The 72089-nt window shown below is 36.5% G+C and overlaps 1 protein-coding gene across 1 annotated transcript; it reads right to left on the reverse strand.

The window, feature by feature from the left end:
* Positions 1-6013: 6013 nt before the first annotated feature.
* Positions 6014-46686, reverse strand: LOC121369709 (single-minded homolog 1-like). Its single transcript, XM_041494761.1, has 12 exons — positions 46673-46686; positions 44418-44605; positions 33283-33383; positions 32233-32322; positions 26125-26260; positions 24636-24709; positions 21798-21985; positions 17017-17123; positions 15494-15635; positions 13490-14671; positions 12943-13144; positions 6014-12225 (listed from the first exon to the last, which is right to left on the reverse strand). The coding sequence occupies exons 1-12, from the start codon at positions 46684-46686 to the stop codon at positions 12133-12135; spliced, it is 2517 nt and encodes an 838-aa protein (XP_041350695.1). The 3' UTR covers positions 6014-12132.
* Between the last annotated feature and the right edge of the window lie 25403 nt (positions 46687-72089).

Consider the following 72089-nt stretch of genomic DNA (forward strand, 5'->3'; position numbering starts at 1 on the left):
CCGACGACCATTGACCTTAACTGTTGGGTGCACACTTGATTTTACTCTTTACAAGTCTTTTCACATTTACAACAGTTAAATGTAAAGCAAGTCGGTGAGGACCTGATTGACTTTCACAAGTCAGGATGAATGCATTCCCAGAGTCGTGCCTAGTAGAATATAATTGGGGGTGGAGGTGGCAGTAAAAGAAAATTCAGGGATAACAGGGATTCAGGGAATCTTTATGCAGTGCCTCGTCTATAAGAGGACTGCCACTCCCAATAAGATCCTTTACTGGAGATTTCATGGTTGCATCGCTACAAAGAGGACTGCCATTCTCAGGCTAGTTTACTAAATCAAAACTAACACAGGACAGAGCTTATTGAAATAAGTACAACTAAATGAACTCATGAATCATTGTCAAAACAATGATGATATAAGCCCAAAGTTCAGCCAGCGAACGTTTTGCTAACGTTCGCGAACTATTTGACTAGTTCCCGACATTTGGTTTACCATAAAGAGCATAAACCAGTCTTGCGGACGTTTTTCTGCTGAACTCAGCCCAGGTGTTCGCGAAAAGTAAATATATCCTGCCCTACCGGTGGCACCTGTTATGAGTACTGCCACCATAATTTTCATGTCTATTACTCTATCGAAAACGCCGAAAACAATAAATATGCAGGGATTTCACCAAAGAGATTTTCGTGTGATTTTTATTTTATTTTATTGGAGAGGGAGGGGGGGGGGGGGGGCGATTCCCCCGCCTCCTATTTGTACGGTCATAAGTCGTTCTAAGCGATTAGTGTCGATCAGGGTTGATACAGACTTTAAGACTACACCAACATTAATCTTCTTTAATATTTATTACAAAGTGTGTAAATAATTTTGTTGTTTTAAGAATTGTACAAAATTATTATCGAGGTAGTTGAAGTGCAGTTTTGATAAGCACATTATATGATGAAATAACAAAACCATCAACATTTTATTTTGAATTAAATGCCCAAAACAATTTACACCCAAATAATTTCATTTATCGCTATTTATAAATTGATCTTACTGCAAAATCCAAGGGTAACCTTTAGGTTAACTAATGAAGTCACAGTTTGCTTTTTAATTGCATCTCCATTTTGTCAAAGATGTGACTGCTATGTTAGTGGATACTCGATGAAGATTTTCTATGTATTTTATATTTTCACAAGGTATTTTCGAGGAAGCCATTGATTACACAAAGTGGCAACATATTGCAATTGTGATATTTTGTGTCAGTATGCAAAAGTTATAGGTGGGATCAACTACTTGCAGCTGTCAAAAATAAACGTAAACATGGCACAAATATACTTGTAACTTTGAGAATGCATTTTAAATGGATCTTTTATATGCACCATCCCACAGACAAGATAGCACATACCACGGCCTGTGATATACCAGTCGGTGTGCACTGGCTGGAGACATTATTCTAGAGCGCTAAAACCACGCCTGTAAATTTGGAGAGCCATACAAGTAAAAACAAACGAAGTATATGAGACGGAACCATTGTGAACCATTGAAGTGCAGGTCTATGCATTCCCCTGGTACACAATAGCCGATGTATTTTTCGTGCTGGGGTGATGTTAAAGGGACATACTCTAGTTTTTAAACACTAAGGCATATTTTTGACTATTAGATCCGTTTTTGATAACTGAAATCATACTTTACTTAGATTTTATTATTTAGATTATCCATTTCCGTACATTCGAAGTGTTTTTGGTCATTCTGGTGTTTTTAATATCACAAAAAGCATTTCTCATATTTTAAAAAACGCACGTGCGTCTGAGAAGTAACAGTTATGGAGTCGAGTTTTAGTCTATTTTTAGAGGGTGTACCACCGTTTCAAAGTCACAGATTTATGTTTCACCCGATTGTTACTTTATTCAAATGTGTTACAGGTTTTTATATTAACTAAACTTAGAGTGCATTTTCATGGACTGAAACTAGTGTCTGTCCCTTTAAATATTCGTTGATTGATTGATTGATTCATTCATTCATTCATTCATAGATTCATGCCAATGTGCCTGTAAATAGGACCAGAGTAAATAGTATCTCACGCTGTCCAAGTCTGGAGTGCTCCCAACTTTATAGAGTTCTGAATGTCGTCTTGACTGTCATTAATAAGATATGCGAAAGGACGTGTATTATGCATCCAATGCGTGGGGGTGTCATTAACATTAGGATGTTTGTGCAGATTAGAATAGTCACATTATGTTACTAATGCCATCTGTAGAATTTGATCCGGTGATACACATCCCATAAGGAAGTTTACTCTTGGACAGAAATATCCCCGTAATGTATAAGAATGGAGAGAAATCTTCATAGACCTTTAGACCTGTCGTGTTGATTTGTAATGAATGATCTCTTTACTAAAAAACATTCTTTAAACTTTTTTTAAATTATAAAGTTCCTTCTCTGACCGCACAATAATAATTATAATGAAGGTATTGTTAAAGGTGTGGTTCAAAGCGAGGAAATAAATACGTTTCGTTCATGGTGTGGGGATATTACTTGGCAACAGACAAGAGGAAAATTCGAGGCTGCTATTATTTTGTCTTTTGATGTCGAATATGTTTCAGCTAAACCCTTTGTTTCACTTAGGCTTACTTAGCCACAATTCGTCCTTAATGTTTTTCACAAAAGGTTTTTGCTTTGCTAAATGCATATTCTTATACTCCTGAACCGTAAGCACCATTCAGAAAACACTGAAACCCGTATCGCGGTGTCTGTCCCGTTGTTTTAGTTTAAATGGTTTTCATTTTCAAGCACACGATCTGTCTATAATGTAAAACCTCGTGTAAAAATCTAGACAGACGATGCAAAAAGCGGGAAATGTCTTCCAATAAATTAGCCCCCGTACCATAAATATTAGACTTCGTCAGTATACAAAGCGCGCGGGGTCCATCAGCCATAATGAAGGCAATCCGCAGACGTGAGGCCACGAAACCCGATACAAAAAGCTTTTGCATCGGTCTTAGTTTGATGGAACTATTAACTTCTGGAGTCAAGCAAATCATAGGGTTATTGCAGGAGTTCTGTCTTTGATGTACTGTTCTGTAGGACCCATTACACTTCTAGCTCCCTGTATCCGGCCGTCTTCGTAAGCGATAGCGCCAGATAATTGAGAATTGCAATCGATCATATCAGAAGATCTGATCGTGTATCAAAGCGATAATCGATCATCAGAGACATTAGATAATGTGTCGGTCAAACAAGTGATGAAGATGGTGGTCGGGTTACGATAGACCATTTTCACAACAGTCGTCTTCAGAATGGGCGGAAAGAGTGACAGGGGCGGATGCAGGAATTGACAGGGGGTGGCTAAGAAATAATAAGCGTTGGATACCGAGTGTGCAAAGCACACGACTTCGAGACCCTATATTTCGTACACCAAAAGGGGATAATCAATGTCTGTAAAACCTGAGGCCAATGGGTGGCGGCAGTTTTTTTGGGTTTTTTCGTTTGTTTGTTTGTTTGTTTTTTGTTTGTTTTGGGTTTTTTGTTGTTGTTTTTGGAGGAGTGGGTATATTTTTGAATATCATATTCGAGTAGTATCGGTCAAACTTTCTGTTTTTAGTAATGACAAAATGTCTTAAAACATTTTTGTTTTTGTAAAGTAGTCTCGTTAAAAAGCAGTAGTTATGGTGTTTGTACTGTGTGTATCAGTAGTCAACGGAAACTTATATTCTGACAAGTGCATACACAATATTTGTTTACAGTCTGAGTAGTCTTGATCAAATTTAGTCTTACAGAAGTGTCGAAACTGTTTTCAGCACGAATATAATTTTTACAATACATTTTATTAGTGTCGATCAAACTATTCTAAATGTTAGTAGCCTTTTAATGCTAAATTATTTTCCTATTGGTACAATTTAAGTTAAACCACTATGAGTAGTCTTGTGTATCCGAATGGTTTCATACTGTTCACTGTTTACCATTGGAATGAACTTCTAAATGTACTATTATGTAACAATATCTTGTCACACTTACATCGTATGTATATATAGGAGAGGGTCTCGTATGGTATGTTAGCAGACTTGTGCCGGATCATTTTGGTGTTTGAGTAATAAATATTTTTTCAGTCAAACATGTTCGCCATTTATAATTTACATGAATTGTGTCGATGAACAGAATTTCGGCATCATCTCTATCAAATGAAAGAAAGAAAGAAATGTTTTATTTAACGACGCACTCAACACATTTTATTTACGGTTATATGGCGTCAGACATATGGTTAAGGTGCTTGAACCGTGGTTGTATGTAAATACATGCGTGAATTATCCTCATAATTACCTCTCACAGCTAAGATATTGAGAGAGGAAACCCGCTGTCGCCACTTCATGGGCTACTCTTTTCGATTAGCAGCAAGGGATCTTTTATATCCACCATCCCACAGACAGGATACCACGGCCTTTGTTACTTACACCAGTTGTGGAGCACTGGCTGGAACGAGAAATAGCCCAATGGGTCCACCGACTGGGATCGGTCCTAAACCGACCGCGAACGCTTTACCACTGGCACTACCACTCTATCAAATGTTGCAGGTTGCAATTGGTCCTCTTTGTTTTTAAGATAAGACATTCTGAAGGACAAACGTATTAACATATATAAAATTGTATCTTTTGAAAACTGTGCCGGACTTAGTCACTGGCGATATCAGAGGTTAAGCCCGAGATAGGCGTGTTCGAAACTTTCGTGGTATATGAAGACATAAAAAAAGTTCAAAGTCAAAGTCTTTTGAAAATTGTGAAATATTGCGACTACTTACATGAATAAGTTGTGTGTTTCGTTTATAGGAGGACTGCCACTCCCAGGACAATTTACAAGTACTACTAGGAGGATTGTCACTTTACTAATGTTTTTTAAAAAAATTTATGGAAAACCAATACGATTTCTGAATGTTGTAGTTTTTACTAGTACTTCACGTCTTGTATATTAACAGCTGCGGGTTTTTTCTCTAGTAGTAACTCATTAACATCTGTCCTTAAAAGTGAGTATAGAGTTGCACGCCCCAGGCAGCGTGCTTGAACCGTGGTTGTATGTAAATACATGCCTGAATTATCCTCATAATTACCACTGACAGCTATTATAACCTGCCCCAGTGCAACTGCTTGATTGATGGCGACTGATTGCAAAGTGAATAAAACGCAGGTATCATTATACGGAACCTTAAAAGGATTTCAGCACGATAACAAACCCACTGCACACGACTCTCATTAGGGGCCATAGACCATAATTATTAGTTAAAGTGGTGTTATCTGTAAACAAAAAATGCATTACCTTTGTCTCATACCCAATAGCTGACGTATTTTTGTGCTGGGGTGTCGTTAAACATTCATTTATTCTGTAAAATTCTTTGTTTAAAAATAAATAAAATTAAATAAAACAACACCATATAAAACAAAACAAAATAAATAAATACATATATAACTAAATAAGGGGTCGCTGTTCCCTAAATTATCTTGCACCATAGCTGAAAAAGATAACATGCAATAGTAACTGATTGAGAAAGGTTAGGTTTCTAAGGGGTGTCGACTAGACAGTTGTAGACACCAGTTGCTGTTTGAAAGACAAGGACTGGGATATGGAGATGGACAGAAACATAATTTAAAGCTGTAGTCTCATCTTACCATAATGCATTATTATTAATACTGATGCTAAACACAGGTACAACTACCGTTCATAATAAACTCGTGTGTCTAATAAACACGCTATCGGCGTTTATCGACTGCCTTTGTAAAAAAAAAAAGTAAGACTAAACAATGGAATATTAGCGCTTCGCTTTTGAATTGTAGTCTAAGAATATCTAAAAATTATAAAGGTAATGTGGATTGTCTGCTCTAAATTGTTAAATAATAGTTTACAAAATATAGTCTAAATTGAAGCTGTGTGTAATACAGGTTCTTTACGGTAGAATAAACCGAGATGGAAACTTTTGAAAAAGGGACCAGTAGGATAACAATAATGTATTTAAAATAAATAAAAAAACAAAACAAAACAACACATATAAATACGTTTGTCTTTATTTGTACGTCTGTCATGGTCTATAGTAGAGCAATGCTGTCAAACAAAAAACAAATAATACGGAAATATATATAACATTTCTGAGGTGAGAGAGATCCTCAAGTCATGACAGAAATATAACGGTATAAAAAGAATTGCTCACTGATCATAAACATTTGTACAGTCTATTCTTTATTACGTTTTTTTTTCAAGGTACATAAATAGTCACAAATATGGTGTACAGAAATAATATTTTTTTGTGACAAAACTTGTTTTGTCAACGGTCAAACAGGATCTGTTGAATACAATTTTGGACACGGTAATTAAACAAGCCAAAGCATTAAGTGCCAGGTATATGGAAGAGAAGTGATGTCAAATATGTTAATATATGGTGACAGTTTTGTTTATTATATATTTATTTTGTTTATTCAGAAGTCAAAAACCCAGTTGTTAACCCAAAAGGTTTTCTTGTTTTTTTTTCTTCTAAATAATAAAATAAATAAACGAAATAAATTAAAATAAAACAAAATAATATAATAACAAAAATAATAAATAAAAATCTCGAACATTATACTGTCGTGTAAAGGTTTAATTATTAGTTTGAAAACAAAGTGTGTAGTTAACTAACATGATTCATCAAGCTATGTCTTTAGTGAAATGAAACTTGTTATCTAAATAGCAGGGCTATTTTATATGCACTTTGCTATAGACAAGACAGCACATATCAGTCTTTAAAGAACCAATCGTAGATGACTGGTTGTAAAGGAAACCCCAACGATCCTAGGATCTATAGCACCTCAGGTGAGCACTTTACCATTAGCCTATATCCCGCTATTTGAATTAATACAGAAGTCAAACGTGGGAGTCATTCATTGTGAAGCACTGGCACGCTGTTAGTGAACAAAATAAATATAGAACACTCAGGCCAATCCTTGCATCTGTTACTAAAGCAGACCTGTCGGAATTAAAGATTCTTCCACAAATGATCACGTGGGGTCGAGAAGGAGGGAGAGGAGGGGGCGGGTAACCCTCAAGCCAGGGATCTGTCCACGATGGTAAAGTACTTTTGCTGTCGATAATGCTGGGTCATGAATTTTACGTTATGCGCATCAAAATTTCTTTGGCATGTTATTTGCACAACTCGAAAATTTTAAGTTAGAGCCCTGTGAAAGGTATGCTCAGTATGTTTAAAGTTATGAAAATAATTTTATTTGGCATGAAATTCTGAAGTAGATGCAACATTTGCCACTGAGAAAGCGCAATACATTTGGGGTTTTTTTTCAATATACTTTTTGTAAGTGGGTATTGATGGCAAGGGATAAAGAAACACAAAACTAGTAACAGCAAATATTGATTGAATCCAGAACCCTCATCCACAGTATCAGGAAGTTAACCGTGTTACTGGCTGTCAATCCCACACCACTGACATTTAATCCCACGTTACGTCTCTGTATTTTAGAACTACACCAGTAGTGAATTAAATTTGCTCTCAAATACCACACTGTTATGTTCCCTTATTTCCTTCCATCACTACATTTGTTTATTTCATTTGCTCTCAATCCCACAGTACTAACGTCCAATCCAACATTACATCTTTGTATTTTACACTGTAGACATAATTTAACTACACTGGCAATGAATTAAATTTGGTCTCAAGTATAATTGGTTCCCTTAAAAAAATTTCAATCAATAGATTTGTGTGTTTTACTATAGTCTGTGAGGCGTTTTGAAGAACACTCCCTGCTCCCTCGTGATCATTTCTGGAACAAGCTCTAAACATAATTAAATCGTGCCACACTACTCGGTGTGAATGTCTTGTCAAGGGTGGATATATTTTAAATAAAATAATTCAAAATAACACAGAAAAAGGATTAAATAGATATTGGTATGTGGGGACCTGGCGTTTTCTGCCCTAGATCGACATCATGCATACCACGTCGAAAGAGATAAGCAGCTATAAAAGTAACAAATACAAATAGAAACAAATTTAGGGAATAATTTCATTCAGAAACGTAGTTTCAAACTCAATACTAAATCTACTCCGGATTTGACAAAAAGGAAGAAACATTTTTGGGTGTTTTATTTTCGTTTTTGTATTTTGTTTTACATGAGAGTTCTTACATGTATCAAAACATGAGTTTGGACCATATCTTACTTTGTTGATAACCTCCCTCAAGTCTCATAAAAATAATCTCGACTTGGAATTAACTGGATATAAAGAGCGCACACTGGTTTCAGGTTTGTCTTAAATGTTGCAGCTGTACACTACTTCCTTTTGTCAGAAGAAGAATCTGGAAGAATCAATTGTGGGTGCAGTTATCGACTATATTGATCGGGGTTTGGAGGACTGGTTCCCCTGTCAAGATACAGGAATGAAAATGGTTAAATCTGCCGTCGTGCAAACCGCAAGTGACTGCTGCTAGAGCTCTGGGACAAGTCTGTCTAACAAACATGGTGACAGAGAAAACAAAAAACTCTGGAATTGCGTAAACTGGGTTAACTCTTTCAAGACTACGTAAAGTGGGCTAATTTTGTGACCAGCATGTTTATCGGTTATGATGTGTAAAAGTTTTCATATGAACTGCAATCCCATGGTTTACCAAAATTAGCGTTGACACGTATCACTGGTTTAGTGGTCGTAAATAAAACAGCATATAACCATCTAAAAATAATTGTTTATGTTCCAGGTTCTGCAGTGGCTAGTGTATCTTATCGATAAACCTATGCCGAATGATACGTAATCACCAACTAGAGAGTCTAATTCTGTTCATCTGTGATGATCTCGCCATAATCAGCCTGCGTTCAGCGACAGCGAGCGACGCTAAATTTCACGAACTATTTGATTGGTTCCCTATGCTGATTATTCGGTTAACGATGAAGCGTATGTACCAGTCTAGCGAACGTCTTTCCGTTCTGTCTGGCTGAGCGCAGAACAGGTGTCCCGAAAGTGGTACAAGACCCTTCCCGTATTACATCTCAAAGGCCTTGTTAAAGAGTGACCGAGAAACAAACAAACATAATATGGGTTACCAGTTTTAGTCTACTGGTTTATACTGAGCTCACCAGATCATTAACCATCCAGCAGGCACAAATATTAACATTACTAGAATATCTTTAAACGAACAAAAAGAAAGAAAAAACAAACACAAAAAACCCACTGGAAAATAATCCTAATGTGGGTTTTTTCCACGCTATCTTGAGTAATATTTTGTCCACCCTATCCTCAACCCATTATAATTTTATATTGTGTACGATATAAAGAAATACATACATTTTCTGGAACAATGATGACACGGACAAATACTATAACCCTAAAATAAGCAACTCGATTACCATGAAATAACTTTTAACTGTTTAATATAGAATTAAATTACATTCCATTAAACATGTATGTCGAAAACTGTAATCTATTTAATTACTTAAGTGGTTTGAATTCGTTGTATTGGGAAAAAAGTGAAATACTTTTTAAACTGTCGATCACCTTGAAACATGGACTACCATTACGGAACGCGAGATTCACAGCTGGTGGTGATTTACTCTCAAACTTTCTTTTACGAGTTCCTCCCACCCTATAAAACTTAATCCGAGTTCAGAGAGTGCTAGGTGAGTAAGCATCGGGTGAAATCATGCCCTGACATCCCCGGACACCGATAGCCATCCACTTAAGTTGTGATAGATGTCTTTATAATTCCACGGCTCTTGTTAACATCTTATCTTTCTTCAACACCTTAGAGAGAGATTAGCAAAATCTGGACCAGATCTTGGGGTCAATATTTGGTTACACCAACCGTCTGATTGTGGCAACCACAATTGTCGTATGACGACGCTTGGGCAACGTGGGATGGATTAGTGTAAAATGATCCTTTATATATGAAGACCATTCGGACAGAGCCTATAGTTCTATGGGATCAACTGTTGCGAGTCGCCTTCTCTGCGGGAACAAATGGGTAGCATATCATCGATACGGAGCCATGATCTGTGGGAGGTAAGATGGCCAGTGGCCTTGAACAAGAAAACCAAAAAGGGCAACAGGCACAGACCTGATATTGATCCCGAGCGCGTCACTTAGCCGGGGGAAGAGGAGTTTTGCGAATTCTTATCTTCTTTTCTTAAAAGTTATTTTCCTTGAAAAAAAGGTTAGCTCTAAATTAAATTTAACTAGTCCATCATAAAAACGAAGTCCTTTCAAGAATTCCTGAATGGTAATGCTCATGGATACGATGAATATGGTTAAAAATAATATTTGATTACATCATTTTAACATGCGTAAAATAAAAAAAAACCTCCTGCATCATAATGGTGGTAAATGTCATACATGTCAGTTTGAATTGACTGGTAACAAATATATATTAAATATATTGTATTTCAATGAAGTGATTCACGGAAACAAACAGAAATAATAATTAGTAATTATTATAATAAAAATATTCTAATTTTCCAAAATGCTATAAACGCTTGATTTTGTTTCGTGTTTTACCGTTCGTTTGTCTGTAAGATGTTTTCGTTTAAATTGACAAGCACTGTCTTGGTAACAACTCGAATGCTTTCTTAAAGTGACGTTTTTGACTTTGCAGCCATTGCATTGTTTTTCAGATTAACACAGTTTTTCTTAACATTTTCCAGTCATTCCAATGTTCGTAGTAACTCGCTATTAACCTATACTATTTATTTTAATATGTACAGAACTTATTTGGAAGCATAATCCAGTTTGAGCTTCTACAATCATTGGTACCACCAGAAACATATGGAATATACAGACATATTGCTATTCTGAGGAAACAAATATTAATAACATGTAATATTAAATGTTAAAAGGACTCTATTAGCCTGAATCATATTACAATGGCTACATAGTCAAGCATTTTTGTATCATTAAATACAGCAAAATAAATAACATTAACTCAAATCTTATAATGTTGAACAACAAATCATTTGTCTGTGTATATACAGACAGCAAATGTGTGATCTACTTTATGCATGACAAGTTATAGATTAGAATGGCACAAAACAGAACCTAGCCAGCACCTTCTGCTGATGTTTACGAGTCCCCTTTAGTTATTTTAGGCTTAGAAAGGCCTTGTATAAATAGGCTAAAATTATAGAATGATACATGTACACATGTATACATATTTTATGAATTACAGACCCGACTACAATCAAAACCGAAACTGCTGTACATTAATGAGTGTAGAAACTATATTAACCAATAAAACGGTCTGTGTGTGGTTGCTACAGAACAAAACGTGTCCCACATAAAGATTAAAATGGACCAGATATGCTGCATGGATTTAAAAAAAAAAAGTAATATGAAGTATATTTGCCACCACAAAGCAAATGAACTGACATGAATTTATCCATTGGAACTTTGCTATTAGTAGATATTAACTTCGCTGTCATTGGCTGATGATATATCAGAAGACATTCGAATAACACAACCAAAGCTATCATTGGTTGCTTTGGACCTTATCCCCAATAACTTTAATGTACACATATAAACCAAGCTATCATTGGCTCATGTTGATTTTTCACATTAACATTAATTTTTAGATCGTGTTATTGGCTGGTATGAATCTTTAAAACAAAACCAATAAAAAACCCATTCTAATTAAATAAACAAAACATTTCTGGAATTGCTTTTTCTACAGAACAATAAGCACTAGATGAATGATTCTTTCTCTGTGTTGTGATTTCCCCACTGTATTTTTATTCAGTAGATGAATCAAATGACCACCAGTTTATACTGATGTCTCCAAGTAAATGAATCTTTATTTAGTGGCACCTCAGCACACTGAATAAACAGTGGCTATGTGATGTCAAAAACAAGGTAATTATGATACTTTGTCTAGAATGTTGGGCAAGGCTTCTTTCTCTGAAATATTAACTGTGAAAAAACCATAATGTGTCAACAGTAAAATAAATAGAGAGAAGCCATAACCAGCACAACCTGAGTTTATCGGGTGGATAACCGTGACTCTGTCCTGAAGAGTCTCCATCACACAAGGGAAGCCGACTGCTAGTGGAGCTGTGAAGAGAACCCTAGAGGACTAGTAACCTCCAGGAGAACGAATGCACACCCTGTGAACAGTGTTAAGTGTGTAATGCTAAGTGTTAACAGAGGAAGTGTCAGTGGCTGCTGCTGAGGAGCGTGTGTGTCATTTCTGAGAAACTCAGGAGTGGGTTGTCACCACAGTTACCAAGTGTCTTTAGGCCCATGTGCTGAAATGGAAGATACAGTGGGTAAATAATTATGCGGAGATGATAGTGGCACTGGACAAAAATCCAGAACATTTTGTAAGATTTGAAAAATTGTGGAGTTATTATAGATGAGAATTTTCCACATTCATCTGGAAATTTGGATTTTAATGCTGCCCAATTTATTTTTATGGGTGCATTTCACACTCTGGCCAACTTAATGAATTTAATTACCTTTAGAAATCAACAAAATTTTCAGGATTGTTTTGGAAGCGACATTCTCATCTTTAGTTTCTTGTGAGCTTTTCATTAAAGAGCAAGGACAAGAACAGTTTTTGGATAGTGTTTAAAGATTGAAATACCTGACAAATTCATAAGAATTTTATCTTTGATTAAGTATGTCCATATCACTCTGGGCTTCAGATTCTAATAGATTTGAGTAATTATGCCATTAGTTTTCATAGTCCCCTAGATGTTTTGAACTTGATGAAAAGATAATTAGATTTTAAATTTTTTCATCAGATGGAAGTTAATCTTCACCAACTGGAACATTTTAACAACTTAAAAAATTTTGCTTCCCAATATTTATGAGTGAAATATATCATAGCTTACAATAGCAGCATATACATGGTAAAACGTGTCATGATTTTTGAACATGTAAGAACACCTTTGGGTGGTTCACAAGAAAACTGATAACTACAGATGTAACGTGTCTCATGGGCACCAACTGTGTAAGCATACCTTGGGGTGGTTCATGGGATCAATGATGGCTCCTCGTTGTGACTTTGTACCGCAGGTGTAAGCATCTGCAACAGTCATCGACCAGTCCTTGTCATACATTGTGTTATTGTTGTTGTTGTTGTTGTAATGGTGTGGCCACGATGCTGGCTTCACTACAGGAACAGGAATACTGCTGATTACAGACTGCTTGTCACATGACCGTCTGGAAAAATAAATGAATTATGGATGTTTAATGGTCTGTCTGAAAATCAACAACAGAAGCTTCATAATGAATGAACAAAAACAATATTTGCTTACTCACACGATTATTCATACTTCATATCTAATTAATGCTCAACTATGCTGGAGGACACACACCAACTATCCGAGCTTACTGTTGTTAATGGTTATCACTTCCTAATAAATATATTTAGTTGTCATTTTCCATGCCCATACAACATATGGATATTGAAATACTTAAGCCAGGACATCACAATTTCAAAGTAAATATTCCACCCATCTCTGGTACACTGGTAAGATGTTATCATAGAAAATATATAAAACTTACACCATGTGAATGACAGATGCTGGAGCTCCTGCAACTTTTGGACTTGATCTCGATAGAGATCCACCACCGCCACCTCCTGAATGCATTTCGTTGCTGCTTAAGTCCGAATGAGCAGGGCTTGTGCCTCGGTCTGAACCTGACCCTGAGCTACCACCATTATTATACATCTGCTGTCCTTTAGCACACATTGTCCATGAGGAACAGTTCACATCTGAATTCTTACTCTGCTCACTGTTCATGCTGGACAACACAGAAGAGTTCAGATTATTGTTCATACCGGACTGACCGGAGTCGCGGCTGGGCACAGACTTGATCACTGAGCTGTGACTGAGAGGGATGGAGGGAAGGAGATCCTGAGAATCGGGGGACGATGCTTTGTCTAGCTTGGGGTCTCTTGGATACAGATTCTGGTTATGGACAGTCCTGAAGAAAGCTGGTGACGCTATACACTGCGGGGCCACTGACCCCTCGATGGGGTTCATGAAATTGTTTGTGTTGTACACAGCTGCAGATCGAAGATCCACAGGCTCCAGGGAGCCATTAAACCTCGCAGGGAACCTCTCATGTGGGTGAATATCATACCCATACTTACGAGAGTCATTTTCATAATGAGACAAGTCCTCACCACATAAACCTTTCTTCGTGAGATCTATACTGTATGTGTCATATCCATATTTGGGAATGTCATACCCATACTTTGGAGCAGTTGTCATGATGTCTGCATACCCGTTTGTTGGATATGGAAGAGATGGCTGATACTGCCTGTGGTCAAGGTAATAACCGTTAGAGAGTCCATGCTTCTCAGCCTCTAGACGATATGAGTCTGTGGATGGGTAAACAGATCCTGTTAAAGGTCCGTAACCATGAGATCTGTATATGTCTGTGTCAAATCCAAAGTTATTGCTGCCGTAGGGGTAAACAATGTCCGTCTTGAACTCCCCTGTATCGTATGGGTATGGGTAGTTGTTGTTAAACCCATTCAACAAACAAGCACCTTTCCTTTTCCTGTTGTTCTGAGAAAACTCACGTCCTTGAGATTTTTTCTTGCTTTTTGATTTTGTCTTAGAGTTAAGTTCTTCATCGGCAAACCCAAACCCTGCACACAAGTCTATGTCGAGGAGTGGGTAGGGCAACTTGAACTCATTGCCTCGTTTAGTGAACAAGTCTTGACCTTCATCATCACTGACAATAAAAGGAAAGTTGTTTATTAAGAAAAACATTTTAATAACAAAGAAGAGAATAATTACTGATGCTCTACAATGTGACAGAGATGATTTTGAAATGAATAAAGATGCAGTATAAACTATCAGAGATGAAAAGAACATTCAACATTAAACATTAAAAATTAGGTTTATGAAAGCTTTTCATCAAAAAACAATAACAAAAACAGATTGGGTGGCACTAAAATTCAAGATTCAGGGAGTGAGAGGGGAATTGGGATTCTAGATTCTCATTTCTCTGATTTTCATTTCTGAAATATATTTTAAGGTTTGTACATGATACAATAGATAAATTTGAATTAATGTAATTGTTTAACGTTGGCCTCTATCTGTATATTTACAATAGCAGCTCAAAGTACATAAAGTGAACAAAAACACTCCAAAATATATTTTAAAGGTAACATTTTAAAACTGTAACCTTTTGGTTCTGCTACATTCAGAATAATCATTTTATATGAGGCTTGAAAAATAAATGATCACTAAACTAGTTGTATATCAGTATGAATTTAAGAAAGCCTATAGTTGTGTGATGAGTTAATATATTTAATTCTGAAACGCTAACTAAATCTAAATAGTTAACTAAATCTTAAATAGCTAACTAAATATGAAATAAGTAACTAAAATTAAAATAGCTAACTAAATCTGAAAAGGCTAAATCTGTAATAGCTAACTAAATCTGAAAAGGCTAACTAAACCTGAAAAGGCTAAATCTGAAAAGTCTAACTAAATTTGAAAGCCAAACTAAATTTGAAATAGCTGACTAAAACTGAAATGGCTTTCTCACGTCAGCTGTCTGTGTGTGCAGATGATGAAGTCGGGCTTGCTGTTTTTGTAGATCACCTTACAGCTCGACTGTAGCCACATCCATCCACACATCTTCATCATCCAGCGGTACGCAATCAAACCAGAACTACCAGTCTTAATCACTGCAATATGATTAAAATAATATTATCATCGTCATCATCCAGTGGTACGCAATCAAACCAGAACTACCAGTCTTAATCACTGCAATATGATTAAAATAATATCATCGTCATCATCCAGTGGTACGCAATCAGACCAAAACTATCAATCTTAATTACTGCAATATGATTAAAATAATATTATAATCTTCATCATCCAATGGTACACAATCAGACCAAAACTATCAATCTTACTCACTGCAATATGATTAAAATAATATTATTATCTTCATCATCCAATGATACACAATCAGACCAAAACTATCAATCTTAATCACTGCAATATGATTAAAATAATATTATTATCTTCATCATCCAATGATATGCAATCAGACCAAAACTATCAATCTTAATCACTGCAATATGATTAAAATAATAATATAATCTTCATCATCCGACCAGAACTACTGTTATTATCACTAAACTAGGATTACAATAATACTGTAATCTTCATGGTCCAACCAGAACTACTGTTATTATCACTAAACTAGGATTAAAATAATACTGTTATCTTCATGGTCTGACCAGAACTACTGTTATCATCACTAAACTAGGATTACAATAATACTGTAATCTTCATGGTCCAACCAGAACTACTGTTATTATCACTAAACTAGGATTAAAATAATACTGTTATCTTCATGGTCTGACCAGAACTACTGTTATTATCACTAAACTAGGATTAAAATAATACTGTAATCTTCATGATCCAACCAGAACTACTGTTATCATCACTAAACTAGGATTAAAATAATACTGTAATCTTCATGATCCAGCCAAAACTACTGTTATTATCACTAAACTAGGATTAAAATAATACTGTTATAATCACTAAACTAGGATTAAAATAATATTGTAATCTTCATCATCCGACCAGAACTACTGTTATTATCACTAAACTAGGATTAAAATAATACTGTAATCTTCATGATCCAGCCAAAACTACTGTTATTATCACTAAACTAGGATTAAAATAATACTGTTATAATCACTAAACTAGGATTAAAATAATACTGTAATCTTCATCATCCGACCAGAACTACTGTTATTATCACTAAACTAGGATTAAAATAATACTGTAATCTTCATGATCCAGCCAAAACTACTGTTATTATCACTAAACTAGGATTAAAATAATACTGTTATTATCACTAAACTAGGATTAAAATAATACTGTAATCTTCATCATCCGACCAGAACTACTGTTATTATCACAAAACTAGGATTAAAATGACAATATAATCTTCATCATTCAGTGGTACACAATTTTGAATTAGACCAGAATTACTGGTCATAATCTAGGATTAAAATAATAAGCACAGTTTGATGAATTTAATGTTCTTACATTCCTGGTGTGCTGCTGAGAAGTAGGTCAGATCATCAGGGTGGATCAAGTCATAGCCAGACTTGGCTGCCAGTTCATGGTCTGCATAGCCAAACATGATCTTCCCCCTGTGACACAAAACACAGATACACAGTTACATGGATGCAAAAATAATTAAGTGTAAGTGTTTAAGGCCATTTTAGTAGAAAGATGACTGAAAGGTATTTTCACTTTTATATTAACGATTATGTATTATTATACTGATGGAGAAAATAATGGATCACACCAAGACTAACAGTAATAATTCCAACCAAAACTCATTCATAGTGTCAGTAAGTTAATCGTGTTACTAGCAGTCAGTCCTGTACAAACATTACAATGCTAATAGATTATCAAATTTTATCTACTCTACCAAGTGTTCCCTTATTTCTTTCACTCAGTATATAAAAAAGGAAAGGTATATTTGTCTAAAAACACCTCAGCACATTTCAAACTATGTCTGTTTGCCAATTCTGTACAAATGACACTTTGGTCCTCTTACACAAATTATTCATTTTATCTCTCTGTAAAGGTCTTATTTATTTCAGAGACAGTTACAGGAATTTGAAAATAGGCCAGAATATGAAATGTGTAGTGTGCTTAGCACTGGATGTCAAGTGCAAATGTTTAGTAAAAAACATCAAACATTTTATAGCACTGTATGGGGTTAAAATTACAATAAGAGATGCAATAATGAACACACCCTGCACCATCCCTGTATCTGTTCCTGTGTGGCCTTTATATAGAGCTTCAATTGATGTAACACCTGGTTTAAACAGATGCACAGTCAAACACTGACATAACAACATAATTTAGGGTTACGGTTACAGTTAAGAGTTGATTTTACAGTAGAATCTCATTGGCCCAATGGTCGAACCTACCGGTATTCTCGAACCAAGAACAATGTCCCGATTTTTTTGTCTATTAAACCCTTTTATTTTGGTGCTGATTGGTCGAATACCCCTGGGGTCGAACAGAAGCTTTTTCTCAAACCAGTTTATTGGTCCGAACTGTAAAATTAAACATATTTAGGTCGAACAACTAAGTCTATCCGAAGAAATACAAAAAATTATTTATGTACACATTTTTCATCGACCCTTTCACGTCAGTCACAAAGTAAGTTATTATAAATTCGGAAGTGGAACGAATTAATCCTAGATCATATGCCAGCTTATCATGTTGTTTATTTAGCACCTATCGGTAATTATCTTTCTAGTACAGACAATTGTACTATGATAATCATTAGCTGAATGAACCTTGCATGTCACACCTATCAATTGGTGAGCCTAGGCAGGCCTCGCTGGTTTACTTTAATCATTTTAATCACTACACTGCATGAGCGTCAGTATATTTTGTTTTTAACTTGAAATACAGAAGAGATCAATGTAACGTAGTGATTGCAACAATAACAGGTAAAGGGCCTCCGCCTGTGCTTTATGCACTTTCATTTTTTCTCAACATTGTCAATGTCGCAAAAGATTCTACAACAGCATAATAAAGAACGATTTTTTAAATTAATAAATATTTATAAATACAGACTACCAGTGTGCTTGTTATTTGTTTATTTAACAATAATAAATAATAGTTACAAATATGTATCTCATCCGACATTTGATGGCGACTTTGTTACTCATGAGTCAATCGGACCATCTCGCCCAAGCCAGTATTACGGAAATATGCGAGGTGTTCCGACTGGTTTTTGTGTTACAGAAGCACCCGACAACGGCCGAATGCATGGTTCGAACTACCCGATGGGTCGAACAGATTTTGATGCACCAACAGTGTTAGAGCCAGTGAGATTCTACTGTATTGTGATATATTTTCAGATTATGTTGGTTTAATTATATCATTATATTGACAAAATGCCTAGAAATATATCTTTTTGTTGTAAAACTTTTTTATTTATTTGTCATTAAGTCGATGGCAGTTCTATGCCACCATACAAACATGCACAAGTAGCCATCACATTTAAACAAATCTTAAAAGGTCTGTTTTTTATTTCCCCAAATCATCAAATAGAGTACAAACTGACCTGTATTAATCAACCACCTGTCTTAAAACTCTTTTAATGCTCCATTTGGTGGCTGCGTAACACAGTTTTTACTGTATATATCATTCTCTCTTATCATAGTTTGAGATAATTTGTTAAGGGATCTCAACATTACATCATCTACAATAGCCACACTGAATACATCGACACCACACATGTGAGTAACAAAACGATATGCAAGGCAAAACAAGTGATATCGCCAATTTAAGGATCTGTATTTCGGAAAGGATTATCCGATATGTTTATCTCTAAATCTGCATACACCTGATCCACAGATGACTTAGCAGAACAATTAAATTACAGGTAAGTAGCACACCAGGTGTTTGCTAGCACCACCAAGATAGCACAGTCATAATGAGGCATACTAGGTGAGAAGCGTAATGACCATAATATTTTGATGACTGAAATACAAGTATATGGATGCAGTGTTTTTGCCTGTGTTGTTTAAAGCTGTTAGATGATATACATCTAAAGGTTACAAAACACAACTGGTTCAGTGGAGGAATGGGAGGAAATTGAGATATGTTACAAACATAGTGACCTGCATAGTGATGTAGCATTAAGATATTTATTACTACTACGTAAATGTAATGACGAAGCAAAATTTTGTAATATTTCTGCTCCTTAAATGGAAGGAAATGAAAGGAATGCTGTTTACTTAATGACACCTCAGCACATTGCTTTGCCAGTGGCTATTAAATGTCTAACATAATATGACAATTGAAACACCTGGTTTAAAAAAACTAATTTGTGGAAACTACTGGTAAATTGTAATTCTGGACATTTTAGCCCTGAGCCAAAATATGAATTTTACCCATTTTGAATAACATTTCATCCACATTTAAACCCTGAATTGAAAACCCCACAAAGCGTATATTAAAAACAACAACTTTTCATGAATGGTTGGATTAGGATAAATTCACGTAGAGGGTTCATAAAGGCTATTTCTCTTTCCAACTCCACAACTGGCATAACAAAGGCCATGGTATGTACTATCCTGTCTGTGGTATACTACATATAAAAGATATCTTGCTGCTAAGTGGAAAGAGTTGCTCATTATGTCAATGTACTCTAGTGGTGTTGTTAAACAAAACAAACTTTTTCTTAATTTTCACAGGTGTTTACATTGTGTTTTATTGATAAATGTTCGTGTTGATGTTGGTCAACACTAGCCAATGTGGGTTTTTTCGTGCTGGTGTGTTGTTAAATATTTATTCAATCATTGATGTACCAGTCCATTAAGCAGAATCGATTGCCATCCGAATATAATATGATGACATATAATTAATTACTGAATTAAATAGTAGCAAGGGATCTTCTATATGCAGTTTCTCACATACAGTTTGGGACAGGAAGAAATCTGTTGGGTCCTCTGATCTTATAACCCACCAAATCTCAAGCAAGTGCAGGCCTGTTGGTACTGGGGGGGGGGGGGGGGGGGGTAGAGGGGGCCAGTGTCCCCAAGTCAAGGGCAAAAATGTACAGTTTTTTGGTCCTACTTTATATAACTAAAGATAAAAAATCTATAGCTTGTGCCTTCCCCACTAGAGACTGCCCCCCCCCCCCCCCGTCCAGGTATCATACTAGAATACTCTTCTCCAAATGTTTTAAAATGCAATTTGTTCACTCCAGTACAAACTGATAATGATACATACACATTTCATTTTAACTTATTTTCGTGCTTATATCCAATTAAGGTTCAAGCACGCTGTCCTGGGTACACACCTCAGCTATCTGGACTGTCTGTCCAGAACAGTGGGTTAGCTGTTAGTTGGTTAGTGGTTAGTGAGAAAGAAGAGGGTGTAGTGGCCTTACACCTACCCATTTAGCCCTTAAGAACTCGCTCTTGGTTGGAGCTGGTACCGGGCTGTGAACCCTGTACCTACCAGCCTATAGACTGATGGCTTAACCACTGTGCCACCGAGGCTGATACATACACAAAAAGATCAACAGCTTATCTTGTCAGTGTATATTATGTTGATTTAACTGTGAAAGCTGTGCATACGACAAGGTGAAAACACATCACATATTTCAGCTCCTGAGTTAATGATAAGGATCATGGGTAGTGTGGGAATTGGCCACACAGAGAGAGCCAATTACAAAAGACATTACTTAACCTTTGTTTCTCCTTATGGGTAATATCCGGCCTTGTGTAACCTCGGGTAATCCCTACTTCACGGATCAGGTGACAAAACAGTGTTTAAAGGTGCGTTTCCAAATACCGGCAGAAATTACACTGGTAACTCAAAATAACCCGTGTGATGAAAGTATACCAGTCTCGGTGGTGTCGTGGTATGAGACTGGTAGGTACTGAGTTTGAATCCCAATACCGGTTCCCACCCGGTGCAAGTTTCAACAACTCAGTGAGATAGTGTAAAGCCACTTCTTTCTAACCACTAACTCACTGTCCTGAACAAAGCCCAGAACAACCACTTCCGATGTCTATACACCCTTCCTATATTTTACCTTTAGGATTGCCACTGCTAAGACTGGTTTGACAAAAACACAAGACAGAACTCATGGGTCAGAATATAGCTCAGTCAGTCATAGGATCTCGGTGGACCCATTCTCTGACTGGGGTTTTTCCCATACAAAAACCCAGTCACTATGTCAGGCCCTGGTTGCAGCATCCTCCAATCCACACACATCACATCATAACACAAAAATTGATGCTAGCGGGTGATTGAGAAAGGTCCTCATCTAGTTCACTTACTTGTTGTCCATGGTGATGGGCGAGAAGTCCATCTTGTGCTTGCTCTTGAAGGTCAGTTCCCGAGAGGGAATGTCAAACAGTGACAGGGGACCAAACGGACAGCATGTGGCAAACAGACCAAGTTGAAGTTCATCAACTCTGCTGTTTGAACCATGTAGAACACGGATCCAGCCATTTATCTCTAAAGTCTGAAGAAAAAAATCCAACATAAACAACTACATTTTGGATGAATGGATGGATGGATGAATGAATGGATGGATGGATGGACTGATGGACTGATGGACGGATGGACTGATGGACTGATGGAAGGATGGATGGATGGATGGATGGATGGATGGATGGATGGAAGAATGGATGGATGGACGGATGGGTGGATGAATGATTGGATGGATGGATGATAAATGGATGATTGGATGGATGAATGGATGAAGTGATGGATAGATGGAGGGAGGGAGGGAGGGATAGAAGGATAAAGGGACAGGGTAATACATGGACTACAACAGCTTGCTCTGAATGTGCACGTAAAGCCCTATGACCTGACCTGACCATGGACTGAAGGATGGATGGACAAATGGACGGATGGATGGATTTATGGATTGTGAGTGGACAGATGGATGAAGGGACAGAGAAATAGATAAGCTGATGGATGGAGAAGGAAGGAAGGAAGAGAAGGTGAAGAGAGAGGGAATAGATGGACGGATGGTGGATGGATGGATGGACGGATGGATGGATGGATGGATGGATGGATGGATAGACTGACGGATGGATGGATGGATGGATGGATGGATGGATGGATGGATGGATGGATGGATGGACGGATGGACAGATGGACTGACGGATGGATGGATGGATGGATGGATGGATGGACGGATGGATGGATTGATCAATCGATAAGGGAAGGAGGACTGATGGACTGATGGATGGATGGATGGATGGATTGATGGATGGATGATTGGATGGTTGGATGGTTGGATGGATGATTGGATGGATGGTTGGATGCATGGATGGATGATTGGATGGTTGGATGGATGGATGGATGGTTGGATGGATGGTTGATGGATGATTGGATGGTTGGATGGATGGTTGGATGGATGGATGGATGGATGGATGGATGAATGGATGGATGGATGGATGGATGGATGGATGGATGGATGGATGGATGGATGGATGGATGGACGGATGGATGGTCATATGGATGATTGGATGGTTGGATGGAAGAATGGATGATTGGATGGTTGGATGGATGGATGGATGATTGGATGGATGGATGGATGATTGGATGGTTAGATGGATGGATGGATGGATGATTGGATGGATGGATGGATGGATGGATGGATGGATGGATGGATGGATGATTGGATGGTTGGATGGATGATTGGATGGTTGGATGGATGGATGGTTGGATGGATGGATGGATGATTGGACGGTTGGATGGTTGGATGGATGGATGGATGATTGGATGGTTGGATGGATGGTTGGATGGATGGATGGATGACTGGATGGTTGGATGGATGGATGGATGGATGGATGATTGGATGGTTGGATGGATGGTTGGATGGATGGATGGATGACTGGATGGTTGGATGGATGGATGGATGGATGGATGATTGGATGGTTGGATGGATGATTGGATGGTTGGATGGATGGTGGGATGGATGGATGATTGGATGGTTGGATGGATGGATGGATGGATGGATGGATGGATGATTGGATGGATGATTGGATGGATGGATGGATGGATGGATGGATGGATGGATGGATATATGGATATATGGATGATTGGATGGATAGATGGATGGATGGATGGATGGATGATTGGATGATTGGATGGTTGGATGGATGGATGGATAGATAGATAGATGGATGATTGGATGGATGGATGGATGGATGGATGGATGGATGGATGGATGGATGGATGGATGGATGGATGGATTGGATGGTTGGATGGATGGATGGATGGATGGAAGGATGGATGGATGATTGGATGGTTGGATGGATGATTGGATGGATGGATGGATGGATGGATGGATGGATAGATGGATGATTGGATGGATGGATGGATGGATGGACTGATGGATGGATGGATTGACCAATGTATGGATGGATGGATAGATGGATAATTGGATGGATGGATGGATAGATGGATGGATGGATGGATAGATGGATGGATGGATGTGTTTTTGAGTTAATGTGTGAATGGATATATGTGTGAACTGATGGATGAATGGAGAGACAGATGGTCTGATGGAAGGATTCAGTTCCTACTTAAATTAATAAAAAAAATTATATCAATTATGTATTTCCACCGGTAAATTAAAAAAACAAATTAAATAGGTTTTTTTTAATGTAATAATATCTGTAAAATGGAAAAATGAAGATCTGTTTTTACGACCTTATGAACAAAGCCTTTCAGTATACGGTATATACAGTTAAAATTTCCTGGATCAATAGTAAATCTAACATTACTACATGTAAATCTTGTATTACTCCAAAATATGGTGGAATTCGACCAGTAAGGTAACATTCTACATAATTTTAATAAAAGGTATCTAATAAATTACATGTCCATGTATAATTATTGTAAATATGTTAGAACTGGAAAAATTAGAATAACATTTACCTTTAAAAAATGTACTCAGCTCTGCCAATGTTGTTTTATAATCAACCATAATAACAACTCTACAATTCAATTATTTTACTCCGACTGTGGCCCCAAGAGAAATCAGAAGTTGTTCACATAGTGGGCATGTTTGAACCTGAGTGATGTAAACATAAATAAGGTGCACTGTAATTTAATTAGATAAGAAAATCAAAGAGAAAACAACAACAGATACTCACAATGAAACCAGATGTATTATCCAGAAGACAACGGAACCTCACAGTAAAAGATCGATGAAGATATTGATGATTTTCTACAGGGAGAAAAAAACCTGGCATAAATTATATGAAAAAAAGTAAGGAAAAATATTTATAGAAAGAAAGAAATGTTTTATTTAATGACACACTCAACACATTTTTTTTATGGTTATATGGCATCAGACGTTTGGTTAAGGACCACACACAGATATTGAAAGAGGAAACCTGCTGTCACCACTTCATGGGCTACTCTTTTCGATTAGCAGCAAGGGATCTTTTATATGCACCATCCCACAGACAGGGTAGTACATACCATAGCCTTTGATATACCAATTACGGTGCACTGGTTGGAATGAGAAATAGCCCAATGGGCCCACCGACGGGGATCGATCCCAGACCGACCGTGCAACAAGCGAGCGCTGTACCACTGAGCTACGTCACGCCCCTCATTCTTGTATTAAAGAAATAAATACCTAATACTGTTGACCTCATTCTACCAGATTTCACTGTGGTCATACCACTCTTGAAGTAATAACAAAACCAGGGTCATAACCTGCACTGGAAAATAAGCGGGAAAAACCCACAGTTTCTTCATGTACTCTTTCTGTCTACCTGCCATCCAAGTTATTTTATGCTAGGTATGTACATTTACTGTTATTAAATTAAGCAAATGACCATGAGAGATGGACTGCATTCAATGAACAGACAAGAACGGGGATGTGGAAAAGGACCAAAATTAATTTAGAGCAAAAGAGGCTATTGGGAAAAAATATAATGTGTTCTTACTTGGCAGCCTGATTTCATGAAATATTTTACTTATTCATGAATTAGTATACAGGTAGTTATAAGGCAGCAAAAATTTCATGAAGTGAAAGTGTAAACAATGTACAACAGTGCTTACCAGGCAACATGATTTCATGAAGTGTAGAAAATGTATTACAGTACATCCAAGCAACATGATTTCATGAAGTATAGATAAAGTATTACAATACTTACGAGGCAGCATGATTTCATGAAGTGTAGACAATGCTTTACAGTACTTACCAGGCAGCATGATTTCATGAAGTGAAAGTGTAGACACTGTATCGTAGTACTTACCAAGCAGAATGACTTCATGAAGTGAGAGTGTAGACAATTTATTACAGTACTTACCATACAGTATGATAACATTTCACCAGGCAGCATAATTTCGTGAAGTGAGAGTGTAGACAATTTATTACAGTATTTACCAGGCATTGTGATTTCATGAAATGTAGACACTGTATCACAGAACTTACTTGGCAGCATGATTTCATGAAGTGAGAGTGTAGACACTGTATCACAGTACTTACCAGGCAGCATGATTTCATGAAGTGGAGTGTAGACAATGTACTTACCAGGGAGCATGATTTCGTGAAGTGGAGTGTAGACAATGTACTTTAATACCAAGCAGCATGATTTCGTGAAGTGAGAGTGTAGACAATGTACTTACCAGGCAGCATGATTTCGTGAAGTGAGAGTGTAGACTTTTCCGGTGGTAGGCTTGAGTTCCACGTGAGCTGACGTTTGAACTCATCCCGGTCTTCAGAATGAATCAGCTCCATTACACTTTGGTGAATGATGTCAGACTGTAAAACCAATACAGACACTTTCATTAAAACAAGTTCAGTTTAAAAAGCTGTAATAGCCAAAAACATCTTATACTGTCTAGTAACTATAGTGAGTGCCTTTAAGAAACAATTGTCCATACAATTGCATTAGGGTTTTTACTTGATATTCAAGTGAAATTAATTATTCTGTGTGTGTGCCCCCCCCCTCTCTCTCTCTCTGTGTGTGTCTCTCTCTCTCTCTCTCTCTCTCTCTCTCTCTCTCTCTCTCTCTCTCTCTCTCTCTCTCTCTCTCTCTCTCTCTGTTTCTGTGATTCTTTCTCTGTATCTCTCAACTCTCTCTGTCTATCTGTCTCTCTCTGTCTCTGTCTCTCTCAAGTCTATTTTGCTCTCTGTCTCTCTGTCTCTGTCTGTCTGTCTCTCTGTCTGTCTCTCTCTCTCTCTGTCTCTCTCTCTCTCTCTCTCTCTCTCTCTCTCTCTCTCTCTCTCTCTCTCTCTCTCTCTCTCTCTCTCTCTCTCTCTCTCTCTCTCTCTGTCTGAGTTTGGAGGTTACTAACTACAGCATAACAAAGAATGTCTTAACAATATGTTATCAGTGAATAATTAACATTTATCAACTAATTAATACTACTCAATATAGTGTCTGTCCAACAAAATATGTAATACATTTTTGGATTCTACAAAATGACATTAAAATGTTTTTAAAAAATTAAATGTGTTCCTCCAGACTTCACATACCTAATAAAATCTTAAAATACAAAAACGAATAATAATAAAAATATAATATAAAATAATAATAATAATTTTTAAAAAATCTAATTTTTATAGAATGCTTTCTTATATATACTAATGACAGAGTAGTTTTAAAACATTGCCATTGATTGGGAAATTAAGTTATGAATTTTTTAAAATGAGCAGCATCGGGTCAGTAAACACGCATTTCATATTTAAGCAGTTATTACAATTATATGTCCATAAACCATGTTGGCGGTGTCATGACAGAAGGGTGGAATTACTGACAGCAATTACCGACTACTAAATCTCAGAAAGAACAGTGCAAATCAAAGAATACGCTCTCATAATTTTTTAATCACACAAATTTTAGCAGGCATCTGTGCGGAACAGGTAGGGAAACCCCAGTGCCATATGCTGGCAAGACAAAACGTCGGGACTGTCGAAAAGATCATCCAATTTCCCCTGAACCGAATGCCCCTTTCAACGTTAATTCCTAATGGCCCCGTAATGTGAATGACGCTGGATACATTTCAAGCATGGTTCGTCAGACACACATCAACAGACGTTGCACAGATTAAATGTCCATTCCTAGCTTGCCACATAATACTACAACAGTTAACATTTAGCTTGCTGGATTAAGGGTGACACCCGATCAATAAAAGAATCAACGAAAAACAGTCTTAGGGATCATTGGAAGATTATTTTGCAGAACCACTGCAGATAGATGTTGAGATATACTCTTCAAAGGCTATGTGTACTTCTTATTCAAGTTGAAAAGTTATGGTGCATTAGTTCTAACAACTACAATTGTTACTGTACAATTCTGATTTCAAACAAACCTGACCTCCAAGCCTTTCATGCATTTTAATTCATTTTAATGATGATATCAAGTTAAGGTTCAAGTAGAACGTCCTTAATTAGTATTACACGTAATCTATCTGGGCTGCCTGGCCATGATCCAAATTAATGGTTAGTTGGATTCTGTTTAATGACACCACTAGAGCACACTGATTAATTAATCATGAAGGCTCTTACATGAAGATGCCAAGTATTTCCCAATTTTGAAACATACATGTAGTCATCAGAAGAAATCTGCTACATTTTTCCATTAGCAGTAGGAGATCTGTTATATACACCTTCCTACAGACAAGACAGCACATACCACTGCCTTTGATAAAGCAGTTATGGGACACTGGTTGAGATGAAGAGAAAATCCTATGGGTCTGCCAAGCAAGTGTTCTACTGATTGAGCTAGATCCCCTTTAATGGTCAGTGAAACAGAAGTAGTTGCATGGTTCCTCAATAAATTTTACACTCACTCTGGGATGGAGCCAGTCTTGAGACAAGAAATCAGCACCTACATGTACATGTCCAGCACCTACATGTACATGTCCAGCACCTACATCTACATGTCCAGCACCTACATGTACATGCACAGCACCTACATGTACATTCACAGCACCTACATGTACATGTCCAGCACCTACATGCACATGTCCAGCACCTACATGCACATGTCCAGCACCTACATCTACATGTCCAGCACCTACATGCACATGTCCAGCACCTACATGCACATGTCCAGCACCTACATGCACATATCCAGCCCTTACATGTACATGTCCAGCACCTACATCTACATGTCCAGCACCTACATCTACATGTCCAGCACCTACATCTACATGTCCAGCACCTACATGCACATATCCAGCACCTACATGCACATGTCCAGCACCTACATGCACATGTCCAGCACCTACATGCACATGTCCAGCACCTACATGCACATGTCCAGCCCTTACATGTACATGTCCAGCACCTACATCTACATGTCCAGCACCTACATCTACATGTCCAGCACCTACCAGCACACCTACATGCACATGTCCAGCACCTACATGTACATGTCCAGCACCTACATGCACATGTCCAGCACCTACATGCACATGTCCAGCACCTACATGCACATGTCCAGCCCTTACATGTACATGTCCAGCACCTACATCTACATGTCCAGCACCTACATCTACATGTCCAGCACCTACATCTACATGTCCAGCACCTACATGCACATGTCCAGCACCTACATCTACATGTCCAGCACCTACATGTACATGTCCAGCACCTACATCTACATGTCCAGCACCTACATGCACATGTCCAGCACCTACATGCACATGTCCAGCCCCTACATGTACATGTCCAGCCCTTACATGGACATGACCAGCACCTACATGTACATGCACAGCACCTACATGTACATGCCCAGCACCTACATGTACATGTCCAGCCCCTAAACCCACTGCATCAATGAAGTCAGAGATAATGGTCTGCTGAACAATTATGTATTGCAAATTCAGTAGAAGTTTGAAAAAACAACTCTCCCCTCCAACATTTTTAACATTATTTTGAATGCAGACGTAATACATTTCATTATTTTTTCCACTTTTGAGCATTAAGTAATTGTCAAACAGTCCTTAACTGAGTTGCTCAGTGTTCATTGGTAGGTGGCAGATTTTCAGCAGCTACTACCACATATTCTTCAGGCTTACAGTTAAACACCTCACTGCACTCGTTAGATATAACCACCTACATTCCTCAAACATTCTCCTACTTTCAAAGACAATGAATGACCTGGAGTTGATGAAACAGTTGTATTGTATGAAACCTGCTGAATACCTCTTTGTATTGAAGAGTCCATCTATCATTTAAAGTGATGACTTTTAGAGAACAAAAAAATACCAGTAATTGTTAGAGTGAAGAAGTTAATATGACTTCAGACTGCCCTATAACAAACACCTATATAACTTTAATCTTTTCATACAGTTCAAAATTATACTGACAGAAAGAAATAAGGAACCACATAAACAAAAACAGCAAAGAATGACAGCAACCAGAACTCTCATCCATAGTATCAGGAAGATAACTGTATACCTCATATTCAATTAAGAGATAACCATATGGAGTTTTTAGATCTGCAGGTGTTATTGTCTATTTGATCCCACAAATGCCTGTGGTAAAAAATGAAACATTTGCAGACATCAAATAGACACAAATGGCCTTAACGAGGCCACTGGCGTGGACATATCGATTGGACTTTAAACTTTTAGATCTGCGTTCAAAATTTTATGTCGAAATTACTTCTTTTTTTTAAAAATATTATTAAATAGTCCGATCCTCTCTTCTTTCTCTTATTTAATTTTGGACTGTCCTTCTAAAATGCTCCAAATTATCTAAATATTCGGCCGAGCAGTCAATTTTTTATTTCTTTTGGCTTGTAACCTTTTTTAAAAAAATTTTTTTATTCTATTAACTTTTTTACTAATTGCCATTTTCAACCCTCCCCCCCCACCACCTCTTATCGGAGGTCGGACTCGCGATGGGCGTGTTTTTAACCCTAGTGGTATATGGGCACGTTAAACTAGTTATCATCATCATCATCATCATCATCATCAAATAGACTATAACACCAGCAAATCTAAAAACTCCATATGGTTATGTCCATTTTTACAATTGTTTTTCTACAGAACTAACTGTATATTTGGTATTTCTTGAAAACAATACCTGGCTAGAGTCTAACTGTAGACCCTTGAATCGTCAACTTCACCTGTTCCATTTGCTAATGACGTCACTTTCTAATGATGTCATTAGCTTTCTGGGTGTTATTTTCATTTGATCCCGGAATTTTTTTTTTATTAACCAATCACAATACAGAACACACTCGCAGTCATTTCACAATTGACATTACAGACAGTCAATCCCATATGACATATTTGTGTTGTTATACAGATATTACTCTGCTAGTAGTGAACTAAATTTGGTCTACAATACCATGTGTTCCCATATTTCTTTCCATCAGTATATAAAGGACCCAATGACTTCTGCTTGAGGTCCCAGGAATCAGTATTCTGTGTACATCTCCATGTGATGTACTGAATATGTGATCTACAGACAATTTAGCATACACACCGAAAAACTACAGGGTCCATATAAACTCCACCCCTCTCAGTTAGAAACAGATGTTTTTAAATTACATTATGAATTCAGCTGCACCACTTTGGTGCATTAAATTTCACACTAATTATAACCCCATGGTTCTGTTACTTTTAATAGTGGAATCTTCAAGCATGGATGAAAAAAGAACATAATTCACATCTACTGCAATTAATAAAATGTCTATGGCAAAAAACATACTATAAAAAAGAAGAATATAGTCTACAAAAAAAAAAGTGCTATGAAAAATTAAAAACTACATGGCATTGCCGATTGCCATGGACAAATGCAGGGAATGATTAAGTTTTTGGGTTGGGTTTTTTTTAATTCAAAAAATGAGGTTATTTAAAGATGACATTTGATCCACACTATAACAAAGAATTATGCAGCATAAAAATGACCTTTTTTCCTAATTGCAATTTAGTTGAAAGGCCATACACTGGAATTTGAGTTTAATAAACTTCCACAAAGGCCATACACTGGAATTTGAGTTTAATAAACTTCCACAAAGGCCATACACTGGAATTTGAGTTTAATAAACTTCCACAAAGGCCATACACTGAGTTTAATAAACTTTCACTGGTGTGATTAACTGTGAATTGGTGTGAAGGGTGATGGGTGACTGCCACAAGAGACATAAGTCACGGAGACAGAGCGAGCCACAAAGAAGCTTACCATAATCTTGACAGTGAATAAGAAAGTGTCACACCAATACCTCTAATTAATTGCTGGTTTGCGGCTCCCAATCAATAATACATACAGCTGTGTATTACAAATCAGTTTAGGCTATTTTGTGAAAAAAAACATGGTTTGCAGAATCTGCACCACTATTTTAAGGCGGGCAGTAAGTTTTTTGTTTTGTTTTATTTATTATTTTTCTATTAATATTAGATCTTTATACAAGCTCTCTAGCTCTGTCTGTCTCTCTCTGTCTCTGTCTCTCTCTCTTTCTCTCTCTCTTTCTCTTTGTCTGTCTCTGTCTCCTCTCCTTCCCTTATATATTACTTTGTACATATCCACTGATATTTATATTATTCTTTGTACATTGTTTTACATATTTATTTAATATTGTCAATGAATTGTCAGTGAATTGTGTTTCTGTGTGGCTGTCTGTCTCTCTCAACACCATGCATCTAAACAACCACACTAAGAACACCAAACAGCCTTAGTTTAAACGGCACTGAGATGTCATTAAAAGATCCCTTTCATGTCCTTTCTTAAACTGGAAGGGAAAGCTTAACATGAGGATGCACTGAAAAACCTACCTGATGAAAACCAAGGTATTGTTCCACCGTTCTGGAAGCAAAGAAAACTTCTCCTTCGCATGTCACCACAAACAGAAAACCATACAATGCCTGGAAGAAAAACAAAGATAACTTTATCTTAAACCAAACAAAAAAGTATAAAGAAGAAAAAGAGTGAGAAAAATATAAACATCTGCACTGATTTACTTGGTAATCCAAATGAAAGTCTGCTACTGAATCAATTACTTGTAATAATTAAAAGACATAAATTTATATCACTGCAAATTTGCTAAAATGATGTCAAATTTTGATGAAGTTGTTAACAGAATAAAATTTTACAGAAATATCAAAAAATATATTTACTGAGAAAATGATGGTATTTTATCAATTATAATAACAATTATTATGTTATATTATATTAACTTTATAGGTGTTAAAAAATTTTTTTTTTTGGTTATTACAAAAATAGAAAACAAATATAAACCCTAAAAACACTCTCTTTTGTGTGTTATAACTATTTACTTCTGATTAAAGTGTGTATCCTTCATGAATACAAACATGAATACATGTTGCTACAAACCCTCCTCCCCCCAAAAAACACACACCACAAAGCAATTTACAAAAGTAGTGTTGAAGACATATTTAATAATAATTAGTTTATTTTAATTTTCCCCATTAAGAGAATCACAATGGAGGTTCACTTGTACATAAAAGACACAAGATTATTGAGACTGCACAGATCAGCTCTAGTTGTATAGTGTTTAATACATTTGCCGTAAGACTGGTAGGTGCTGGGTTCACATTACAGTACTGACTCCACCCTCAAGTCTGTAATAATAATAGCTGAATGTGGAGGTATATAAGGACCATTTTCATATGTGTGGTTTTGACATGGCACATGTCGTCAGCATCTTAGCATAATTGCCGAACTCATTTTAGAGCTTTTGAGACAAATGGAAAAAAAAGATTTTTATATGAACAGAAATGAATTGTTTAAACATTATTAGAACAAAACAAAGAAGAGTACATTTAATAATAATTTAATATATAGTAAATGTTTGTGACAAATACCTGTAGAATGCTCTCCCCTTCTGAGAAGCCAGGTTCAGTGAAGAGATGAGACCGACCCAAAATATGACCTTCCATTCCCAGGTAACGATTTGGCAAAACAGCTGGAAAACAATTACATATTTATAAGACTATATTTTCAGCTCAAAAAGATGTCACAGTGAGAGCTTGATGAAATACTGGTACCTTGTTCACTAATATAATACACAGCATGTATAGTGGTTACAAATAATTTCTCTTTAGCTGTTTTACTGTTAAATGTTTTAGCTGAATTTACAGTCTGTTTTTGGTATTACATACATGTTTCTATATACATTTACAATGTTTAAACACCTGTGGTTACAAAAAACAGGTTTATAAATTTGGCAAATTGCATATATGCAGTTGATGATAGTGAATGATAGTCTAAAACTATAGCACTAAAATGATTTTAGATCAGAAAGCAATTGGAGCTCTAATACTATTGATGCACCAAATTCAATTTCCTTAACATGCTTTGGACTAGAAGCAATTCTAAGAGGTAACCATTGCTACACTGGTCACTGAAAGCATCCTAAATGCATGCAGTTATAATACAACTGGAGTAGTGAGCGACAGCAATCTGCAGTAACGACGCTATCTGCAGTAACTACATTTAGTGTTGCAGTTGCTGCTGCTATCTGTTATAAAAATTACAAAATGGCGGTTCGAAGTCACCTTTTCAGCTACTACAGATGTCGAATCCTATAACAGATAGCGGCAGCAACTGCAACACTAAATGTAGTTACTGCAGATAGCGTCGTTACTGCAGATTGCGTCGTTACTGCAGATCACTGTCACTATGACGTCATTATAAATTGAGGGCGGGACGTAGCCCAGTGGGAAAACACTCGTTTGATGAGCTGTTGGTCTAGGATCAATCCCCGTCAGTGGGCCTATTGGGCTATTTCTTGCTCTAGCCAGTGCACCACGACTGGTATATCAACGGCTGTGGTATGTGCTATTCTGTCTGTGGGATGGTGCATATAAAAGATCCCTTGCTACTAATGGAAAAATGTAGCATGTTTCATCTCTATGACTGTGTTGAAATGACCAAATGTTTGACATCCAATAGCGGATGATTAATAAATCAATGTGCTCTAGTGGTGTTGTTAAAGAATTTTTTTTCTTCTTCTTCTTCTTCATTATAAATTGATAGAACTAGAAGTGAGCCAAACCACATTCAATCACTGATCATTGACATACGAAGAAATACAAGCAAGCAAATCTCAAAGCTAAATTTAACTTCCACAAAGAGATGTGGAATGGGTTCAAATCAAATCAAATCACTCTCGAAACTGAAATTGGTGAAGCCACAACTGCAAGTATCTACACTGAAGGTGCATCTATTGACATTAAGCACATTGGGTGTTTGGTGTGTCAGTGGTATAATAACAAAGAAAGAAATGTTTTATTTAACGACGCACTCAACACATTTTATTTACGGTTATATGGCGTCAGACATATGGTTTAGGACCACACAGATTTTGAGAGGAAACCCGCTGTCGCCACTTCATGGGCTACTCTTTCCTATTAGCAGCATGGGATCTTTTATTTGCGCTTCCCACAGGCAGGATAGCACAAACCATGGCCTTTGTTGAACCAGTTATGGATCACTGGTTGGTGCAAGTGGTTTACACCTACCCAATGAGCCTTGCGGAGCACTCACTCAGGGTTTGGAGTCAGTATCTGGATTAAAAATCCCATGCCTGGACTGGGATCCGAACCCAGTACCTACTAGCCTGTAGACCAATGGCCTAACCACGATGCCACCGAGGCCGGTTGGTATAATAAATGTCTTTGACTGCAAGGCTCATAAATTTATATGTCATATGTCAAGTGGGTTTCTTCTTTGTTTTCTCTCTTATAAAGGTGTCTAAAGTACCAAATTAAATAACAGTTACTCATTGAACAATTTACTGGGGTGTCGTGAAAGAAACATTCCTTTCCTCCTTTTTAAACATGTTTCTTCTCTGTGGTTTATTGTTTAATTTTGTTGTACTCAATAACCAAGATTGTCTAACAAGTATACAATCCGCTACCAGGAAAATCTCAGGTACAAGATATGATTTATAGAACAAAAAGAGGTGTACAGGTGAAGTGCATTAAAATACATTGGAAACATAAGCTTTAAATGACCACATAGCTTTGAATGAGCACCACCATTGACGGCCATCAGAGCAGAAACCTGACTCCTTGAGATGACTGTTTCATATACACATCAATCAACCGGTTCACTCAACTACCTGACATCACAACAACAGAACTAAAGAAAAGAAAAAAACCCCACAAAAATGGGCTCTTGGTCGGGTTGGGAAAGAAGTGGAAAAAAATCTTGGATTTCTTTCATACCAGGAGTAACTGGTACAAAACCGATATCAACCTAACATATTTTCCTCAGCAGTTGTTATGTATTGGTGATGACAATGACGATAAGTTAAGTTTTTGAATTCGAGGTGACAAATTGGCAATTTCTCAGTTTTCTAAATCTTACGGCAATTGTGTTTGTGGTAATAAAGCCAGAATTATGCGTGTAGTTGAGGTCTAAAGTTTCTGGTTTTGTTTGGTTGGAAATCAAGATATGAATGAATGAACTGACAGAATAGTGAGTCAGCCATCTTGTCAGTTTTGTTTGGGCTGTCGGGATCAGTTTACACCAGGTGATTAGTAGCAACTCTTAACATATTTTCAACTTTTTTTTTTTTTACTCTAACCAAAATGAATTATTTTCTTAAAAGAAAATCTTAATAACAGGAAAATTTGTATATTATTATAATTTTCATTATTAGTAGTAGTATCATAGAAAAAGTAGTGGTATGTAATAGTAGTAGTAGTAGTAGTAGTGGTAGTGGTAGTGGTAGTGGTAGTGGTAGTGGTAGTGGTAGTGGTAGTGGTAGTAGCAGCAGTAGAGGTAGCGGTAATGGTAGTTGTAGTAGTAATAGTAGCTTTTGTAGTACATTATAATAATATTAATTATTATTATTATGAGTAAAATTATTATTATAACTACTACTACTATTACTGTTATTATTTGTTTGTTTATTGTTGTTGTTGTTGTTATTATTATTACTAATAACATCAATATAATAAAAATGTAATAATTAAAATATATAATATATTACTGATTAATAATGATTATGATATTGGTCATTATTATCCACACTTAATTTAATTATTGCAGAGCAATACTAGTATTAGTCAACCAAGCAACAATTATATATATTCAAACTTGTATGCTTAATTTAAGACATATGGTTCATAAAAATCAATTAAGTACATTAATTTATGCTTTTAAATAGTAACTATGTTTCAGTAATATTTGGGTTGAAAAGAAACACAAACAAAAAACATCATAATAACCTAAATATATTCTCCTAAAGTACAGTTTTTTTTTTTTTATTATGCTCTAAAATCTTAAGATTAAACTCTATTGACTTGAGTTATAAATTAAATAGGTATCCTAGAATGTATGTGTAAAGACTGACATTAATTTGCGATAAAGCTAAGCTGTATGGCTATGAAACATCCTTTGATCAACTATGTTTTTCTGGCCATTAAATCTGCAAATGACACACATATAAAACTGTGCAACTAAAGTTGGTCTGTAATTTTAATTTTCCATGGATCCACTCCAACATAAAAATAATAACATTCGCCCCATGGCAGCTACGTAGTGAAGTATCCGAAAATGCTCCTTAACTTGAGCCTGTAATTTTACCCTTCAATGTTAAACAATCAATTGTGGCCCCCATAATCCTTCTTTCTGCATAAGTGATGCAAATTACAGCCTCGGACAAACCCCCACAATGAAAATTACACAGCCCTGCCAAGGGAAATAATGAACAGCATGATGAACTTGTTTAAGGCATAATTTTAAGAGTCATCTCGCGCAATTTCCTCGAAAATCCATTACAACGAACGATAGTTTGGAGTCGGGTCTCTGAACATCATCCATTTTGTTTGTAGCCGAGAAACGTTAGCATATGGAAGTAAGAAGCAACGGTGGAGAATTTATGTGGTAATACAAGAAAGATGTCTGTGGATTGCGGCAGCCATTCACTTAACAGACAATGATTAATCCTTTCCTTTCCATTGATGTTCCGAGGACTTAATACGCAGTTGCCAACCCTGCCATTCTCTTATCCCATCATCCCACACCATTACTATCCTCCGCTGAATAACTTACATAGGCAACTTTACTAAGATTTAATTATTATTATTATTCATCTTTTTAAGGTTCTTTTTGTACTAGACATATGACATTTTTCATTGATTAGTGACCTAACACATGTTAATTTAGTCCACGCTATTAAAAATTAACAAAACAAAAAAAGAAAAGAAAAGCTTTTTATCTTTGACGTCTCTAGCTGTTGAAAAAGGTAATCATTATTAGATTTCAGACAGTTAACTATGACAGTTTAACATTTCTCACTCATCGATTGCAGACTGGAATTGTAAGTTTATGCTTGTCTCCTGTCAGACTTAACAAAAATATGTGATTGTTGGTCCATTGTGGTTCTTCCTGGTACATGTTTCTTCATGTGGACTAGTTGAAGCACTTGCACTGTGTTGCCACAACCGCAGTTGTGATAAGCTTTTACACTGATTACCCGGAACCGACTTAATGGGTCCTGCATCAATTAGTTGTGCTACATGAAAAGCCCACTGCACAACCAACATGGCTGCCCAATCCGATCATGACAAATCTGAAAAACTATTTCGCATCTAGGCTACCTTTCTGTCACTTTCTTTTTTGTCTTCTCCATCAAACAGCAATTGGAGGCCCCGGGCAATGTTTCTTTATTTAATGATAGAAAAATTTACAACAAAGGTAATGTTGTAGCTATTCCTTTGTACTGTACGGGAAGCCGTTTATAGAGAATAGTCGTATTCTAGATTATTCAGACAATCAAGGCCAGTGAAACATACAATGGAAATTAGCAATCACATTAAGTTAGATAGGAAACATGTTCAAAGCCATTTTCAAATCAAAATGATTTAATTTCTTGACCTAAAAAATATCTGGGGAAATGTTTTTAATAGAACAGAATTGTTTAGTTTTTTCGGTGTGTGATTTTAATTCAGTGAACAATCACATCAAGTGTGACAGAAATATATACAATTTTCCTAACATCTTCAAAGCTGTATTAATTAAGGGCACACTATTATTTTTTTCCTGACACAAATAAGCTTTTTTTTTAAACATAAAGACTGTATATTCCAGAAAATTAATGAATAAAAAATATTGTGTCTATAAATCATTTATTTGTAGAAAATACAAGTTTTAATAGAAATTTTGACAGGAATGATCAGAGTTGCATTATATCTATTGTTTCTAAAGTATTTTTAAAAAGTAAAATGGAAAAAAAATGCACTAGCAGGAAAGAAATGAATGTAAATGTAAACAACACTAAAGTAAAAAAAAAAAAACCCTTAGTTTAGACTATCAGGGATAGCTCTAGCAGTTGCCAAATTTGCCATATGCAAAGTGTAAACACAAACGGCAGATTTTATTTCAATTTGGTGAAACAATTGCATGTAATAAATGCTATTTATTTTGTTAGAAAATAACCAAGTTTCTACCATTTTTGAACTTTAATAGATAATCTGGCAAAGTGTTCTGCTCATCCAGAGCTAGCCCTGGCTAAAACTCATTGTTATGGAACCCTTTTCGGAAAGCCATATTTTCCTGCTCAATCAGTCGGCTCCATTTATCTTTCAATTTCCATCACCATCCAATCTTACACCCCAGTCCTTGTTTCTCCAACCACTATGAGAGCATGTCTCTTGTGGACATCAAAGTTAGATTATCCAACCAAGAAGGGATATGCATAATTAAAGCTTCAGTCTATCTATAACATATTCATCTTTTTTATAAAAAGAAGTCTTGAATGTCTGCAAGTTTCTTCTTTGTTGTATCTGTCCACATTATAGAGCTATTATCAGTAATTATTCAGTCTATCTATGTGTGTCATAAATGATTCTATATAATTTTTTGTAAAAAACCCAGTAACCGTATGAATTTCAAGTTTCTTCTCTGTTGTATTTGTCAACATAATCATCACTAGGACATAAATACTAATGCAGTCTATAATATTAAATGATATGCCAAAAACAGGGACATTACAAATACAGCCATTTTTAAGCACTGACTACAAGCAACTGTCATGATGACAAAGTCTGCTACTTCATTCATGAAGTGTGTTTGCAGTCTCTCTCAACAAGGAGGCCTGCCCTGTGTAAATATTGGTGTTACTGCACAATGTAGTCTGGAGTGCTTGACAATCTTCCATTGTGTTTTCCTACAATACCGACAATGACCCCCAATTGTGCGATCACCAGGCCTCTTGGTAATGCACTGGAGAGCACTGCCAAACCGGGATAATAACCCGCCGTTTGCCGGCGATGCGCTCCGCTGACTCTCAGCGCAGGATAAAATGTACTCGAGTCTTTTGTACCATGTCTGCTCTTGATTACTGTCACCGAAACATCAGCCAACCAAGAGACAGTGATGACAAACATGGTTAAACAAATCTCAGTCTGGTTATTAGTTATTTATAAACACACAGGCACTAGCAGCAATTACTGAAAACTCTGTGTAAATTAATAACAATTCAGGCAGTTTGTGGATTGTGTTACATGTATATGCATAGCAATGATTTGCATAAACGCTATCATAAATAGAGGAGATTTCATGGTTTTTGTCAAATATGATCAATATCCCACCGAGTGAAGTTTCATGAGCTGTGCTTGTGCAATATGTGTGATATGAAATTTCAAACTATATAAATTTTCTCTGTTACATATAAAAATTTATAAATTGCATTTAATATCTATATAAAAAATTATAATAATTCATTATAGTTTTTTTAACATAATAAACAGAAGTTTGGTTTTTGAAAATGATCTGTGAACGTGAATAACATATAAAGGTATAGCAATACTGGTACATGTAAAGTGGTTTAATTACATATTTTCTATATAATGTAGATGTATGCATATTCAAAATAAAATGGTTTTAGAGAAGAAAAAAAGCTGAGGCAATATACGGAATAACGAACTCAGTACCAGCTATCAAATTTATATCCTGAATGATATAACTTCACAGCTGTGGTGGCAGTACTCATGACTGGTGCCACTGGTGAGAAGGATATGCTCACCTTTCGCAAACACCTGATATCATCACTGTTTGGACAATGATTCATGAGTGCATAATAATAATAATAATAATAAAATCTTTATTTATAGAAAGTAACTGAGTTAATTCTAGACTATTCTCCCCTGAGGTCTTTTTACTAATTATAACAATAATAATCATAATCATATTAATTATTAAAAAACAACATCAACAAAAAAAAACAAAATAACAAAACTATACATGTATGTACAATATATACAACCATAAAAGATATTAAATAAGCATGACACCACAGATGTATCTATTTCAATGAGTTCTCTCCTGTGCTAGTTTCGATTTAGTAAAATAGTCTGCAAGTGGCAGTCCTCTTTGTGGCAGTCAAAAGGATGCATTGTCCAGTAAAGGATCTCCTCATGAAGGGCTGTCCTCCTATATATGAGGCACTAGATAGAGATTTATGGAATCAACCATTATTTTAGTCAAATACCCATTCGACTCTACCTTTTGCAGAGGTATGGTCTTGATCACGAATAACAGTTTTGTCATTCAGATTTTATTTGTCAATGAAGCTTTTGACAAGTGAAAATAATTTCAATCGGGACATAACTAGTAACTCATTTATTATTTTCTATATATAAATATGGACAGAAAAGACACTGAACAAAAGGATGGCCTAAAAATAGCTGTCATGATACAACACCATTAGAGAACCCTGACCATTCTGACCAGTGCAATTCTTGACATGTGCAATTTTACTCTTCACATTTATCTATCACTCTTCACAATTATTTTTAGAAATAAAATTCAACTGAGCTGCCAAGTCATTTATTATCTCCAAAGCCATTTAGTATACAACTGTGAAATGTCACTCTCTGCGAAAATGACGTTTAATTGTCAAAACAGCATGCCAAGATTTTAGCACGTAATTGTTTACGCGACTCGAAATAGTTGCCATGATGGGAAGCGTGTGCTGCAGATGACGAGGATGGGGCTTATTAACTAATAATCACATAGCAGCCTGACAAGAGAGATAACTCATCCTGCTTAATGGTTACGTCCAGGTATCACACATGTATTATCATTGTCAGCAGTATTCAAGTGTGAAAGATGCTAATCATGGAGTTTCACTTTACTCCGATGGAGATAATGGATGCAAACCATAGCTGGGACCATTGCAGCTCATACTTTATGAAATGTGATCACATTGACAGCTATCATTAACAGTGAATTATTAATTTTTTTTTTTTTTTTAAACTCGTAAACGGGAAATATTTGGATCCAACTGTTCAACAAGGATTAGCTAAATATGATTTATGTAATATTATTTATTTAAAATATTATCTGTATAATATATTTTAATATGGAATCTTAACACCATAATTTCCCCCGCACACTACATATAATTAATTGTTTTGTCCGATTAAGATTTAGCACAGCTTGTAGAGCACTTGTTTGAGGTGTGTGATGTGTCTTCACTGTCGGTAGATATCAGAAACTCTAACTCTGGGTGAGCAAAATATTTCGCCAAATTATCTTTTTAAAAATGCAAAACCCACAGTTATTTTCCAACAAAACCCTAATTATTACTTGAATTTTTTCGCCAAATTAAAATAAAATTTGCCAATTGTTCCTAAAATTCACAACTGGCGAATTTGGCAAGTGGCAGATCTAGCCCTGGATCTAACTAAGTCTCATTGTCACGTTTAACACAAAAGAGATTTTAAAAAGTTTTATTGTTTGTATTAACTGTACATCTCATATATATTACTGTATATCGCTGTTGGTTTGCCAACTCCTACGTCTCACCCTCAATATCTAGTATGAAAAGGTTGGTATGATATATAAGCCAAATGAACTTCAATAGATATATATCAAGTTCATGTTGGGTCTGTCATTCAACAGCCAGAGAGTGGAATCACAGGCATTCGATCAGCAAGATAAAAAAACCTATTCTTTGTAATCACTGCAAACCTCATATTAATTAAACGCACACTATTAAAAAACCACAAAGGTACTTTCCAAAGCAGTTTGGAAATATTATACAGAAAGCAATTATAGAGCTATATTTTCCAATAGTTCTTTGTACAATATGTAACCTCTTACATAAGAACAAGGCAGTAACATTCTATTGTAGTGCGCTGCAAGATTTTGTCTGTTTCACATTCACTGCATTTAAATGTGACCTAGATTGTAAACATGATCTAAAGGAAATCAAAGAATGGTGCATCATAGGAAAAACACAAATATAGATAGCCTATTATAAATTCTTTAACATTTAAAATATACTGGAAAGAGCTGCATTGTTGAAATGTCAGAAATATTGTCAATACAGAGATTTCTACAATAAATAGTGGTAATCTTTTATGGTTTTTAAAAAAAATTCTTCTTCTTCTGGTAAGTCCACTGATATGTTGAATTAAATAATATGCAAAAAAAGGCTTCTGTTAATAGTATACTATTAAAACGGACCTTGATCTGAACATCCGTTTTACAGATCACAGATACATGTATATTGATGTGGACTGTTTAGTGTTTTGGGGATTTTTTTTGGACATAAAAGGCTTTTCTCAAGAATTACTTTTTTAAAATCCTAAACATAGCCCCTAATGTGTTTAATAGATAACTGAACCCTGATTTTTATTACATATTCTTTAAATGTTAGGTACTGTTTAACAATTATGTACCGTAATGCACAATTTGGCATTTTTTAATGCTTTGTAATGCAGACGCCATTCCACCCTCTAAAATTATGTAATATTTATCAATTCACATCCTTCCCATTGTCCCTATTATAGTGACACAAGCTGACCAATATTTTTTTTGGGGATTTTCTGTTTGTATTTTGGTTTGGTAATAAATACTAGATAAACAAATCAGTTAAGAATAATTTATCAATGACTGGTTGCATTAAACTTTGTAAAATAAAATTGAAACATTGTTTTGAAAATGTTAAATTGACAAACAAAACCATTCCTCCACCATAACATTATTTCCCATAATACACCTTTCCCTTAATGCTAGTTCTAGACTACCAACTCTCACAACGAAGTTGGCCAATTTGCTGATATGATGACTTCTATGACTGTCTAGTTGCTAGTCTGAACACTCTTACAACTCCATTCTCGTCATATACAACTCCTACGACCGATTAGTTGTTAATCTGAGCGCACCCATCATAGGTTGGGAGTGGGGGAAATTACAACGCAACTCTTGAGTTGACAAACTGTCATGACAGTTGATAGTCTGAGCCTAACATTAGACCCTAGAACATTACAGATGTTAAATAGTTCCCTTACCCTCATTGTACAATCGATTAGTTGTTAATCTGAGTGCACCCATCATAGGTTGGGAGTGGGGGAAATTACAACGCAACTCTTGAGTTGACAAACTGTCATGACAGTTGATAGTCTGAGCCTAACATTAGACCCTAGAACATTACAGATGTTAAACAGTTCCCTTACCCTCATTGTACGATCGATTAGTTGTTAATCTGAGTGCACCCATCACAAGTTGGGAGTGGGAAAAATTACAACGCATCTGTTGAGTTGACAAATTCTGTCATTACAGAACCGGCCTCGGTGGCATCGTGGCAGGCCATCGGTCTACAGGCTGGTAGGTACTGGGTTCAGATCCCAGTCGAGGCATGGGATTTTTAATCCAGATATCGACTCCAAACCCCGAGTGAGTGCTCCATAACTGGTTCAGCAAAGGCCATGGTTTGTGCTATCCTGCCTGTGGGAAGCGCAAATAAAAGATCCCTTGCTGCTAATCGGAAAAGTAGCCCATGTAGTGGCGACAGCAGGTTTCCTCTCAAAATCTGTGTGGTCCTTAACCATATGTCTGACGCCATATAACCGTAAATAAAATGTGTTGAGTGCATCGTTAAATAAAACACTTTTTTCTTTCTTTCTGTCATTACAGTTGATAGTCTGAGCCTAACATTAGACCCTAGAACATTACAGATGTTAAATAGTTCCCTTACCTTGGAAATATGTTTTGGTTCTGAGGTAGCTGACCGCGAGGCGGAGGATGGAAAGTTTGTCCAGCTTGGAGATGACACTCTGCTCAAACGGCAACATGCTCGCCAGGTGGTCGAGTTCCGAGTTGAGTCGCTCACGGTGGCGCTTGCTGGGGTTACTCTTGGGAGGGTCCTTCACAGGGGCCTTCACACTGAAGGTAAACAAACATAATCTATTTTAACAAGGAAACAAAAAAAAATCTGTTTAACTTCTCGGCAAATTTATAAAAAAAAATATTTTTGGTTGTGATTATAAATGCACTTTCTCACAGACAGGACCCCACATACCACAGGTTTTGATATACCAGTTGTGAGGCATTGGTTGTGGTGAGAAAAACTCAATGAATGAATGGGTCTACTGAATGGGTTCAGGCAAATGTGATTTTTCAACCTTTACATGCAGAAGCATTATTAATACAACAAAGGAATAATAGTACATGAACATCATATACATCAAAGATTTTCATCTCTTGTGATCGCAAAATGTTATTATTTTTGATGTAATTAATGGAAGTTTTTTTTCATAAAGTATTTTATCACTTAAATTAAGAGTTGTAGCTTATTGAAGTTAAATTATACTATATTTCATGATTTGGAATAAACAAACTTTGGCTTATTACAGTAACCATTTAATAATGGTTAATTTGTACTACCGGTATATCTGATGATTTAAGAAAAAAAATTGTGACCTCTTTGGACATGTGGCTGCTTGAAAGAGGTGGCTATTTGATCAAATTTGACTGTAAGCTAGACCCAAAACTAATTTCCATAGTTGGTTAGGAAATCTGTAGCCAATTGGACAATCTGCCAAAATGGCAGTAGATCTGTAAATGGCATATGATTTTCACATTAGCTTTTTGGTGAACTGAAAATGAAATGTATTCACCAAAATCAACTTTAATTAACATTTAGCAAATTGGGACAGCTTAAACTTGGGAGCTTGTGAAACCACAGTTAAGATAAGCACATGCAATTTTAGAAAATATCATAAACCATGTGTATAGCCTATACATATATATATCACAAGGACTAACATCTAAATATACTGAAAACATCTTCAAATGCTATAATTAACACAGTCAGAGTTCAATTAATCTCCAATATATTTAACAAAGCCAATTGTGATCCTGATTTATGATTCTCTCACTCTGTGAGTCAAAGGGAGGCGACTTTCAAGCCTCAATGCTCCAGGCCCATCTGTCTCTGTCTGCTTAACCAGTTGTGAAAAAGGAATACATTAGAACAACAGACAACCAAATTATGTAAAATGACATGCTCCCTTAACTTCCTTATACTCCTAATAGGAAGTTAATGGTCCAAGAACCCTTGGGAACACTTACTGGTTTGGAGGACAATCCCATTCTCCGTGGTAAATTAAGATGTTCCACTGTTAATTCCCAATTAAAAATATCTGAACCCAGCATGTGCTTCTGAGCTGACAGCTGTCTTTTCGTGTCACTAAATCCATTTTGTTTTGATATATCATGTACATCTTTCAATTGACCAGTCTTTCCTACAATTTATTTTATTTATTTCTATGCTGAAGGTTCAAGCATGCTGTTCCAGACACATATCTGAGATATCTGCTGATGTCAGTGGGACCAATAACAGATATTGGTACTGTTGTAACGACACATTTTACTAGCACAAGTAGAGAACCGGCCTCAGTGGCGCAGTGGTTAAGCCATCAGACTACAGGCTGGTAAGTAGAGGGTTCGCAGCCTGGTACCGGCTCCAACCCAGAGCGAATTCTTATGGGCTCAGTGGGTAGGTGTAAGGCCACTACACCCTCTTCTTGACTAATCAACTAACAACTAAACCTCTGTCCTGTACAGACAGCCCAGATAGCTGAGGACAGCATCCTTGAACCTTAATTGAATATAAGCATGAAAATTAAGTTGTAATGAATGAAATGAACAAGTAGAAAAAATAATTAAAGTGCTTTCTTTTATTAATGACTTACTGATGGGAGTCACTTACCATTAATTATTATGTTCATACTAGTTCATATAACTTTAACATTGCAGAACACATGTATAATAACATATTTCTTTAATTAAAAAATTAAATTGCGACTACTTCAGTTTGCTATAGCAATTATTTTTACAATTTTGAACAACGATTAAATTTATTACACAGAATTAACTGTTGGCATATTTGTTTATAATCATTAAATTTATGATCAGTTATAACTTTATGTTATAAGTTAAAACAATTACCATAGTTCAATCATGGTGACTAGATAATAGCTACAACAGTACCAATATCTGGTGTTGGTCCTACTCAGTGGTGGTTAGTAGTAGTAGATAGTGCTGAGAAGTTGGTGGGATAAGCCAATACCAAGATATGAACCAAGCATCTACCAGAGACAGGATGTATCTCAGAGTTAAGAGTGCTCACATGAGATGCTGTAAATTGGTAATCAGGTTTCTACTCTGTTCCAACCAGTACCACCTCCACCACTGGTATATCAAAGGCGGTAGTGTGTGTGTTCCTGGCTATTGGAAAGTGCATATAAATGGTCCCTTGTTATTCTGCTATTTGGCAGGAGTAGCCTAGGTGGTGACAACAAATCCCCCACCATCTCTCTCTCACCCTCCCTCTGTCATTCCCTCCCTCCTTATCTTTCTTCCTATACCATCTCTATCTACCTCAATCAATCAATCAATCTCTATCTATCTATCTTTCTCTCCCCTCTCTCTCTATCTCTCTCCCCCTCTCTATCTCTCTTTGTTTCTGTCTGTCTGTCTGTCTGTCTGTCTGTCTGTCTCTCTCTCTCTCTCTCTCTCTCTCTCTCTCTCTCTCTCTCTCTCTCTCTCTCTGTCTGTCTGTCTCTGTCTCTGTCTCTGTCACTCTGTCTCTCTGTCTCTCTCTACCCCTCTCTCTCTTGCCCAGGTGTCAAAATAACTTTATGTTACACACTAAACAGCCATGGTTCAAAGGATGCTGACCAGTATTCCTGCTCTTTCTCTCAATACAGCTGAAACACCTGCCCATACCGACTGGAATGGAAGAAGCAGTTTGACACCGTCACTCTAGCTGGTGACAGTAGGAGAGCCTGAGGCAGTGAACAGGAGTTGTGGTCTCCAGCCAGTAGTGTTTGACAATACCAGCGTGGCGGACCACCACTCAACTGCCTCGTCTGGCCATTAGGACAAAACCAGAGTGATCTAATCTTCCATGCGTGGCAATCAGATCAGTGCTGATGTTTGAGTTAATCAATGATGCACAATTACTGAACAATTATTGCTGTCTTTGATGTTGTAATTGATTAAGATTACATCATCACAATACTGAAATGCCAGAATGAAGATCATAGTAAATTAATGGAGTTAAATTTAATTTAGAATTTTTAGAAAGGAAGTTATTACAGTGATTCAGGATGGTGTAGATTAATTTTAAAATTTGACTGTAATAGAAAAAATAAGTTCAAGTAATTGTGCAATAAGACTACACATATCTTAAGGCTTAGTCTGTAACCAAATATATATAACATGAATGATTTTGTAACTAATGATGGATGGACAAATTGGATGGATGATGGATTGATGGATGGGTGGATGGATATGCAGTTGAGTGAATGGATGGATGGGTAGGTAGATGGATAGATGGATGATATGTGGGTGGATAGGTAGATGGATGCTTGGGTGGATGGATGGATGGATGCATGCATGCATGGAGGCATGAGTGGATAGTGGATGGGTAGGTGGGTGGATGGATGGATGGATATATGAAATGGATTGGATGGAATGAATAAGATTGGTTGGTTTGTTGGATGGAAGGGTGGATGGATGGATGGATGGATGGATGGATGGATGGATGGATGGATGGATATATGGAATGGAATGGATGGATAAATAAGACTATGGTTGAATGATTGGGTGGATGGAAGGATGAATTGATGGATTGTATTAAAAGGATGGATAAAATTGGATGAATTAAAGGATAAATGGATAGATTTGTATGGATGGATGTATAGACTGAATTAGATTGGATTGGATGGATGAATGAATGGATGGGTATAGAGGTATGGGTGGATTAGATGGGTAGATGGAAAGAAGAATGAAAGAAAGAATGAATGAATGGAAGGATGGCTTGGATGGATGAATTACTGTAAAGATAGGTGGATTGGATGAATGGATGGGTGGGTATGGGTGGATTGGATGGATGGATGAATTAATACATTAATGGATGGATGGATGGGTGGTTTGGATGGACGAATGAATGGAATGATGGATATATAGGTATGGGTGGATTAGATAAATGGATTGTATTGGATTGGTCTAGAAAGATGGAAGGATGGATGGATGGATTGGATGGATTGGATGGATGGAATGATTGATGGATGATTGGATGAATGGATATGTGGAAAGAAGTATGGATGTTATGGTTGGAAACCTGGGTGGATGGATGAATGATTAATGGATGTATGATTGGATGAATGGATAGATGGATACTGGCTGGCTGTCTGGCTGGATAGATGCATGGATGCATGGATCGATATATGGATACATGGAATGGAATGGATCGGATGGATAAATAAGATTGGGTGGTTGAATGAATGAATGGATGGATGGAAGGAAGGATGGATTGATGGATGAACTGCATTAAAAGGATGGATAAAATTGGAGGAATTAAGGGATGGATGGATGGATTTGCATGGATGGATGTATAGCTTGGAATGGATGGATGAATGAATAGATAGTTGGATGAATGGATGCATTTGATTAGATTGAATGAATGGATAAAGTTGGATGGATGAATGGAAGAATGAATGAATTAATGGAAGGATGGATCATATAGGTGGATTGGATGGATGAATGAATGTAAGGATGGTTGGAATTATAGATTGGATGGACGGATGGATAGATGGATAAATGGAATGATTGGTGGATGGATGAATGAATGAATAGATGATTGAATGATGGATGGAGGATGGATGGATGGATGGGTGGATGGATGGATAAATGGATGATTGATGGATGGATGATTGATGGATAGATGGATTGATGGAATGATTGATTGAAGGATAGATGGATGGATGCATGTATGCATGGAAGGATTGATGGCTGATTGGATGAATAGATGGATGGAAGGAAGGATGGCTGGGTGTACAGAAGTTGATTAAAAGAACAAGAATTCACGAATGAACTGCCTTAAAACAATTTGTTTGGTTATATTAATCATAACTTGTATGAAAGAAAACTTTTAATGACATGTGAAGTACAAAGATAAAATGAGTGATCAATGTCAAATTTCCAGTATAAACTAATGCCAATCTATTAATGACATTATAATAACTACTGCATGAATGATTGGATGGAATTGATGGACTGGGTGGATGTATGTATTGGATAGTGGATCATGGATGGATGGATGGATGGATGGAAGGATGGAAGGATAGATGGGTGGATAGATGATTGGAATGGGTGGACCTTAACCTTGTGTATGAAGTGCTGTATATATTTCATATTAATGCCAAGTCAATGCTTTACTACAATGTTCCTGTGATGCCTTGTACAGAAATTCAATTTACAGTGTTATACTTGAACAAACTAATAACCTTGTATAAAGGTCACTTTTGTATTCATCTTTACCTCTGTATATAGGCCACTGCACATAACAATCATATTTCATAGGTCCTTTACATTGTCTGCATTATAAATTAACAGATCACAATGAACAAGTCTTTTGGAGTTTTCATTCAAAATAATTATGTTGTGTAACAGTGCATGCAAGGTTTTTTGCTTGAAGCCAGAAGCCAGTTTGCTAGACATCCCCATTTACTGTTGATAAGAGACGGACAAATCTGCTTTTGTCCAGAGCGTATTGTGCGATTAGCAGCTGGAGATGATCGCCATGTGATACGGTCTTGTTGAGGCAATGCGGGCACCACATTCACTCAACTGGGACTGATGGACGTAATGAGTTTTAACACAATCATTAAATTACTGACAGTCATTTTTTCCTTAAGGTGGAATTAATGCCTTGCAAAATAGCCTCTGTTCAGCTTTGCCCTCGAGCAGTAGAGTCGTGCCTCATGCTAACATTGTCGGAAATGGAAAAAACAGAGAGCTGAGGAATTTGAATTCAGCCATCACAGGGAATCTTGAGGGTCATTAGCGTTATAGAAAATCACAGTAAAGTCAGTCGCAAGTTCAGATTATAATAACACTGAAATAATTTAAACACTATTATTGTGATTTTCTTGATTCCCAGTTTTGGTTTCAAAGAGATTTTAAAATTATATAACCTTTCAGGAGAGACAAAAACCCTACAAAAACCTGCCCATGTGATTGAAACATTAATGTTAAAGTGTCATAATAATTAAGTATTGCTATTGACATAATATTATCCTGATTACAAGGTTTGGTTTCACAAGAGATTTTGAAAGGTAAATAATATTTTACACAATAATTAAAGTGGCATGTGTGCATTCATTTACAATCAGCTAAAATATTTCAGAGATTTCTAATACAACACACATCTGCATTTTGTATGCTTTTAATAGGTAGAACAAACACCAAACAATGCTAAATATGAACTTATATATCAAAATACCCAATAAATCTGAACCAAAACTAAGTGATCAAAAGAGACAATGCATGTATATGTACATGTATGTATAGTACTATAACATGTTGAAAAGATATGTAAAACAAGTACATGATGATATATGGCAGATAACAGCATGGTGCTAAATGTAAAATAAAATAATTCCATGATAATAAATGTAAAAGAACAACATGATAAAAAACATAAAATAACTACATGATGATAAATGTAAAATACTTAATCCATAAAATCTCATGTCTCTTGATCTCATATTTTCACCAGATTTGCCTCCCCCTCCCCCTTCCAATTACAACCGACTAATATACAGGACGATAAGGACAGGTAATTTATGAGTCTAAATCACAAATGTGGAGAAAAGAAAAAGCAGGTGATTTGAAAAAAAGTATAAATATATAACGACACTCCATCTGGCATGTTAATTTTTTCCCTATTTGACGATGCGGGCAGTTTCCAACACTGACCAGGCGACACACCCAAATGACCCTGGCAACCACCGAAAGACTGAAGCTGTAATTGATACCACTGTGAGGGACAAAGAAGCCCTGTCAGGGAAAAAACCTTTGACTTAACATACCCGTATATTTTGTGGGAGGGAAAAGTATCAAGCCTAAAATTTGCTCATTTTAACAATGACTGTCCCTGACAGGCCGGGTTTCATCGTGATCGGCTTTTTAACAGGGGCCAAGTGGGAAACCGGTCATTAGGGACAAGCCATGCAGTCACCTGTCACAGTGGATATGTGATGTCAAATTTCAGATTTGTCTCTTTGAATGGTCTACACTACATTGTACTGTGATGCTTCTGATGTCTTCCATGGACCAGCTGGATTTCTACAATCCCAATCAGTGCCTCACAGTTGGTACAGTATATCAAAGGCCATTGTATGTGTTCAGTATAACCACCATAATATTCAGCCAATGCACCACGATTGGTGCATCAAAGGTCGTGGTATGTGTTATCCTGTCTATGGGGTGGTGCATATAACAGATTCCTTGCTGCTAATCGAAAAGAGTAGCCCATGAAGTGCCGAAAGCGGGATTCCTCCCTCAATATCTGTGTGGTCCTTAACCATATGTCTGATGCCATATAACCATAAATAAAATGTGTTGAGTGTCATTAAATAAAACATTTCCTTCCACCATAATATCAAGATTTACATCTACCACTAATAAAAATCACCCATCGCCTCAAATGTGCACATATTATACTGCATGCATGTGTATATATCAGGTGCTCCTCCTCTCCCCACCCCCCACCCCCCCAAAAGAGGGTAACCTTACTGAATATGGAATTATTTTATAAGTATGGGGACTTTAACTGTTATAGTTCACACCCATAACTAAATGGATATTTGCCACATGAGGTGCAAATTGTAGGCCCATAGGTCTAATATTAAAAAAATTAGCAACAAATTCAAAATTATAAGTTAAAAAATGTGATGACAGACAGGAGGTCAATAAGTGCAATGAGCGTCACACTGGTTTTACTTACAATTTTCACTGAAAATATACATATAGTAATGGGTGTGAAATATCTAAGTTACAGTCCCCACACATTTTTATACAATTCCATATTCAGTATTATTATCATTTTGGGGGCCACCTGATATATTTGGAAATTACTTCTGTAACAGGCAAAAAGATATAAATTTGCACGGATCCTTGAATGTGACACTAAACCATTTCTGTTAATCAATTGCTTAATTTAAAAATACAAAGAACTCTACGAACATTTTATAGCTGTAATTAATTTTATGGAATTCCGTAACAAGATATCTACAATATCCGTGAAACATAATTCAAATAAACATGTCAAAGTGACAATTACAATTTGGACTTCATTAACATCTGAAGGGTCGGGGATGTAGCCCAGTGGTAAAACGTTCGCTTGATGTGTGGTCGGTCTGGGATCGATCCCCATTGGTGGGCCCATTGGGCTATTTCTCGCTCCAGCCAGTGCACCACGACTGGTATATCAAAGGCTGTGGTATGTGTTATCCTGTCTGTGAGATGGTGCATATAAAAGATCCCTTGCTGCTAATCGAGAAAGAGTAGCCCATGAAGTGGCGGCAGCAGGTTTCCTCTCTCAATATCTGTGTGGTCCTTGGCCCCATTCCACGAAGCGATCTTAGCATTAAGATCACATTAGTGCATAAGGTAGCTGTGCATTTAAAGTGATCTTAGGGCTAAGATCACTTTGTGGAACGGGGCCCTTAACCATATGTCCAATGCCATATAACCGTAAATAAAATGTGTTGAGTGTGTCGTTAAATAAAAGATTTCCTTCCTTCCTTTCTTCATTAACATCTGAAGAATAGATAGACATATTAAACAATGTATGGGGTGGAATCTAGCTCAATCAGTAGAGTGCTTGGCTCAAAGGATTGAATCCCTTCAGTGGACCCATTCTGTGATTGGAATTTTTTCTCATCCCAACCAGTGCTCCATAACTGGTACACCAAAGCCCATGGTATATGCTGTCCTGTCTGTGGAAAAGTGTATATAAAAGATCCCTTGCTGCTAATAGAAAAATGTACCAGGTTTCCTCTAAGAATACGTCACAATGATCAAAGGTTTAATATACAACAGCCAATAATTAATAAATCAAGGTGCTCAAATGGTGACATTAAACAAAACAAATTATATATTTTTTTTATTTCTGCCCAAATATATCTAACTATAATGTTTAAATTGTTCCCCCTAATTATAACAGGCAGTATAAAATATTTTTGGCTATTTGGTTATACATGTATAAAATAACTTTTATTAATAGTGAATTTATTGAAACCAAGTGGAATTAATTAATCACTATTAAGTTTTACAATTTCTAACTTCAAATAATTTTTGATAGGTACTGCTTCCTGATTTTATATGAGAGTACATGTTATTCTGGACCAATCAAATTAGAGTTACAACTGTGCCATTACAAACCAAGTGAGGTTGCAGAAATGATTATAGAAAAAACAACAGGTTCATTTATTAGCTAGTAGTATTAACCAAAAATACAGTAACAAATTGTATCTTATCAGAGTAATAATTTTTATGTTATCAAATTATGTTATATGTATCATGATTAGCTGCATTGTTTTTATTTTTATTGACAATATCGGCTGACATCCAATATCCTGTGTAAGTTACAAAATTAGGAAAATCCACAGTATTTCTGATTATTCAAATATTTGTAGCATCTCAAAATTCTTTTTAAAAGGGACATACCTTGGGAACTATGATTAGTGACTTTAAAATTCAGTCCTTTTTAATTAAATAAATGTAATATTTTAATACATAAGGTTATACTTGATTAAGGTTATAAAAGGTTCCAGTTTTCTGTCATCAGACAATCTATTTTACCAGTGATTCAGGTGGTCCACATTTCATAATTTGATTATCTTTACATGAATAAAAATCAATATGAAATGATTCACTGAAATGATGATTGAAATTGAAATGTAAAACAAAAAATGGTACAATACCTTAAAAAAAAAAACCCACCAGAAAAGAAAAGAAACATTACCGGACATGTTGTTATAATTTAAAAGTATTCTACACATCCATGAATAAATCAGATTAGGGAAAAGAAGATTATCTTTTCATTACAATTAGGATGTTGAACGCCAAGAAACAAATGTAGCATAAATCACAGTCAATCCCATCTTTGTTGAGACACACAAAGACACAGAAGATATAGTCTGTACAGATTGCAGTGACAATGAAATAAATTTCTAATCCGATTCAGGGACAAAAAGATATTGATATCTTGGATAATAAAAATAGTTCACAAGTGCTAAACTGCTGACAGATAAACCAATATCAGTTCTTAAGAATCCAATACTTCAATGCTGGCTTCCAAATTAATATCAAGTTAGAAATCGTTCAAGTAATCAAAATGTATTTTTGTAAATGCTAAAGGTAGAATTTGTTTTGTTTTTAGTGCTATAATAAGAAAGGAACGGAATATTTGTTTAATGACACATCAGCATGTCTTAAAGTATGGCTACCTGGAGTGTAACTTGATTTTTTTAAAACTTGGTTGAGAGAAGAAACTCAATGCCACCACATTTGCTATTCTTATCAAAGTGCAGTTTGTGATCTTTTATATGCAAGTTCGCAGACAGGACAGTACATACTGCGGCTTTTGCTGTAGCAGGTATAGGGTTCTGGATGGTATGTGAAAAAAACCTAGTTCCATTACAACTCAGGTAAGCACCCTACAATAGAGCTAAGATACATCCCATCCCCCATAATTAAAAAATATAATGACAGGTGGTAGCTTAAAATAGTAAATCTACAAACAAAACAAGAATTGAGTTATTACCTTATGGTTAAAAATATTTTGGTTAATATCAAAGTGTTATGTCCCATTAGAACATAAAGTGGGACGTAACACCTTGACGTCATTCGATGTAATACTACTGGCACATAACGACCTTACTGGAACATCAAACAAGTTGTGTGATATAAATTAAAATTGATTATGGGTAATAAATAGAATATTAAACTCACTATTTTCCCTTGTGAAATAATTTTCATTGTCACTTGCTAAAGTTCTTGACAAATGAAAATTATTTCATCCGGGATATAAACATGATACGAAATGGAAGCTCATTTAATATCATATAATTATGAGAGTTATTCATAATTTGAAATTAAGATTTTAACCTTTATCTTTTACCAGTTATTGAATTATTGTAATCGCCTTAGGTTGAAACAGCTGAAGCTATTCAACAGAAGTAACTGAATATTCCTTTTGTGTAGATAAAAACCAGGATTTAGTTTTTTAGTGGGTAAAGCAGTATCCCGAGCTAGGTGCTTGCATTGTAAGATTGAATCACCTCAGTGGACGTATTCTCTGATTGGGATTCTTCACTGTCCCAACCAGTGCACCACAAAGGCTGTGGTATGTGCTGTCCGGTCTGAGGTAAAGTGCATATATAAAAGATCTTTTGCTGTTAATGAAAAAATATAGCAGGGTTTCTCTTAAACTACATTTAAAAAATTACCAAATGTTTGATATCTAGTAGTCAATGGTTAATAAATCAATTGCTTTAGAGGTCTCATCAACAACAACAACAACAACAACAACAAAAATAAATAAAGAAAGAAAACAATAAAGAAAAAACCAAAAACATAATAATAACACAGGTGGGACTAAGTGGTAGAGCACTTACATGAAGTGCAGTGAGTTATAGGTTTGGTCTCCCTATATGGACCTGGAGGTGGGACGTAGTGGTAGAGCACTTACATGAAGTGCAGTGAGTTATAGGTTTGGTCTCCCTATATGGACCTGGAGGTGGGACGTAGTGGTAGAGCACTTACATGAAGTGCAGTGAGTTATAGGTTTGGTCTCCCTATATGGACCTGGAGGTGGGACGTAGTGGTAGAGCACTTACATGAAGTGCAGTGAGTTATAGGTTTGGTCTCCCTATATGGACCTGGAGGTGGGACGTAGTGGTAGAGCACTTACATGAAGTGCAGTGAGTTATAGGTTTGGTCTCCCTATATGGACCTGGAGGTGGGACGTAGTGGTAGAGCACTTACATGAAGTGCAGTGAGTTATAGGTTTGGTCTCCCTATATGGACCTGGAGGTGGGACTAAGTGGTAGAGCACTTACATGAAGTGCAGTGAGTTATAGGTTTGGTCTCCCTATATGGACCTGGAGGTGGGACGTAGTGGTAGAGCACTTACATGAAGTGCAGTGAGTTATAGGTTTGGTCTCCCTATATGGACCTGGAGGTGGGACTAAGTGGTAGAGCACTTACATGAAGTGCAGTGAGTTATAGGTTTGGTCTCCCTATATGGACCTGGAGGTGGGACTAAGTGGTAGAGCACTTACATGAAGTGCAGTGAGTTATAGGTTTGGTCTCCCTATATGGACCTGGAGGTGGGACGTAGTGGTAGAGCACTTACATGAAGTGCAGTGAGTTATAGGTTTGGTCTCCCTATATGGACCTGGAGGTGGGACTAAGTGGTAGAGCACTTACATGAAGTGCAGTGAGTTATAGGTTTGGTCTCCCTATATGGACCTGGAGGTGGGACGTAGTGGTAGAGCACTTACATGAAGTGCAGTGAGTTATAGGTTTGGTCTCCCTATATGGACCTGGAGGTGGGACGTAGTGGTAGAGCACTTACATGAAGTGCAGTGAGTTATAGGTTTGGTCTCCCTATATGGACCTGGAGGTGGGACGTAGTGGTAGAGCACTTACATGAAGTGCAGTGAGTTATAGGTTTGGTCTCCCTATATGGACCTGGAGGTGGGACATATCCCAGTGGTAACAGCGCTCGCTTGATGCGTGGTCGTTTTGGGATCGATCCCCGTCGGTGGGCCCATTAGGCTGTTTCTCATTCCAGCCAGTGCACCACAACTGGTATATCAAAGGCTGTGGTATGTACTATCCTGTTTGTGGGATGGTGCATATAAAAGATCTTTTGCTACCAATGAAAAAATGTAGCAGGTTTCCTCTCTATGACTGTCAAAAATGACCAAATGTTTGACATCCAATAGCCGATGATTAATAAATCAATGTGCTCTAGTTGTGTCATTAAAAAAAAAAAACCCAAAAAACCAACAAACCCTATGTGGACCTGTTAGCTTTTCTCTCACTATTTAGACAACCACACATCAGGTGAATACTCTACCACTGGGCTATTTTTGTCATGTCATGTCATAGTGTTTTACATGCACATTTGGAACAAGCTGTTGTAGTGTACGCCTCTCGATCTGTCCAGAACAGGAAAAGGGTTGGGGTGGGTGGGAGATGGGACCGCCCATATAGGCAAGTGCAAGGGAGCACATACAGCCAGACTGGGGTGGGCTAATTTTAAGTCCCTCAACAGTTTATCTAATTAATGACTGTTAGGTGCTCGTATACACATAGACTAGGGTCAGAAAAGAAACATGCTTCCACCACAGAGGTTTTCCTGACTGGCACCATGAGATCTCATATAATATGCATGTTTCTAAATAATGAACAAAACAAACCATTGCCTTTGAAATAGTAGTTGTAGAACACTTAAAATAACACAATGGTTCCATTAAGTGGGATACATCATATCAACCACTAAAATATAGTGACGTTAATCCCAGTTTATTTTCGATTATCTATATAAGAAAACTGGCAACATGTTTGAAAAACTGTATATCAGATGATTCCTGTGTCAAAATATTTGAATATGAATTCAACATTACCAGTTAAATATAAAGTACTCATTGTAAACCATGAGTTACTTTCTATAGTCCATTATGAATATGATATGTTATTTGTGTGTTTACAGCCTGTTAAGGTTCAAGCACCTAGACTGCCTGAGCTACCTGCTTAGAACAGATGCGATAATGTGAGAGGAAACCTTATTCCAAAGAAAATGCTTTATTTAATGACACACTCAACACATTTTATTTACGGTTATATGGTGTAAGACATATGGTTAAGGACCACACATATATTGAGAGAGGAAACCCACTATCACCACTTCATGGGCTACTCTTTTAGATTAGCAGCAAGAGATCTTTTATATGTACCATCCCACAGACAGGATAACATATACCACAGCCTTTGATATACCAGTTGTGGTTCATTGGCTAGATCGAAAAATAGCCCAATGGGCCCACTGATGGGAATCGATCCCATACTGACCGTGAATCAAGTGAACGCTTTACCACTAAGCTACATCCTGCCCCCCTTATTCCACTACACAGGCCTGTTTTAGCAGTCATCTAGGCATGTTTCCCCATCACTAGGCTACATCCTGTCCCCCTTATTCCACTACACAGGCCTGTTTTAGCAGTCATTTAGGCATGTTTCCCCATCACTAGGCTACATCCTGCCCCCTTATTCCACTACACAGGCCAGTTTTAGCAGTCATCTAGGCATGTTTCCCCATCACTAGGCTACACCCTGCCCCCCTTATTCCACTACACAGGCCTGTTTTAGCAGTCATTTAGGCATGTTTCCCCATCACTAGGCTACATCCTGCCCCCTTATTCCACTACACAGGCCAGTTTTAGCAGTCATCTAGGCATGTTTCCCCATCACTAGGCTACACCCTGCCCCCCTTATTCCACTACACAGGCCTGTTTTAGCAGTCATTTAGGCATGTTTCCCCATCACTAGGCTACATCCTGCCCCCTTATTCCACTACACAGGCCTGTTTTAGCAGTCATCTAGGCATGTTTCCCCATCACTAGGCTACATCCTGCCCCCTTATTCCACTACACAGGCCTGTTTTAGCAGTCATTTAGGCATGTTTCCCCATCACTAGGCTACATCCTGCCCCCCTTATTCCACTACACAGGCCTGTTTTAGCAGTCATTTAGGCATGTTTCCCCATCACTAGGCTACATCCTGCCCCCTTATTCCACTACACAGGCCTGTTTTAGCAGTCATTTAGGCATGTTTCCCCATCACTAGGCTACATCCTGCCCCCTTATTCCACTACACAGGCCTGTTTTAGCAGTCATCTAGGCATGTTTCCCCATCACTAGGCTACATCCTGCCCCCCTTATTCCACTACACAGGCCTGTTTTAGCAGTCATCTAGGCATGTTTCCCCATCACTAGGCTACATCCTGCCCCCCTTATTCCACTACACAGGCCTGTTTTAGCAGTCATCTAGGCATGTTTCCCCATCACTAGGCTACATCCTGCCCCCCTTATTCCACTACACAGGCCTGTTTTAGCAGTCATCTAGGCATGTTTCCCCATCACTAGGCTACATCCTGCCCCCCTTATTCCACTACACAGGCCTGTTTTAGCAGTCATCTAGGCATGTTTCCCCATCACTAGGCTACATCCTGCCCCCCTTATTCCACTACACAGGCCTGTTTTAGCAGTCATTTAGGCATGTTTCCCCATCACTAGGCTACATCCTGCCCCCCTTATTCCACTACACAGGCCTGTTTTAGCAGTCATCTAGGCATGTTTCCCCATCACTAGGCTACATCCTGCCCCCTTATTCCACTACACAGGCCTGTTTTAGCAGTCATTTAGGCATGTTTCCCCATCACTAGGCTACATCCTGCCCCCTTATTCCACTACACAGGCCTGTTTTAGCAGTCATCTAGGCATGTTTCCCCATCACTAGGCTACATCCTGCCCCCCTTATTCCACTACACAGGCCTGTTTTAGCAGTCATCTAGGCATGTTTCCCCATCACTAGGCTACATCCTGCCCCCCTTATTCCACTACACAGGCCTGTTTTAGCAGTCATCTAGGCATGTTTCCCCATCACTAGGCTACATCCTGCCCCCCTTATTCCACTACACAGGCCTGTTTTAGCAGTCATCTAGGCATGTTTCCCCATCACTAGGCTACATCCTGCCCCCCTTATTCCACTACACAGGCCTGTTTTAGCAGTCATTTAGGCATGTTTCCCCATCACTAGGCTACATCCTGCCCCCCTTATTCCACTACACAGGCCTGTTTTAGCAGTCATTTAGGCATGTTTCCCCATCACTAGGCTACATCCTGCCCCCCTTATTCCACTACACAGGCCTGTTTTAGCAGTCATTTAGGCATGTTTCCCCATCACTAGGCTACATCCTGCCCCCCTTATTCCACTACACAGGCCTGTTTTAGCAGTCATTTAGGCATGTTTCCCCATCACTGGTTACACACACCGGGATAACATTGAAATAAAGATATATTATACTTCCAAAATAACTGTAATTTGTTAGTTATTGTATATCACAATAAATGACAAATATTGTAGTAAAGAACGCACAAATGTTGTTTTAACTGAATAATAGAAACTATGTTATGCCCACCCTCCAAAGCCTCCTAAAAAACACACCCAACAACCAGAAAAAACTACAACCCACAAACCAAACAAAAACAATATCTAACAGACCAAGTGTTTAACTATGATAATCACATTTTAAATATTTTGATAGTTATTCTTTAGGCTTTTTCCATGTCAACAATAAAAATTCTTTGTGTAATAGTAAACTTTAATAGTAGATGAGTATATTAATACATGTATGTGTACCAGGGTTGGGAAAAATACTCTTAATACCTTGTACACTGTTTATGCTTATCTCTTGAAATATTAAAATGTTTAAGTTTAATAAATAATTGACAAAAACAGTAAATAAATAAATAAATAAATATAAAAACAAGCAATATAATTTGAACTGACTGCACTTTAATTTGCCAACATAGACAGTATAATTTGAATTGACTGCACTTTGATTTGTCAGAATGTCTTTCAAATATCTGTTAATAATTATTAAAAACCTGGGTTTTTTATAAACAAAAACAAAATATAGTCTGCAACTCTTCAATAAATTGTAAAAAACTAAACAAATGTTTTGTTTTTCTTAACCAACAGTTCTACTAACTCATTATTCAATGCAGTTACACTCAAGGAAAATGTACAATTATTAAAAAACCTATTAACAAAACTGAATCAATTAACTGTTCAACCATGCAAACAATCAATATACCAGTAGAAATAATGTTAACAAAAACTATTAGAGAAATGGTTGTAATAAAATTAAATAAAACAATAGTTAAAGTAAAACAAAAGAAGTGTCCGCTGCTGTAACTAACACAACTAAATACATAGTTATGTAATTGTGAGGTCCAGACATACATATTAAAGAACCATATGAAGTTCTATTTTAGGTGAAATTTGGGTTTTCCTTTTTTTAATGCTTTGACACCAAAAGAGACAAAAACATAGTGTTTCGGGAACTCCCCACCCACCCCCCTCCACCAAAAATAAAAATAAAATAAAATTATATTGTTAAAGCAATTTATAAAGTGTATTTTAAAAGTTATTATTCCTACACTAACTTCTAATTTAACCATTTAGAAAACACAAACAATTGTTATATTTACTATTTCAGACTGTTTTCTGTAATCATTCAAAAAACAATTGTAATCACATTTCAGGCATTCCATTTTTTAAATGTTCTGTTAATATATATAATTATATATAAAACAATTTGATTAAACAAAACCTTTTTAGAATACTGAATTATAATTTTAAAATAGAAATCAACAACTTTTTTCTGAGTATTCAAAATTCCTCTTGACTTCAGGAATGATCAAAGAATAATGCACGCAAGAAAAACGGCAGACATGTTGCATGTCAGCATGCTATTTTAATCTAATACTCATCTCACGTGCAATTACCATATCTATTTATGATACTGACAGCAAATATTTCACGGTTTTATGAATTATTTCAATTCACATCTACATAAGAATTTGTAATAATTTTATCTTGTACTTCTTGAATACTTTCTGATTTTCAAAAGATAATTAATACATGCAATGTAGCTTTAAACACTACTTCATTGTAAAATTCATGTCATACATGTATATAATAAATTGGTACCTTATTAAGTTTAAATGCAAACAGTAAATGTTAAGCTAATGTTTACAAATTGTACATAATTGCTGTTTTATTAAGTATTCTAAATAAGGCCTCTTAAATAAAATGTTTTAATTTAACTTTGTACTTTCTATCAGTTTATCATACACAATTTGCAAAACTGAATTCTTCTGCTATCTTTTTTTTTTTTAAACTCCAGACAGAAATTAAAACACATTTGGTAAACAATATAAATGTATCTACATTTGGTAAACAATATAAATGTATCTACATTTGGTAAACAATATAAATGTATCTACATTTGGTAAACAATATAAATGTATCTACATTTGCACAATTGTAACTACATGTTTGATTTAGTATAACTATTTCAAGTTAATTCTTTTCATAAGGTAATATAGCAAACAGCAATTTTGATTGCTTTAGTCATGCATTTCAATAAAATTAAAAGCCTGAAATTTAAAATAAAATAAGTAACAGAGATTATCAGACTATAAAACAAAAAAATATGTTTTAATAAGACTAGAAAACCTTTTTTTTCCAAAAAACATGAACACAACAAATCTAGTTCAAAAATATTTTACTTTTGTGTTTTTTTTCACATTTACTCAATTCATTTACAAAAATAGAAAAAACCCTTCATTCATGAACAAAACCAGTTCAGTTTTTACCCTAAATTACCAAATTTAACATTTTGTAAATAAGTGTATTTTAATACAATACAATATAATTATTACTGTGTAGTATCAACTTTTCTTGACAACGATTATGGGGGTGTTTTGGTTTTACTTCTAGTAAGAAGTATTACTGCTTTATAAAGTTTTAATAAAATAATAATAAAAATATTTGCTATATAGTTTTTAACAGTCCAAGTATTTATTTTTTCAAATAATAATAAAATATCCTCTGGTTTGTTAACTGATTGCAGCAAACCCTCACTCAAATGTTTTATTATTATTACTTAAAACTTTTTCAATGTAATAATAATAAAAATAATTAAAAGAGGTGAAACGCAAAATTTTGGTAGTCATAACTTCCATTAAAATAATAATAATAAATAATAATAAAAATAACAATAACAATAAAAAAAAGTTTTAATTTAATAATAATAATAATAATAATAAAGAGTAATAATAATAATAATAATAATAATACTAATTGGCCCTACCTTTTAACAGTCCGCCGGCGACGTTTAGTTGCATACATTGTTTTTATCACCCAATCATCCACCATCAATGATACACCAAAAACAACACCCGTCGATTCGCAATGCAAAGTTTTAAAATAACAACTATGTTATATCCGCGTCATCCCGTGTAGGGTTTTCGGCATATTCTCGATAAAGACGAAATCACAGAACAACCCAGCTAGAAAAGCCTTAGCGTCGATTTTATCCATAAGTCAGAAATATTCAATATTGCACAAAGTTCGCATATGAAAAAAGAAAAATGGCAGAGTCCCATGTTATAACTCATGTTGTATTAAGGACAACAAGGTTTTGAACCATGAACCGACAGCCACGCGACGTATCAATTGGATCAATAGATGCGGCCTATGAATCTCGGCTCCGCCCACTTCACTTAAGAAGACCAATCGCCCGCTGGTTTGCACAGTGGTGGTGATAACGTATCACAGTTGGCACCTTCAGTGGCAGCCGACCACGGGTGACCTCATACTAGTACCTTAAACTTTGTACACTATTGTGGATGACAAATTGACTCGAGAGGACCCATTTTTGTATGTCTCTGTTGGGCTTCTACAGACAGTGAAATGTAATCGGGCAATAAAGTGGGCAACACAATACGGGGAGAATGACTTGGAGCAGTTTGAATACACAAGTTCAACAATCAATGTTATAATATGTCAAAAAGGTGGACATTTTAGAATTGCCATCCCACAAAGATGCAACTGTCTCTGGATGAAAAATAAAACCACTCGCTGCATCTCACATTGAAGCAATTACTTCAGGTCAATATGTACTATGCGATGCCAAAAAGGGTCATAATACAATAGATGCTGAATGTTGATATATGTTTAACAGAAACTAACAGAAATATTGTGTTTTTATACAAATGTATATTATGATATATTTCTAAAAAAAAAAAAAAAAGAAGGAAGGAAGAAAAAGTTTTTTACAAAAGATTCTAAAAATTATTTTAGGTTTTTGTTATAAATGTGAAATCAAATTATTTTAAGAAGGCATATGGATTTAACTTGCTGACTTGTCAGAATCGTCTGTAGCAGTTTCCCATCTTTTCAATGCTGATGAACTTCCTAAACTGATGTATTTTCAGATATGATTCCAACCATTTTATCTTTTATATTCTGACTCATACATCTGTGTAGTGTCCTGTCTATGAGAAAATGTATATAATAGATCCCTTGGTTCTTTTCAGTAGTAGCCTATGTGAAAATGTATATAATAGATCTCTTGGTGTCTTTTCAGTAGTAGCCTATGTGAAAATGTATATAATAGATCCCTTGGTTCTTTTCAGTAGTAGCCTATGTGAAAATGTATATAATAGATCCCTTGGTTCTTTTCAGTAGTAGCCTATGTGAAAATGTATATAATAGATCTCTTGGTGTCTTTTCAGTAGTAGCCTATGTGAAAATGTATATAATAGATCCCTTGGTGTCTTTTCAGTAGTAGCCTATGTGAAAATGTATATAATAGATCTCTTGGTGTCTTTTCAGTAGTAGCCTATGTGAAAATGTATATAATAGATCCCTTGGTGTCTTTTCAGTAGTAGCATATACGAAAATGTATATAATAGATCCCTTGGTGTCTTTTCAGTAGTAGCCTATGTGAAAATTAATTAACATTCAGTTTTCTCTCTTTCTTTCTGGACCAAATAAAAGTTTATATGGTCATTTTTAAAAAGTTGATATTTATATATATAGAGGTTATTACCAGTGTTTTTCGGTATTGTCAATATCATATATTAGGAATAAAAATTGTATTATGCGAGCCTCTGGCGAGCACAATACATTATTTTTATTCCTAATATATGATACTGACGATGCCAAAATATACGAGGGTAATAATCTCTTTATCATATAAGCTCAAGCTTAATAAAACGTGTTTTTCTAAACTGTACACCACTGTACACTCAACTTTAATTCCAGTCCGCCATTACTAGATATTCAAATGATGTAGAATATGTGGCGCGGTGTATTTTTGAATGGAAATGACGTCAAACTTGAATGACGTCATTTTGGATGTCCTTACATCAAAATAAAGTTATGCCTAACATTTTTTGCTTTCTGAACGTTGGACAGCTTTCAGTATCAAATTGCCATTGAAATGTTTTTATTTCATCACTATGAATGCATACGTCAATCATGGAGTGTCACCCAAGTACGTTTGCTTAAATGTCAATAAACCTAGTGCTGAGACCTCGACTAATTTACATCTAACTTGCAAAGTTATCAAAATCTTAAAGTATGTGATCTGAAAAATATCACATACTTTGATTGCATTGAAAATGTAAGATATTATATGACAAAAAGAATTACAAGACCGGTGTGTACATTAAATACTAAACCATAGTCTAATATTCTCTCCAGACCAATTTTTGTTTTAATATGATCAGTTTTAAAACAGCTTTAAAAGATAGTAATTTAAAAATCCCCTTTTATGTTAAAAGGATCTAACAAGCCCTGTGTGTGTATTAAATATTACTCCATTTTCTAATACATGTATTCATATTTATTATTTTGTTGCATTAACAAATAAAATACAACATCACTTTGCTCCAGTACTAATGATTAAAATCAAAATAATTATTACCAATTATCTATGATGAACAATGTAAAATGACATCAGAATTCCACCATGCTGTTTCCTTATTGTTTGAGGTGATGTATATATACGCCAGTACAGATCACCCTCACAGAATGCCTACTGTGTGGAAACAAGAGCTGCCCTCTTCAACATGCTGAGCGGTGCTGTCTCAATCTGGGATCAGCAGGTGAGAGGCCAATCATTGGGACAATTTTCCTCTAATTATCACCACACAAAGCCATAACTCGAGTCATCTGGGGCCCGGCCACTGAGCCATGAACGCAGCATCACTGCTACAAAATGGAGAACAGAGGAAGTTGGCAGGATATGATATGCAACACTGAACTTTCTCAATATACAGATCAAAACGAATCTTTATAAAAGTCGACGTGAATTTGCATTGTAAATTATTTATAATTGCAATAGAGGTTATTTAATAAAGTCGATGTACATTTGTGATATAAATTATGCATAATTGCCAGATTCATTATTAAGTTGAGTTAATTATCTGTAATTGCAATACGAAACAAGCAGTACTAGAATATAATTGTAATAATTAATTGTTAGGCCTAGTCAAAGGAAGATGGTTCTCATCTGTAACATTTGAGAAAAAATTGAAGAGGGAGGATTCCAGTTTATTGTTTCTTAAAAAAATAATCCCACCCCCCCACCCCACCCCAAAAAAACAAACCCAACAACAAACCCCAATTGAATGTGGGTTTTTTTTTTTTTTTTTTTTTTTTTTTTAAATATACCTTTGTGAAAAAATAAAATGTATCAAGTATTATATGAAAATCAAATAGTTATGGCTGGATTAGCATTAATTCATGCAGCATTTAATTATTTTTAATAAAATAAAAATAAAAAATAAAACAATTATGAATATTTATTTAGCAAAACCTGTCTGTTCTATTAACGTTTTTACTAATTGCTATTTTCAAAATTCTGCCCATTTTCAAACCTATACCCTCCCCCTCTCCCCCCCCCCCCCCATCCTGAGTCAGGCCACTGATGTTATCGGAGGTCGGACTCTGGATGGGCGTGTTCGAAACCCTAGTGGTATATGAGCATGTTAAAGTAGTTATCAATCAATGTAGCAAATGATTATATGTGAAATATCTCTTGCTGCTAACCATGGGTTTTTAATTAAAAATACCCTATGTCATGGCAATGAGTTTTGTTAAAGAGTAGCCTATGTGTTAAACCTATGTGGTGGCAATGGGATTTTAATCAGGACTACATGTACCTTGTGTGGTGGCAATGTGTTTTTATTCTAAAGAATCATATTTAGTTACCTGTGGTGACCATGGGATTTTAAACAGGGTACATTATGTTGTCACAGTGTGTTTTACTTCAAAATTTTAGACAATTTCACAATTATGGCATACACAGACATCCAATACCTGCTGATTATAAACAAGGATGTCATTAAACAAGCAAACATTTCTGTCTTTCTTTCATTCATTTCAACTTATTTTCGTGCTTATATCTAATTAAGGTTCAAGCACGCTGTCCTGGGCACACACCTAAGCTATCTGGGCTGTCTGTCCAGGACAGTGGGTTAGTTGTTAGTTGGTTAGTGAGAGAAGAGGGTGTAGTAGCCTAATGCCTACCCACTGTGCCCTTAAGAACTCTCTCTGAGTTGGAGCCGGTACAGGGCTGTGAACCCTGTACCTATCAGCCAGTAGTCTGATGGCTTAACCATTGCATCACTGAGGCCAGTCTGTCTTTCTTTCACTTTTTACAAATCATTTCGCATATAAATGACTTTTTTGACAATTACAAACCAGTATTACCTGTAAACAATTGATATTCATCAGGTTGCCAACTCTACGCCAATCCACAGGGTTAAGATGTCACCTTAATACATCTTACGTGTGATACGAGTTAAAGATAGGTGAATACTTTCACCAGTTTCAATGGCAATTTGTCAACTGAGAATCTAGGGTGAGCCGTAGAGAATGATATTCACCCTTTTCCTAGGATGTCGAAAACAGTAAAACAGATCTGATAAGTTTTAACACCCATACAGCCATTGTTTGGACATACTATTCTGAATCAAATTCCGAAAAGTTTTTTCTGTGATGAATGGTTAATTGTGTGCAAAATAGGCACAGCTAGACGAGATGGGACCGATACACAATTTATTGAGTGATTTGAAGCTGATAAGACTGAATATATTTACACTGATTTCATAGATTTCAAGGCTATAGCCCCACAATCAATAGCATACCTTTATGAAACAATAAATAAAAAAGAGATAAACACCACTGAAGCACAATAAAAAAAAAGAATTCTCTGTTGAATTATTATTGAACTTTCACTACTTGTGTTGTGATATAGTAAAGCAGTCACGTTTGTGGGTTGGGGGGGGGGGGGGGGCATGGACTTGAGATGAAACCCTCTCCTGTTCAAGCAAATTTTGCCCATATGGACTTATGTTTCTCCCATCCCTAGCTATACAAGGCAGACCCATTCCATGACGTCAGCCCATATGGACATATGTTTCTCCCATCCCTAGCTATACAAGGCAGACCCATTCCATGACGTCAGCCCATATGGACATATGTTTCTCCCATCCCTAGATATGCAAGGCAGACCCATTCCATGACGTCAGCCCATATGGACATATGTTTCTCCCATCCCTAGATATGCAAGGCAGACCCATTCCATGACGTCAGCCCATATGGACATATGTTTCTCCCATCCCTAGCTATGCAAGGCAGACCCATTCCATGACGTCAACCCATATGGACTTATGTTTCTCCCATCCCTAGCTATGCAAGGCAGACCCATTCCATGACGTCAACCCATATGGACTTATGTTTCTCCCATCCCTAGCTATACAAGGCAGACCCATTCCATGACGTCAGCCCATATGGACATATGTTTCTCCCATTCCTAGCTATGCAAGGCAGACCCATTCCATGACGTCAGCCCACAAGGACATATGTTTCTCCCATCTCTAGCTATGCAAGGCAGACCCATTCCATGACGTCAGCCCACAAGGACATATGTTTCTCCCATCTCTAGCTATGCAAGACAGACCCATTCCATGACGTCAGCCCATATGGACATATGTTTCTCCCATCCCTAGCTATGCAAGGCAGACCCATTCCATGACGTCAGCCCATATGGACATATGTTTCTCCCATCCCTAGCTATGCAAGGCAGACCCATTCCATGACGTCAGCCCATATGGACATATGTTTCTCCCATCCCTAGCTATGCAAGGCAGACCCATTCCATGACGTCAGCCCATATGGACATATGTTTCTCCCATCCCTAGCTATGCAAGACAGACCCATTCCATGACGTCAGCCCATATGGACATATGTTTCTCCCATCCCTAGCTATGCAAGACAGACCCATTCCATGACGTCAGCCCATATGGACATATGTTTCTCCCATCCCTAGCTATGCAAGGCAGACCCATTCCATGACGTCAGCCCATATGGACATATGTTTCTCCCATCCCTAGCTATGCAAGACAGACCCGTTCCATGACGTCAGCCCATATGGACATATGTTTCTCCCATCCCTAGCTATGCAAGGCAGACCCATTCCATGACTTCAGCCCATATGGACATATGTTTCTCCCATCCCTAGCTATGCAAGACAGACCCATTCCATGACGTCAGCCCATATGGACATATGTTTCTCCCATCCCTAGCTATGCAAGACAGACCCATTCCATGACGTCAGCCCATATGGACATATGTTTCTCCCATCCCTAGCTATGCAAGGCAGACCCATTCCATGACGTCAGCCCATATGGACATATGTTTCTCCCATCCCTAGCTATGCAAGACAGACCCATTCCATAACATCAGCCCATACAGAATAAATCTGTCTTGTATAGCCTATGACATCATTGCATTTAGGAGTCTATTAATCTATATCTTGTAGCAACCTCCATTTTAAGTGTGATTTTTTGTCAATAGTTCCAATTTGGTTTGATATTAAAAAAAGTAAAAAGAAGGAAAATAGTTTTGTGCCAATTTACCAAAATATTGGTCATGATATAAAGCAAACCCCAGCCATAGTAAAAAGTGGCATCTAATCGTGGAGTTTTACATTTTTGTTACATACATGCAAAAGATATCTCCAACTAGTAGAGACAGATTAACAAAATAATAATCGAATATAGAGTTTAGTAGGATAAATATTCAAAAAGAGAAAATTACAAAATCACTGAGCATACATTCTTCACAATGGGTGAGTTTTGATAGCCAATGTAAAAATTGAACATTACAGGGTTGGTTTTGGGTTGTTATTTTTTAAATGAAGCCAAATGGAAATAAATGACTTAAAACCCACACTCCACAACAATAACCGTGTATGTAACAGTATACGTGAATGCAAAGTTGTTATGTATCCTAATACTCCATAAACAGAAAGGGGTGGGACGTAGCCCAGTGGTAAAGCACTCGCTCGATGCGCAGTCGGTTTAGAATCGATCCCCATTGGTGGCCTAATTCCTCGTTCCAGCCAGTGCTCCACAACTGGTGTAACAAAGGCTGTGGTATGTACTATCCTGTCTGTGGGATGGTGCATATAAAAGATCCCTTTCTGCTAATCAAAAAGAAAAGCCTATGAAGTGGTGGATAGTGGGTTTCCTCTCTACATCTGTGTGGTCCTTAACCATATGCCTGATGCCATATAACCATAAATAAAATGTGTTGAGTGTGTCATTAAATAAAACATTTCCTTCCTTCCTTCCTATAAACAGACAGATGATAAAAATTCAGGTTTTACAAAGAAGGCAGACAATAATGTTTATATGTATATGAATTTCCTCATCTTATGTGTCTAACTTGGATTGTATGGAAATAGGGTTGTGATTGGAATTAGATGAGGATGATAACAGCACAGAAATATGGTCAGGATGGTAATACATAATGGAATATAGAATTGGAATCAAATAATGAGGGGAATAGGATGGCAATAGTAAAACTGAAAGACAGGTGGAGGAATGAATGGATAAACTATTCAGCAGACAAATAGATGAAAAGAATGATTTAAATAAAGAAAATCTTGATATGAATAACTTAAAAGACTGACAGGGACAAATGGTGTCAATTCTTACCTTCCATTTTATAAAATGTGTAAGGTGCAGCAAGAAATTTCGATTTTCATCTTGCAGCTATCTATCAAAGAAATAGAAAAATACATATAGTGTGATAGTTAGCAAAATCAAAGTGAAATACTAGCCTGAGTTAACAACATTGGGGGTGGGGGTCGAAGTGGTGGTGGAGGTGGGCATGGGAGTGGAGGCGAGGGTGGAGGTGGGCGCTTCTAAAGTAAAAGGTTTTTCCTCCATAAAAAGCTTGCCCTGCCACTTTCCAGATTTGGTCAGGAACAGTTAGTTAAAGGGACGGTTCTAAGTTCTCTGCTATTGTTAAAATGTTTAGGACTAACAAAGTTTTTTTTTCTTCTAATAAAGTTTACATATTAAATACATTTTCATGTTCAGAATATCACTGTCTATATACCCAAATGTCTTTTGGTCGTCCTAGTGATTTCACTTGCTCAAAGTTCATTTCGCTTCCTAATATTTTTTCGTTTGTACAAACATTTAGGGTTGTAAAATCCAATTTTTAACACTACAAACATTTAGGGTTGTAAAATCCAATTTTTAACACTACAAACATTTAGGGTTGTAAAATCCAATTTTTAACACTACAAAAATTTAGGGTTGTAAAATCCAATTTTTAACACTACAAACATTTAGGGTTGTAAAATCCAATTTTTAACACTACAAACATTTAGGGTTGTAAAATCCAATTTTTAACACTACAAACATTTAGGGTTGTAAAATCCAATTTTTAACACTACAAACATTTAGGGTTGTAAAATCCAATTTTTAACACTACAAACATTAGGTGTCCAAGAAGAAACACATTAATATACTTAATATATAATTGTAGTGGTTAAAAAGGT

The sequence above is a fragment of the Gigantopelta aegis genome, chromosome 4, assembly GCF_016097555.1.
Source record: "Gigantopelta aegis isolate Gae_Host chromosome 4, Gae_host_genome, whole genome shotgun sequence".
Classification (NCBI taxonomy): domain Eukaryota; kingdom Metazoa; phylum Mollusca; class Gastropoda; order Neomphalida; family Peltospiridae; genus Gigantopelta; species Gigantopelta aegis.

Bases quoted from the DNA above. Each gene is read 5' to 3' on its own strand.
- LOC121369709 (XM_041494761.1), bottom strand. The intron at 24,710-26,124 runs GTAAGTACATTG...TTCTCCCTGTAG, and splicing joins TCACGAAATCATGCTGCCTG to AAAATCATCAATATCTTCAT. The intron at 13,145-13,489 runs GTAAGTTTTATA...TTATTTTTCCAG, and splicing joins GCATCTGTCATTCACATGGT to ACGGTCATGTGACAAGCAGT.